Genomic DNA, 72089 nt, shown 5'->3' on the forward strand with positions numbered 1-72089 from the left:
AATATAATGGTGATGTATAAGAAGATTTATAGAGGGGAGTTTCGGTGTCCTAGATGGTTTTCGCCTGAATTGACTCGTTTGTTGAAACGATTGTTGGATACGAATCCTGAATCGAGAATTACTATTCCTGAGATTATGGAGAATAAGTGGTTTAAAAAAGGGTTTAGGAATGTTAAGTTTTATTTGGAGGATGATAAGTTATGTAGTGTGAAGGAAGGCGGGGAGATTGAGGATGATGGGATTGATTATTCGTCTGACCAGTCTTCGTATTCTGAAACTGAAGCTGAATCCGAGGCTAGAAGAAGAAAAGGACCAACTAGTTTGCCTAGACCTGCTAGTTTAAATGCGTTTGATCTTATATCGTTTTCTCGTGGGTTTAGCTTGTCTGGTTTGTTTGAAGATGGAGTTGAGGAATCAAGATTTGTGTCACGTGTACCGGTTTCTAAGATAATACCAAAGTTGGAGGAGATCGGACAAGATGTTAAGTTTACGGTTAGGAAGAAGGACTGCAGGGTTAGTTTGGAAGGGTCAAGAGAAGGAGTAAAAGGTCCATTGACGATTGGAGTCGAGATATTTGAACTAACACCTTCTTTAAATGTTGTGGAAGTCAAAAAGAAAGCAGGAGATAAAGGAGAATACGATGTATTTTTTGAACGGGAACTTAGACCAAGATTGCAGGAACTTATGCATACTGATCAACCTGGTGAATCCTCAAATCCACCTTCCGATACTGAATAAACTTAATATTACCAAAAGGGTATACTTTTCATTTCATTTTCTTGCTCTATTGTAATGATGATTTTGTTTGTATAATATGATACTTTATCAATGCTGTTTAGTTTTAGTCATCTTTTCTATGTTTTGGCGATAGTGCTAATTGAGTATTCCAAAGAATGAGTACATAAATATACCCTACTCTTCTATGCTAGTGATGATAGTTTTTACTGAACCATATGCAATGATGTGCTAGTAAGATTGTTTCGAAAATTAAAACTTGAGCTCATTTCACATTGTAAAACAGATATCTGTTGTCTCAGACTCTCAGCCCAACTGCTTCTAGTTTTAGTGTACTAGTACTGGTTTCATACAAGTCAGGAATATGTTAAAACCGTTACAGAAAGCCTTTAGCGAACAAATCTGAAAATATTTAGAGGTGTTGCATTTTGGGAATGCATACATCACAGATTTGAGTTGGCTTGAAGAATGAGTCTGTTTGGTGGATAATTGTTTATACAGTAGTTTAGTTGTATGTTTGAAGTCAAAGCAAAGTGGGTATCGACAACCAGATATAGGCTGGTGGGTGGTGACTTACCAATATTTAAACTTGGTATTCAATGGGCATATGTCATTCAATATATTCCCCCACATCTATATCTGCCAAATTTATATATCTTTTTTGTTCTTCATTGTATACGTGGTTCGTCGTGAATACTAAGGCAAACTCGCATATATATGTCTGTGGTGGTCCTTTTTATAGTCCATAAACTCCATATTGTATCATGTTTCCGGTACAGTTAATTGTTGGCTAACCTAATAATTATTGTTCATTGAACATTAACGTGTTCACAAATAAGTGTATATAAAAATATGGACAGGGACCCTGAATGGAGCAGTGTTTATTAGTTAATAAATCAGGGTGTTTCTTCTGTTAATAATAGAAGTTGAAGTTTCATGGAATCTTAACTTTTTGGGTATCGTTTAAAGAAAACAATTAGTGTGGGTGTCTTTAGTGTTCCCTAATCCCTATCATTAGGGAAATTGCCATTAGTTTTATCATGCTTCTAAATTGTAATCATGCCAGCACTTAGTAACCATAGTCAAATGATTGGTTTCTCAACAGAGTATCAGGTATGGTCATTGGAGAACTAAGATGACATCAACATTACATCACTTCCCTTTTCCCGGATGACCCCATTGCTGAACTGAGGACATACTTAGGGATGCTGTAGAAAGTAGAAACCACATCACCCTGATGCTAAACAACAAAGCAAATGAGATATGACTTAGGCTTAAGAATGCTCATGTCTTCTATTTATACTACTTTGAGGCTTTAGGTTGCTTGTGCTCCATCCACCCAAACAAACGTTTCCGACCACCTTATAGCATCCGTAATTTTGGACAAAACTCTTTGGACACAACACTCATATAACGTTGGTCTATTCAAATACTGTTCAGCCCTTCACCCATTTTCCAAACACTGAAGCTTATGTTGTAAAATCCAAGCCATAAATCATCAGCAGCCATTTAACATGAGTAGTGTCTCATTTTTGGATTCCAATTATAGCTTTTATCGGCCATCATATAAGTAAAAAAAAAGGATTTGATATCTATGATACTGCTTAAACCCCTTTTCTTTCAGTTCGACTTTATATATAGGAGTTAGATGAACATAGCCCTAAAAGTTAAGGTTTAAAAGCTGTAAAGAATATTGAGGTTGATAATTATTTGTAGAAGAATACTTTTTTTGTACTACATTTAGACTTTTTTTTTAATTTTTTTTTTCTAAAGAACGGCACATTTAGACTTTATTAGATGAATAGTTTGAGTTAAGGAAGCATAATTTTGCATCAATCAATCAACAAAAAAAGGTTTGAGCATGATTAGTTCACCAATATTTTCTGAATGATTAGCAAGGTCCTTTTCACTCTAAATGAGTTAAGTTAATTGTTTTGGAGTAAATTCTTTATATTAAACAAACTCAAAAACTAGCCAAGAAGATTGACATAAATTTTCGGAATGAGCAATGTTACATATACAAACTACAGTAGAACCTCTATAAATTAATACTCGATAAATTAATACCTCGATAAATTTATAAAATTCTCAAAGTCCCAACTTAAGAGAAGTATTGTAAATTTACACTCGATAAATTAATAACTCGTTAAATTAATAAAATATCCAGGTCCCAACAGTATTAATTTATAGAGATTATACTGTAATTACAAACAAATCTTTACAAACTTATTATGTGGTAAATAAGGTGGACCAATTAGATTTCAAGTTTTATTTTCTTTCAGCATATTCTCACTTAATTTCATTGGTGACAAGTCAATTTGTAAAAAGTTTGTTTGTAAGTTGTTTGTAATCTCTCTCGAATTAGTTGCATACTTGTTACTATCAAAAAGCCATAGTAACACCATTTAAATGCATTCAAATGCTAACCACACATGGCCCTGGTTCTGAGAATCTTAGTGGTGTATCAACTAAAAAGTTCTCATTTATATTTTTATAATTAGTTCTACATTGAGAGACCTAAAACCCCAAAATTCAAGACTTTGAACTGTTGAAAATCAAAGAGATCAAAGTAAGAAAGAAAACATTATTCAATAATAGAAGCCAAAGGAGTCACACTAACTGGACTTTAGTTGTTACTTGTGATTGCTTTGAGGTAATTTTTGTTCTTTTTGTTGTTGCTCACCTTGCCATGTCCATACAATATCTTTTAAAGAAGGCTTTAGACCTTGGTTACAGAAATTGTTATACTCCAAGGTGTCTCCAGACAATTTCTTCATCTCGACCACATGAAACGACGGCGCCACCTCAAATATCTCCGCATCAATGGCTAACTGTCCTTTCCTCCCTTCCTTACTCCCTTGCAACCGCACAGTCCCATCTACGGTTTTGGTAACCCCAAACCTCTCTGTCACTGCCACTTCTTCTAGTTTTGACACAATTGCTGATGCTGGCTCTTTTGTTGTGAATCTGGCCTCACGGTTCTGGCCCGTATCACTATCCTCAAACAAACCAGAAAGATTGAAACCTTGAGATAGTGATATGATATCAAACGCATTCATAGAGGTAGGTTTTAAAGTATCTTTGGAAGAAGAAGAAGATGGTGAAAAAGAAGAAAATGAAGGTGATTGTGATAATGATGGTCTTGGGTCGTCTAGTTCTCTAAGGTTATTATAACTACCCTTAGGAGTATCCAAGTATTTAATCGCGTTATCAATATCAATAATGCTGGTTTTTGGTGACTTGTTTTGGTTAGTTATGACTGGCTTTGGAACCTCGATTTTCTTGAACCCCTTTTGGAACCAAGGGTTTTCCATAAGTTTAGCTAATGGAATCCTTGTGCTTGGATTCGGGTCAAGAATTCTTGAAAGCAACCTTTTGACCTCTGGAGAGAACCATTGTGGGCATTTGAAGTCCCCTTTGCTAATCTTCTTATACATTTCCATCAAATTGTTGTCATGAAATGGAAGATAAGCTGCAAGCAAAACAAACAAAATCACTCCACATGACCATATATCAGCCTTTTCTCCATCATAACCTTTTTTATTTATCACTTCAGGTGCAACATAAGCCGGCGTTCCACATGTTGTGTGCAACAGACCATCTTGTCTTCTGGACTCACCTAACGCGCTTAATCCAAAATCCGTGACTTTTAGGTTCCCAAATTCATCAAGAAGGAGGTTTTCAGGCTTGAGATCACGATGATAGACACCACGACTATGACAAAAATCGACAGCAGCCACCAATTGTTGGAAATATTTCCTAGCTGCATCCTCTTTCAGCCTCCCTTTCGAGACTTTATTGAAAAGTTCTCCACCTTTAACATATTCCATGGCAAAATAAATTTTGCTTTTGCTAGCCATTACCTCATAAAGGCCAACGACATATGGGTGTTTAACTAGCCTCATAACCGAAATCTCACGTTTAATCTGATCAATCAACCCCACCTTCATAACCTGCTCTTTGTCAATTACTTTCACGGCCACGCTTTGACTAGTTTTCAAGTTTCGTCCATGGTAAACCTTTGCAAAAGTCCCCTGACCAAGCAACTTTCCTATCTCATACCGGTTCATCAAGATGGTCCGTTTCTTGGTTTCCATCATGATTCCTCTCTCTGTCCTTATTACAAATTTTATCAAAAGCTAAATAGAATATGATATATATATATATATATATATATATATATATCGACAACTAGAAGCTAGGAGGGGTTGAAGGGTCCTAGAAATCGCAACCTTGCCTTGATTAGGCAAAGCTGCTGAGAATGAAAAGGTCTCCTCTTATGTTTGTACAAGAGAAACAATTATGTGATCGAAAGAAAAAAAATAATCAGACTCATAACCTGATGAAACAAGAGCATATTTTTGGTTACAATGGAAATCGTTGGTTTAAGTCGATGGCTAATAAAACATCATTTGCAATGAAAATTTACTATTTATAGATTGATGTATAATAATATTTTTAGACATTTGTACAGTGGCAATACTAGCAACTTGTGGTTCTTAATCAAAATAATTTTTCTCCTATATTAATTATGAACATGAACACGAAGATTGATTTTCTGTTGCTACGTTATTTAAAAACTTCAATCAAATAATATATTATATCCGTCTCAAAATAAATAAATATCAACAGGCAACACTTACCTAATCTTGTCTTTCACAAGGTATGGGGAAGGTGAGATGTAAACACTCTTACGCCTACTCGAAGGTAGAAAGACTACTTCCAGAGACCAGAGGTCATCCGGTCATTTTGTTAAAAGTGAGTATTGAACCTTTGATCTCTGTTTCCAAATGCCTGGAGTTTTCAAACTGATTTAAATCTACTTGTTTTTCCATTTCAAAATAAATATTTATCAAGTTTCAGATAACGACTGGATGACATTTTCATCCTTGCTCTATATGCATATGAATAAAGGGGGAATTGACAATATTTAAGAAACGAGAATATCAGTTTTTGCGTTAAGGTACTTGATGATATATAGTATAATTACAAAGAGCTACAAAGTTTGATAGGCTACACCAAGTGTTAACGTGTGCAGGAGGAAGGTTTGTGGAGTTCGGACAGGTTGAAGAGTATGCGGCAAATGCAGAATATTTCCAACAGCCATCTTTTGAGTTCCGCTTTTAACAATTTTCTGGATTTGATTGGAAGAATGGAGTAGTAGGAAGAGGCGATTACACATATAACATACATGATACATCCCACGAAAGGGTTGATGGGAGTTATAAAAATACATGTAGTCAATTATATTCACGAACTGGCTTAATTGCTCTCTCAAATAAACTCTGAACAATAAAGCACTTCTCTGTTTCAGCGAAGGGGTAAATGCTGACAGCAGTTGGTCGAAAAGTATACTTAACGTCAATTCCAGTATCAAAGTGGCCGATTGCAAATATTAGTTACGTCATGATTTATCATTTGGGATTAGGATCCCAATCCTTTAATCTGTCTGTGATTCATTGTTTGGCTTAATAGTTTATGACATTTATCATTTGTTTTTTTTTTTTTAATTAGGCTACATATTGCAGCAGTACATATAGTATCCCCTTGAAAATAACTTTTGTTGAATAATACAGCCTATGACTGTACCATTACAGAACCACTTCATTACCCAACTCTACAAATCAGCTTTTAACTATATCTCACTACTTAACAAATGGTTTTAAACTTGTCTAACAAAGAAATAGTTGATGACCACCAAATTCAGAAGCCATTCCAAATTGTTTTAACAGTGCGTTAAGATTTTCTCAGAAATATAAGATTAAACTGTTGCTGTCTGAGATTCTTCTACAAACAAAATTGTCTTAAAAAGGTATATAAAAACAGCTGCTAAGAAAGTTTTTACCCACGAACAAGAGGCTAAATTTAAACTTAAAAGCCAAACAAACCTAGTTCACTGGCCTTCTCCTTCTCAAATGTCTCAAAGTACTGATATATGATTGTAACCGCAAGCAAAATTCCAGTTCCAGAACCAATGGCTCCCATGAAATCTGCTAGAACCGTCAAGGCACCAATACACATTCCTCCAAAGGCAGCTGCTGTTGGGATGTAGCGATTGAGTTCCTTTTGAAGATTTGAGTCTCGATGTCCGGGCATCACCATTTGTTGTTCCTGTACAAGTTCCAATAGATATTACAATTTAAGAATCCACCAATTCCTTTAATTACAATCTGAATTACCCACATACATGTTGGGAATCAGTAAAATATATTGTTACTAAATTTGGGTTCACCAGATTGCACAAACTATATTAGTGATGATAATAATAATAATAAGAGAAAAGTGAGTATGAGGTTGTTATGCACCCAACTTGGGTGAAAAACCCCTCACATACCAATATTTTAATATTTTGAATAAATGTTTGGCCCCCCGTGATTTGTATGGTTTAAAAAAAGATATGTGATGGGTTTTTAACCCAACTTAGATGCCTAACAGCCTCATATTCCCTTCCCCTAATAACTAATAATAATAATACATGTCAACATAATACATTCATAATACATTCACCCACAGAAAAGCAGATGGAATGAAAAGAAAAACAAAGCCGCATGAAACTTAATGAAGATCTTAGATAAGTGTACCTTAAGTTGCTTAGCAACATCTCTCGCAGATGATCCAGAAACTTCAATCCAAGTTTTTGAGAATAGTGCACAAGCTGTTAGCATGAACACCAAATAGAAAAGAGCATGGAATGGATTGGCTGCCATATCCGCCAAGCTGTTGCATCAATCAAGAGACAGAAAAACATGAATTAAACAACCCAAACAAAGGAAAATAAAACAAAATTTTGATCTGAAAATCAAGAGCAGCGGGAGAAAGGTGTGTGTTTTACCTTGAAGGTGCAGTCACGTAATAGGCAATGCCACCAACTGGAACAGATTGGCCAGAGTATTCAGACTCCTTCCACTTTCCTAATAGATCAACCAAGAAGTTTCCACTATACTTTCGGTGGAGCAACTGCATAAAATAGATAGCAAAAAAATTAACCCCTGTCGATACAGCAAGTACATTTCATGAATTCTAAAGATTCAGATATAATATTTACCTGAGAGATGAAGTAAAGGTTGGATACAAGTGCGGACTGAAGAATGATCGGCATGTTGGAAGTGTAGAACAGCTTGATTGGATATGAGCCTTGTTGGCCACGAGCATTCTTTGATCTCACTGGCAAAACAACCCGGAAGCCTTGGAAGTAGATAACAATAAGGAAGATCAGAACAGTGGCCAACAGGTTCGTCACATTAGGAAGATTTTGCCGGTAAAAAGCTTCCCTTAAAGCCCGAACTTTGTCTGATCTAGTAATCAAAAGATGGAACAAGGCAATAACTGCACCCTCAAACTCAGCACCACGACCACTGTTAATAGTTGTCGGGCTAAATGCTTTCCAGATGATGCTTTCACTGCAAGAGTAAACCAGAATTAGAGCCAGTGAGGAGTGTTGCATAATGTAGCATAAGAAAAAAACATATTGATATGCTTATTCTTTTTACCAGATGTTAGTGGCTATGAACAATGAAATTCCAGATCCAAGCCCGTATCCCTTCTGGAGAAGCTCATCCAAACATATAACAATGATACCAGCAAAACATAGCTGAACAATGATCAAAATAGCATTCCCAACACCAAGTTGACCGACACTGCCATACATGCCTGATAAAACATAAGCGACAGCCTCACCAACAGCAATCAAGATTCCGAGTAGCTTCTGTGCACCATTCCTACAAAAATCCAATCACAAGAATTATGAGAAACAACAGCCCTATCAGCTACCAAATACTATTAGTATTAGTCTTAGAAAACTCACAATAGTGCACGATCCTCACGAACATTGTTGTCGACTTCAATAATTTTTGACCCAGCCAACAACTGCATAACCAGTCCAGAAGTCACAATGGGAGTGATACCAAGCTCCATGACAGTCCCACGGTTTGAAGCTAAAATAACACGCATCCAGTAAAAAGGGTCGGCACCCGTGGTTGAGTGTATCCCATAAAGAGGAAGCTGACTGCAAACCAAGAAGATGAAAAGAGAAATCACGGTGTATATGACTTTCTCTCTGAATGGGACTTTCCTGTCGGCACTCTGCACTTCTGGCAGAAACGCAAGAAATGGTCTCACCAAATGCAACACTCTGAAACCGCCTCCCATAATGACAACCTCCTGCTACTGTTCAAATTATATCATCAGCATTAAGCAAACAACAAATCTTAATAGATATCACTATCAAAAGTACATACACAAAATATATCTATCATAGGAATGCTGATTTCCACTAGAATTTTTCTTCTGAAACTTGTGGATAAATGTGCTAATTAAATGATAGTCATCTTTATAAAGTGTCCAATTTTAGATGTAAGGTGTCCAGAGTCTCCAAAGACACCCGCGTCGGAGGAAACATCTTGGAAACGTCAAAGAAAAAGTCTAGTAAACAACCACCTAAACACTTGTTAGGCACGTATATCAGAGGCGATGGTTTATAAGATTGAAAAACTAGCCTAAACAGCGATCCCCTTTCGTATACCCCCCTTTTTCGATTTACAAACTTTTAAATGGCTTTAAAAATGGAGAAAATAAGCTCATAAGCCAAAGAAAGCACTTTTATCAAATTTAAGCTAGAAATTAAACCAGGTGAAACACCACTAATTGAAAGCAATTAAACAAACAATAAATTATATAAATTGACATTACACTAATGCATCTACCTAATCTTATCTTAATTATATATATATATATATATTATACATCAACCGTTGACCAACCAAGATCCATATATAATTTCAAACTAGTAACAGATCTGAATAAAAAGCATAGAAATTATTTCATTTTATATACAATAAAAATAAAGATCAGCACAGATCAAGTATATAATCATCATCATCGTAATACAACAGATAGATCAATTTGTAGATCAGAATTTTCAGATTTGAATATATAATAAAAAAACATTCCAAAATTGAAAATGAAAACTATGCAGAAAAGTAATGATTTAGATCAATGACTTACAATGATTTTTATTTCTTTTGGTTTTGATTGATAGAAATTCTTCTTTGCTAGGGTTTTATATCTATCATCAAATAGAGAGAGACAAAGACAGAGTCAGAGATGTATAAACGCGTTTGGATACCAACTACTCCTCCTTCTCTTTTGTTTTAGGATAAACTACATTTTTCGTCCCTCATGTTAGAAGATCCTTTCACTTTTCATCCCTAGACTGAAGACATTCCAAAAAGAACCTTAGACTTCGAAAATCTTGCATTTTTTTCCCCCTGATTAACACTTGTTACTTTGTAGGCCATTGAGTGACCACATGTCACAACTCACAAAACATGTGAGAGCATTTTATAGGGTAAATGATACTTTTCTCGCTCTAAGTTATTTTTCATCCCTTTCTCTTTTTTGGTATGCTAAAAATCTGGCAATAGATGAAAGGTTAAGATGAATGCATGAAATTCATGAGTCAAATATCGTTTTTAAGCTTGCTAAATTAGTTACTTATATCATTACTTGGTGCATGTAAAAGTATTACAAAAATTGAGTAAACCTAGTTGAGATAACTATTTGAAAACTTGACTTGAACCAAGTCTAAACAAGTTCAAACCTAGTTTAAGACTAGTTTAATAAACGCCCAAGCATCATGTTAAGCTCATTGGACACGCAAGTTTAAATGACGTTAAACGAACATCTTTATTGTTACATCTATACTATCTACATAAACAAATTACCCTCCCCCATTCAACTCTTTACCTTTGAATTACCTAATATACCATCTACATTTAAACTACCTCCACACACTTTATCCCTGAAATTCCGAGATTACCCTTAATAAAAAAAACCCTACAATTACCTAAAACCCCTATTGTTATAAAATCCCCATTAACTCTAAAATTATTGCTGAAGGTATTGCTACGGATAAGAAAAAATTTATAACTCACGAACTTACGAACCAATTAATCAATTATGTCCTTTGTATATTCATATTAAGTTTTAATCTTTGACTATTTATTTTTTTTAATTGTCTTGGTCTCCTCCCCTACAATTGTAAGTGGTTATGGTTAGTGTTTGCACTTCATTATTTTTTGCATCTAATCCGTGACTTATTTTTAGAATGATATATACGGTTAGATTCTGCATTGACGCATCTCATGAAAGTAAATTAAACGCTATAAACCGTTATGGTGTCTAAAGCGTTATAGATCGTCGCCGCTGCAACGCACGGGCACCACCCAGTCTAAATATATTCGATATGAGTTGTGTTATCTATACTATAACTAAAATGAAAGATTTGGGGTACACTTGGTGTTAGATTAAGTGTATAAGCCATAACTATAATTGATAAAAGCACAGTTTTTTTGGGTTGCCCTCGAGACTCAAAATAAGTAGAAAGTGATAAAGGAGAAGAGAATTTTCTTTTAAGAAATTTGTCCCACATCGGTGGGATAGGATAACCATGGAGGATATCCAAGGCTATAAATAGGGTCTTAGGGATTCATTCTTTTTGCTCATTCTTGGCTTGAATATTCCCTGCCTACTTTCTACTCTTGGAAGAACTCTTTTATTGTTCATCCACGCTTAGTAAAATTTTTGAGTCGTCGGGGGTGATTCCATTAGAGGCACGACGCTTGTGGTGCTTGCTTCCAAGAAATCCAGAGGGATAATTCTAGCTGTTTACTATAACAACTAAAAGGTATGTAATCATATTTTTTCTTCTTTAGTAATTTTCGATTATTTACTAGGGTATTAGGATTTTTATTTTGTGTTCATAGTTATAGGTTCAATTGTGAAAACATAGATCCTGTTTTAGGTTGCATACTTCCTTAAAAGTTTAAGTTAATTTGTGTTGGTGCATACATGGTTTGATAGAGTTATAACTTTTATAATGCGCTCCTTAGTTTTGATGATGATTAAGAACATACCACATGAAGGTAAGTGTTAAATATAATTGATCATACATATATTCTTACATGCTTGATCATTCTTCTAAAAAACGTTTAATAAAGACGCAAAGTAGCACTATCTATAGCGTCGATCATTGTGTGGCGTGCCATAACAATATATGGAATGTGTAAAATGGTATAATTAATGATTTGGGCATACATAAGCTAATTCCAAACCAAAAACGATGAAAACGTCAAGTTTGTGTTTAATGTAGCATTTCGTCGTAAAACCTGAGGACGACTCTTAATATGAGGACAGCTCTTGAGGACGGCCTCTGCGTCTGTAAGAGTCGTCCGCCTCTGTCCCGAATGGTAGTTTTTCACCGAGCCTTCGTTACACATTTCCGCGACTCCAAACTTGTTCCATATCTTTAATTTGATATTCTAAGATGTTTGGATTTGGCAAATCTCAAAAATAACAACTTTCGTTTTTCATCAAATTTGAGGTCGAAATATTTTCTAAGTTTCATGGAGCACGGCTCTTGTTCAGAGCACGGCTCCAGAGGACGGCTCTTGCAGGATTAGAGGTCGTCCTCTCTCTGTCCAAATCAAAGAATTTTACCAAGCGTTCGTTACTTATGTTATTGACCCGAAACTTGTTCCTAAGGCTTATAGTATCATTCTAAGGTGTTTGAAAGTGTCAAATTACAAATCTAAACAACTTGATATTTCACCAAAATTTGGAGGCCAAATTTTTTCTAAGTGTTGAAGGTCAACAAAAGTCAAAATTGGTTAAGTTGTCAAAATTGGTCAATATATGAATAAATTCAGATTTTTATTTGGAAAGATAGTGGGATTTTGATTCATTTCCATAACTCATCTTGTGACTATCCCATTCCCCAAATCTCCCTCTCTTGGTAAGCATCTTCTCAACTCTCTTTCTTTATCCTTTGAAGTTAATATTGGTTTAGGAAAGTTGTTGTTGTAAGTGGGATTTCATGGGAGGTTGCAAAGGCTTTTTGTAGTTTTCCAGGTATAGCACGGCTCTTGTTTGGAGCATGGCTCTTGTGCCATGAAACACAGCCTCTGTTTGGAGTCGTCCGAGTCAAACAGTAATAAAGCACTTTTTGACTATAAATTGAAGACTTGGGCATATTTTGGACTTCACCTCTTGCGTCTACAACTCCTGGAAACATACATTCTTATCATACAAATCTTATATCATTGATTATTAGCAAGAGTGTCAAATTTGTAGTGAGGAGATTATTTAGTGAAATAATTGAGAGCCTACAAATTGTGTATTGAATTACACTAGTGAGTGTGATTGTTGTGTATTCTCTTGAAGTGTCAAGAGCTTGTGTTTCCTAGTGGTTAGGAAACTTTATATCTTGAAGTGTCAAGATTATTTGGGTGTAAATTAAACTCTAGTGGTTAGAGTTGGGGAAATTCTTGAAGTGTCAAGAATTGAAGATTTTCTAGTGGTTAGGAATCATTGGTGTGTCTTGAAGTGTCAAGACTTGGTAAATTCCTAGTGGTTAGGAATTGTTGGCTCATCTTGAAGTGTCAAGATTGTATTGCGGACTCTCCACCGGTTTTGGAGAAAGATAGTGCTACAAAATCTCGATTGTGTATCGAGGAGTGGATTAAGGCGGATTAGTTAACATCCGACCCCAACCACTATATATCGTGGTGTTCATGTGGTCATATACTTTCTTACCCTTATCTTCTTATTATTGTTCATTATCTTGTTATCATATTTGCTTCACAAGGATTCAATTGGTTGTTATAGCTACAAGGGTTAACTTTTTTTGTTGTTCAAATCATGTAAGTTTTGTAACTAGTAAGTTAAGATTGATTGTTAATCAAAAAGTTTTGTAAACCAAGTTAAAAATCGGGTACAACCTATTCACCCCCCTCTAGGTTGCACTTACAATTTGTAATGCCTAAAACCCATCACTTGGCACCCTTCAAAGCTTTTTTAGTCTTAAAACTCTCTCCTAATTACTCTAGAGCTCTTTTTTTTATAAATATTTTCATTACAAATTATTTGTTTATTAAATAGATAATTATATTCAAAACTTTATCATAAAGTTCAATGTGTCGTTAGCGAAACAAGAGCTTTGCTTTGTAACTGGTTGAAAAAAACAATTCCAAATGAGCCACCTGCTGCTGTGATTGATTGGTGCGGAAACTTGAAGATTTTAGTGAGTAGTAAAAAAAACGTGCAGAAGCAATTCTACTTGTGTGGTGGTGGCATATATGGAAAACTAGGAACAATACACAACGATAGCAAAGTGAACAGTGTGGACATCTTTAACTCTATCGTTATTACTTTGTATCTTTGGATTGTTAATCCCGATAAGAAGAAATTTTCATCTTGGGAAGCTTGGATCGAGAATTCGTTAGCTACGTAATATTGAGTTTTTTTCAACCTTTTTACAACCCTCGCGCTTAAAGTTTCGAGATGTGTCTAGTTTGTGTAATGGTGTATTTCTAGATTGTTGTACTTGTTCACTAGCATCTTGCTAGCCTGCAATTTTTTCTTTTTCTTAATAATACTATTAGTTTTGCCGTTCAAAAAAAAAAAATTCCATTGATTTTTTTCTGGTCTAAAATACCGTTGTTGATCATTCATAATATGAACAACATCGAACGTCTTGAATAATTTTAATATTAATGTTAATGTAGATACTAGTATGTAGGGATGTGCACGGGTCAAAACCCGACCTGACCCGGCAAAACCCGGTCCGACCCGCGAAAGCATAAAAAATGGAACCGTGACCCAGCTCGTGAAGGTCCGGTTCGGGTTGGGTCGGTTTGGGTTCGGGCGGGTTACGGGTTTCCTTAACAACTTTTTCGTTTTTTGGCTTCACCCGACCCGACCCATCCAACCCGTGACCCGCGAATGCACTAAAACGTGACCCCGCGACCCAACCCGTTAGTGTTTCGAGCGGGTCGATTCGGGTTGGTTCCGGGTCGGGTCACGGGTTTCAGTCCAAATGCTCATCCCTACTAGTAGTATATTATTGATGAATGAAGGCTTTAATTCCCTCGTGGGCTGGACATAGATTTCGATGAATAATTACATACACGATAAACATATACTGTACATATTTGAAGGGTACACCTTGATGGATTATTCATTGCTCTTAAACCTTAAAGTAGCCTCACTTGGGATATACATTGTCATGTAAACAGATGGGGGGTAAACAAGTAGTAGAACAAGAGTCAGATACTCAGATCGAGTCATTCCTGTGTTTTCGTCAATTGTTACTACGGATTTCTAATATGTATCACGGGAAGCAGCTACATTCATCTTGCTTTTACATATTTGAAGTTATTGCACATTCTATCCATCTGTATTCTAGGGAGTATAGTTGATGAACACCGCAGTACTGCACTGCATTTGAAAAAAGTTTTAACAGGGTAGAATTGCAAGAGGCAAAAACATAAAGATGATAATTCACAACTCATTTTTTTAATTGTCTATAACAATTTTACCTTTTTTTTTCTTAAAAACTAAATATTACACTAATTCTACTCTACTGCTAAAAGCCTAAAACTACCCCAAATGCCTATAACAAGATTTGAATCTTCGTTTTCTCCTAAAAGGCATAAACCTCTTAAATGAATATTTTGGTTTTCAATATATAAATCTGTACAGCAAAGCAGAATTGATGCTTGAAAATGGCAAATAAATCAGCAAGAAGCAAAATACAATACAAAAGAAAGGCACGCTTGAGCCAGATAGGGAAAATTGGAGTCATCATAAACATGAACAGCCAACATTCAAGGATCCTCGGAACTATGGAAACACTTGCCAGGAAAGAGAAGGAAAACAAGAGCTTAAAAAGAAGTTAGAATGAGTTCCAAAACCCAAATTAAACCACATTTACATGTTATATAAAAGCCATTAAAAAAAAAACATGTTATATAAAAGCTTAGCCAAAACCTAGTAAGACTAATCTGCATATTCGTTCGTTCAGATCCAAATATAACAGCATAGTGACGAGCCGCAGTGCATCTCAAATTAAAAGATAATCTTCACTGGATGAATCCACCACATAAAAACGCCAATGTAAGTCATGTATTGAATTTCAGCTTTTTTCATTACATCGTAGTTTGGCTCATGCTGGCAACTTAAGCTTAGAATTGGTTTTCCAACTGCACATACGTCAGACACAATTTGCTTAGTAGGGTTAACTTAAGCTAAAGGAGCATGTAAAGGAAGTTGATCAAAATGGATGGCAAAATGGGCAAATCAGGTGGTTGAGTATAAGGGATAACTATTCTACAGGTCAGGTTTATCAACAAAAGTTTTTGTCTGACTTTTTGAAGGCTAAGTGGTTATTGGTTAACTAGAGTGTCAAATAGTAGATACTAGTTCAGTAGCAACTCAATCTCTCAATCTTTTCAATAGACCAATTTCAGAGGTTTAGTAAATTGAAAAAACATTTGGGATGGCTTTGAACATGTTCCTTTTAACCTAACCTTTTTACCCGTCAAAGACAAAGCATGAACCAAATACACCCATTCCAGTACGAAGTATCATTATATGTTTAAAGATAGAATGATCAAGAACCTTATGAAATAATAGTAGAAGAAATCAGCATATAGAGCCGTCTGTAGTATGCCAGATATGCAGGCTGAAAGAAAAGGAAAAGTGACACACAATTAAGTAGGAACACATACAAACAGATCACATACATGTATACACAGCAAAATATCAGGGCTACAAGATTTATAAATTGCAACTTACATATCCATCCATTAAAATGGGCGTCTGTGAAATAGCGATAAATCCAGTTGAGAATGTACAATGCACGATAGGCCCTAAGAAAGAGAAACATATTTACAAAGAAGCGGTAAGGAGCAGGAAGTTACAACCTTGGTTCGTTATTTTTCAATTTTCTTATAAGTAACCATGAGACGTAAACCTTGATTTGAAAATGTTGCTTTCAAAAGTGTTTGATGAAAATACACAAGATCATTATACAAGCAACTACACATTGTACCCATGAAAATAGTATAATAGTTTAATAACCAATACCATCTATATAGGTAGAGCCTCTACCTCTACCCTACAGGTGGCGAACTAGGCGGGGCGGGGCAGGCAGTTTGGGTAGCGGACAAAACAGGTTGGGAAAACAACAGGTTAGTTTCGATACAAGTCAAAAGATGTCCAGCCAGGTTCACCCACAAACATTTTATTTGGTTGTTCTTCTATTTAATTTTCATTGATCATTAATGTACAAGCTGTTCTCAAGTTTTTAAATAAAGATATAAGAGTTGCACGCAGTCACATACGCATTCACCCTATTTGAGCCTTTCCATTTCTACAAATCTATTAAAGCTCACCCATTGACCTATTAGAGGTAATATGTAGCCTGGCTTACTGGTTTGAGACTGCCACCTCCTCTAAATGCAAGTAACAAGGCAAATGATGAGTGGAAATAATACCCTAGAAAGAAAACATATTGGACAGTCAAGTTGTCGACATTTCCACTTCGTTGCAGCAGAACCAGCTGAGGGAGAATAGCAACAGCTTCCAAATATATAGAGAAAGCCCAAAATATCTGCATCATATTGGTAATATAAAATATATAAGCTTATCTGAAGTGTATATTTTATATTATTATATACAATAAATGGACCACAATCAGTTTGTAGAGATTAAGTGACAACTTCAATCTCTTGTTTATCATGTCATATAAATATAGATAATCCAGCTATATTAACCAGAAGGGTGGTGGCCAAGTGGTAAAGGCTTGGTCCCAAGTTCAACTACAGATAGGAAAAAAAATACACCCCTCTAGCCACGGAGGTTCATCCGTGACCACTCCGGGGTGGATAATCGCCAAGGGATTATTCAGTTTGCAAAGCGGGTCAGATAGTTAGATTAACAAAAAAAAAATCTTGCTATATTTATCCATAAGATGCATACAAGATACTAAACACTATCGGAATAACTGAATAACATTTTATTAGTAAGGTGTCACCAGAATGGGCAAGTCCAGTTCACAGACTGGGGGTGGACTTGTGCCCCCTCACTTTAGGCCCGTTGTGTAACTTCATTATATTTTTGGAGTTAGTCCAGCACAAGTTATGCATTAGGCCCCCGTCAACAATAACTAGTGTCACTCTCCATGATTGCTAGAATGCTATTTGACCTTACACTTGCCATTGATTTTGTCCAATTCTGTATAACCGACCAGTGGAAAAACCCCTTCTTGATTGCACTTTTTTAGCAGCACCAACATAGTTGTTCTACAGTATGAGGCAACTCTTTTTTTTTCCTCCCTAACTTAAATTCCTATATCTGCCATAGGATGTGGTTGAAGCTAGATTATATATATATGGGTTGTATTCATATGGATCCTTAAAAAATGGTGGAAACCAAGGGACTAATCTAAGCCCTTGGATCAACCATCATCAAAATCCAATCAAACATGATTGGTTACTCCGGTGAATTACTCCGGCGACTGTGCAATCATATTTGATTGGTCAAGCCAATCAAGCTTGATTGGTTACTCCGGCGGATTACTCCGACGACATTGTCCAATCATATTTGATTGGTTAAGCCAATCAAGCTTGATTGGTTACTCCGGCGGATTACTCCGGTGAATTACTCCGGCGACATTGTTCAATCATGTTTGATTGGTCAAGCCAAATCAAGCTTGATTGGTTACTCCGGCGAATTACTCACCGGCGACATTTTCTAATCATATTTGATTGGTCAAGCCAAATCAAGCTTGATTGGTAATCACTAAGACACTAAGCCAAAGTCAACAATTTGTGTCTACTTGTTATGCTACAGTGTTTTCATGTGATCCATCAGAGTCTGTTATAGTGATTATCAATTTTATTTTCATTTATTGATATTAAAAAAAAAAGGAGAAAAAGGAAAAATATCAAAAATTTTGTTCATCTTCTCTCTTCAAATTCATCTTTGTTTTTCATCAAATCGAGCTGAAAATCATGAGGTTTTGTTCGCGGACTAATTCTGAACATAATCATCTTTTCAATTTTTCGATTCGTCGAGTTTTGTTGACGGTTACAAATTCCGGCGACACTGTGATTTTTCCGGCGAGCTCAAAAACAGTGTTTATTTGCTAGGGTTTGTGCGGAATGTGTTTCTGAGTGATTTGGTACAAGTTTCATGCATTAATTCGAAAAAACAACAAAGCTATAGAGTTTTTTAATTTTTCCGGTGAGTTTTTCAAGTTTTCCGGCGAGTATAGATCGGATTAATTTCTGGTCCGGGTTTGTTCACGGTGTGATTGTGAGTGTTTTGGTGTAAGTGTGATGTTCTAACTCGAAGGAACGAAGGTTTTATCGGCATTTGAAGTTTTCCGGCGAAGTTGTATCACCGGAGAAGGAGGAGGAGGTGGTGGTTGTATCGTCAGTCAGAGATAAAGGTGGAGATGGTGGTGGTTCAAGATCCCGTCACCAGAGATGAGATCGTCACCGGAAAAGCAGGGGAGCGAGAGAGAGTCAGATCCTGTTTAGTGTGTGTGTGTGTTTGGTGGGGGGAAGGCAGATAAAGGGTGGGGATTTATTTTTGAGGGGATAATCCAATGGCCAAGATTTGTCCCCTGGTTTCCAAGGAAAATTCGAGACTCAAATGAACAAAACTCATATATATATATATATATATAGGAAAAAGTTAAATTAGGGACTCCTTATTTTAGGGACCATTAGGGACACTTCTCAATCATTTATTTTTCATCATCTCCGACCACCATCACCACCACCATCTCCGACCACCACCATGATTCTTCGGCGACGGTGACCACCGCCACCACGATTTACACATGTGTAAGTACAACTTACATTGTACTTACACATGTGTAAGTTATACAACCACCATCACCACTACCACCACCATGATCCTCCGGCGACGGCAACCACCGCCACCACGACTTACACATGTGTAAGGTACAACTTACACATGTGTAAGTTACATGTCCTTAAAATAAAGAGTCCCTAATATAACCCAACCCTATATATATATATAACTAGAGAGAAACATGACTTTACCGCCTACATAGTGGAGGTTAAACTTGCAATTTTGCGAGTAATTAATTAGGGTTACTATAAGTTAATAAAAATGCATCATAAGATGAACAATTTATCAACTAGAATTCCTACGTACTTTTCTATTTGTCCTTTCCAAACCATCAAACTATCTTTTGTCTACTTACAAATTAAAAGATGTCATTGTGTCCCATTTGAGTCAATATTATATTTTACAATTATAAACGGAGACATCATCTTTACATATAGTGATAAATAATATGAAAAAATTATTAATTGGAAAAGTTTTTAGTGACTCAAAAAGTACACAAAAACCAACTTTAACGACCTAACTAAATGAAAATAGTTCGACAGTCTAGAAATGGGACAAACAGAAAAGCATGTTGAAATTCTAGGTAACAAAGCCTAACCTAGAATAATCCCTATACCGAAACAACACATGCATTAATAACAAACAGAGGGATATTAGTGCAAATCATCAAACAACATTATTCGAATTTAAATAACAAAACGACTAACCTCGAGAACGGTAAACTTGTCATGAACAAACAAAGCCAAAATGAAAGCAAACAAGACCAAAAACTGATACTTAAAGGAATCCAGATCGCGATCGTAGGAACGCTTGACAGCCGGATGCCAACGCATGTAATAAACAATAGCTAAAGAAGTAGCTATAAACACCACCTTCATTACAGAATTATAAACAGATATAACAATTGTAAATAGATTCAAGTAACGGGCTATAAAAACGACAGCGTATAGCTCCTGTGTCTTCAATGAGATCCCTAACAATCACAATTAATAAAAAAAAAATTAAAATAAAATTAATAAATTAGGTGAGGAAAAGGCAGTGTAAAACCCTAGAAATACCTGAACATGATTTGGTGGCATAGATTTTGAGAAGGAGTAGTAATATGCTGACTAAATGAAACATGTCACCTGTAAACCTGAAGATGTTCATTTTCGTAATTTGATCAGAGGAAGGTTTTTTTGGTTGTCTGTGTTTTGAGGGTGATGACAACTTTTCGGTGCAAAGGTTTATATTTTGGAGTTTTTTTTTTCTTATTAAAACAAGAAACTTCCAAATTTTAATGGAGTCGCTAGTTTTATACGTTTATTGACGTCAGAGGGTTTTTTTTTTCTTTATGCATTTCCAAGGTGCTAGCAGGATGATTACAATTTACAAAGTAGTTGGGATGGGAAAAACCCGGAAACCTGCGTCAAACCCGAAACCAACCTACCCGAAGCCCTAACGGGTCGGGTCACGGGTCACGTTTTAGTGCATTTGCGGGTCACAGGTTGGACGGGTCAGGTCGGGTGAAGCCAAAAACCAAACAATTGTGAAGGAACCCGTGACCTGCCCGAGAACCGCCCAAACCCGACCTGAATCGAACCGGGCCGGGTCATGATTCTATTTTTCATGCTCTCGTGGGTCGCGGGTCATCATGGTTCGGGCTGGGTCAGGCCGGGTTTATTATTAAAAAAAAAACAATAGAAGCCGATACTAATACTAATAATATAAATACAATACGGAGAGACATTAAAACTCTTCGAATAGACCCAATCCAAAGAATTTCATTTTGCTCTTGCTTTGATCCACAAATAGCTAAGGGCTTGAATATCGCTTACCACTTTGGTCCGTAATGCAGGCTTATGATTAAAAACTAAACTGTTTCGAGCCATGATTAAAAATTAAATTGTTTCGAGCCATCCAGATACACCACATCGAATAAAGTACAATACCGTGGAGATGTATGTTTGCGCGATGCGACAGTAATGGTGGTAGCGCCAACGGGTGGTGGTGACGATAACGGGTGATAATGGAGTTGATGGCAGCGGCGGTGGTGACGGTAGTGAGTGATTCTTAACATAAAAGTTTTTGATGTAAAAGAGAGTAGTGTAGTTATTTTATGCGTATGATAGTGGTTTGAGTACTATTCTACACACATATGGGGTGATAACATGTATCTAATTTCCATCTATGATGGATCTCGGTGAGTTTTTTCCCCACTAAATCCCTATATGTTAGGAGTTTCTTATCGAGGATTTAAATTTGAGATCTATTTTGCGAGTGAACTTTCTAGGGCCAACCTGATTAAGACAACGTATGTTAAACCTCCCGTCATTCGCGAGTAATTCACACCTTTCAACAAAAGATATTTTCCTAAAATCTCTTTAATAGTCCTTTTAATATCATGACTGCATGTGAAAGGACTCAACCAAAAATTTAAGATGTTTTTTTTATCTATTCGAAACCACAAATGGTCTCGCCGAGATTAAAAAGACGAGGGGGACACAAAAAAACACATCACAATATTGCTCTCAACGAAAATGACCATGCGCGAAGAAATAAAATAAGTTATCTCGTCAAGATCAATATTGGTCTCGACGAGACTAACCATGTGTGAAGAACAAAAATAAGTGATCTCTTCGAGATCAAGGTTGATCTAACTTGAGATCGCTGAACACTCATAAAAAAACACCACTTTAACACTTCAAATGCATTGCGAATTCACACAATCTAATTCCACTATCAATTTGATTCATGCTAATATGCTTACCAAAGCGGCTAACATTTATGATTGAATGAAAGAATTTTTTTTCATCTATCATATATTCTAGTCAAACATGTTAATTTTTTGATTTCATTACAACGATAATAAAAACAGGTACATGCTAGCAAATCAAAGACAAATACATGCTAGCAAATAAGGGAAGTGGCAAAGGATTTCAAAGAACGACATAGATCTGGATGATTGATGAAAGAAAAACAAAATACATCCTAAACTTCGGTAGTTTGATTCATTTCTTATTAGAGAGAGACCCAAGTTAAAAACTAAGGAAAAGGGAAGTATTTAGTATTATTTTTAAATAAACTAGCGAATTTACTCAGGTTTAACCCGGACATTTTAATTAAAACTAGATTATTTTCCCGCGTGATACGTGAGATAAACATATGTATTAAATTTTCATTATAATATAATCAAGTACTTATGGATAAACATGTTAAAGTTTGATGATATTATCATTTAGAAAATGTTTTGTATCAAAAATGATTAGTAGGATATGTATGTTATATTTTTATAACACGGAACCCATGTAATGCGGAAATGGTGGCGGTTATGGATGGTAATGGCGGTTAATATTGGTGGTGGTGACAGTATCGAGTGATATAGGTGGTTTAGGGTGTAAATTAGTTCATTAATAACGAATTAGGTAATTTATAATAACTTTTTCCATTGGGGGGTCATTAAGTACAATTGTCTCATTTCCAAACGAACTTTTTTTATAGCACAATCTAAAAAGGAAGTACTATTAGTTATTGTTTGGTAATGTCTTAATTAAAAGTCACGACTTAATTTTAAATGCCTTAATTTATTAAGTCAACAAGTCAATCAAATATGTTTGTTTGTTGACTTGGTAAACAAAAACTATTGTACATTTATCACTTCAAGGATGGGGTGTTTGAATTTTGATAAAGAAAGAGAGATTTAATGACGTTGTAAAGTTAAATGTAGTGACTATCTGTTTGTAACATCCCGAAATTTAAAAGATTATTGTTAACATATAGATTATTATTTTTATATTATTATTATGTTTGGAAATTATACTAATTTATTAGTTACAAAAGATTAATTTTGTAAATTTGCAAATGAAAATCTCTAAGGTCATACTTCAAAAACGGGATTCAAAGTTTCATTTATTTATACCTCCTTATAAACCATATTGAAATTAAGACTTTAAGCATATTTTTCCTCCCAAAAATACCCTCAATATTTACATTATATTCACACATCTTATCCCTGGCTTCCGAAATTCCACCCCCCCAATCTCTACCACCGCCTCCCATTTATATTGTCTTCACTCTTGAGCCGCCGCAACGCGTGGGTACCATGCTCGTATATTTAAATAATACTTGGGCTTTTAAGATTGGAAAATCTTAAGTGTTAAGTTGATCAAATATATTACTTGTTGAATAGATTTATGTACTACTATTATTAAGTCGAAAGTTTATTTTATTTAAGACATCAGTTCGTTCATCAAAAAGATATAAATAAAAAGATAGTGGTGGTGGCGACATCAACAATGACGGTTGGTGGGGAATGTGGCAGCGGTTGTGGCTGTGGTGATGACAGTGCCGATAGATGGTGGTGGTAGTGGTGGCGGCAATAGCGTTGTAGTTATTAACTTATTGATGTAAAAATAACGTAACTGATGTAAAATGGAGTAATATAGTTATTTTAAGGGTTGATTGATATATGTTACAAATAAATTTATTAAAGGTATTATAGTATTATATTAAGTGAAGATATTTAAATTAGTTAAATGACAAAAATAGTATGGGTAGGTCAATATGTTTTTTGAAAAAAAGAGAGGTTAGATTCTCGATTAATAAAAACACTTGGTCTTTGATCAAATGGCCAATTGAGGCCCTCTTTGGAGAAATTGGCGAAAATGATGTTGGTTTGGAGACCCAAAAGTGAATCTTGATTTCCTATGGTCTCAGGCATTTGCCTCTTGAGGCTGTAACATGTTATCACTCACGTTCTGCAATAGTGCGTCAGTTTCAACTTTCAACATACTACCCAACTTGGATGTCACTGCTAGGGCTCAAGCAGTAATATCTAACATATGTTGTTAAACAAAAGGTTCCTGGCTAATATGCTGAATAAAGTATAGATATAGTTATGAAATAAATCAAATACTATAATATATATATATATATATATATGGGAAAAGGGAATATAATGCTGTCCGGCACCTAAGTTTAGGTGTGGAACCCCTCACATACCAATATTTTATTATTTCTTGTTTAATGAATAAATGCTTAGGCCCCCATGATATTTATGGTTTAAAATTTAGTATGTGAGTGTTCCACACCTAAGCTTAGATACCCGAAAGCCTTATATTACAATTAAGGAAGATTCCTAAATTAGCTAATTTTATTTAATATGCAATTCTATATATTTACGTATATATCAATTTAAGGAATGTTAGCTTATATTATTTTTAATATTAAGGGTATATTTTAACAAATCATATAAAATATAAGTATTAATATTGTCATTTATATAAGATAAAATAATTAAATATGATTAAACGGTTCTAAATCAAAGATGAAATTCATCCAAGGGTTCCTATTAATATGCATGTAAATAATGTTGTTATATATATATATATATATTGGTAGATTATAAAACTATAAAATATGCATGTAAATAATGTTATTAATTATAAATCGATTTGTTTGTAATAAAAAATTAATAACTTTAAATAAGTATTTAGTGAACTATTTTTAATTAAAAATATTGTAATAAATTATTTATGATATCATAATTAATATAAAGAGCTTTTAAGAAAAATTGTAGACTTGCTACATCATATATTTTTCTAAAAATATTTTTAAAAAGACAATTGTCTTTTATTTAGTATAGAGGTAGAGATTATAATTGATTTTAACTATCATATTTGGATGGTAACTTACATAGTAGCATAATATATATACATTAAATTCGATACATTGAATGCGGTGCAAACTATGGTAACGGGCATGTGGTTTTGCGTTTGGCAAAACTACAATAACGAGCTTCAAGTTTTGGGCCTGACAAAATCTGTTTCATTATATTTTGGGCATATAGTTTTGGACATAACAACATCTGTTTCCTTTTGTTTTAGTCATGTTTAATTCTATTAAAAAAATGCTTGGAGTGGCTATGGATCAATTGTAAACCAAATAGTAATTGTAAACCAATTAGTCTAGTCGTCTAGAACAAGTAATGAATGTCTCCTAAGAGAATGACCAGACGACATAATTCGTATATATATATTAAAAAAAAAGTAAAAAAGTAAACACTAACCGGATTACCCGTTTCATTTTAGAATGACCCGATGGTTTTTGCCTTTATCCGGTCATGAAAACCAGGTTTTAAATACCCGGGTTTTAAAAAAACCGATGCGTTCATACCCAAATCGTGATTCCAAACGCCTCCTTATTTGGTTCCAAAAACATCCTAACGCGACCAGAAAATAAAGAAACCCTAAGAGAAAAAAATTTAAAAATCTTCTGCTGCTTCGTTTCAAACATCAATTTAATTTCAACTTTTTCTTGCAATGGCGTCCAAGAAGAAGGAATCAGAGGGTATCTCCCTTCTCTCCATGTACGGTGAGGATGAAGATGACGATATGGATAGCGACAAGGATAGTAATAATAATGACAATAATACCCTTGAATTATTAGATAACAATGAAGAAACCAAATTCGGTGCCGATGAAGCTGTCAATATGGAAGTAGATAATGATAACGAAGATGATGATGATGATTTAAATTGTGCCAATCATGACACTGGGGTTGATTCTGCTAATGATATCGGGGTGTCACCGTGTCTTCCTCCTGTAGCTCAGAAAGTGACTGGTGCAGACCCGAGTAAAACCCGAAAAGGGACTCTGACGATTGTAGATTATGGGCATGATGAAGCTGCATTGTCACCTGAAGCAGAGGTATTGCTGTCGTGTTTTTTATAATTGGGCTTTTCGGTTTGCGGAGTTGGTTAATGCTGTTTATCTTGAATTTGAAGTTGGTCTTAACTCATTAGTATGTGCTCCTACTTGTTAGGGTTCTTAGTTATCATCTCGAAAGACGTTGGCCTATAGTCGTATTTGATAACCAATTATATAACACAGATGCCAATGTTGGACTTTCCTTATTTGTGCTATTATGTGTCGATCGAAATATATATGATAATAATAAGTAATGTTATCGAGGTTGAGAGAGTTCTATCCCAGTGTTAGCACGAAGACTTCATGACCAATTATATATAAAGGATCATCTTTAGCCAAATCTCTGTATAGGTGTAAAGTTAGTAACTTGGGCATGCCAGAGTTTTTATGCATAGACAACAATCATACTCTTGAAAAGATGATATATAGGTTTAGTCTGTTTGGAATTGTTATCTTGTGAACGTAGCGCATATCACAAAAATGTAATTGTGAACAGAATCTTAGCATAGAGGGAGGTTTAACTTGTACTTTAAACAGCCAGAACGATATGAAATTTATTTTTACTTGATTGTTATACAATTATGTCTTGTTTGTTTCTCCGGAATGTTTATAAAAGCTGGTTATGGTTTCAGGATGGGGAGATCATTGTAACAGGTCGTGTAATGTTTGGCGCAGAGCTCGAAACAATTAATGGTATGTATTCGTGATTTACCCTTTCTATATCATTTTGTATTAATTTTCCATGTTATTGAAAGTGTTGAAAGACAGAAATATGTGATGGTACCTTTGTGCATGAATTTGTCATCAGATGGTTTATCGGAGTCTATTGGTTTACGGGCTGTTGGTTTTCCTTATGCACATGCTAATGTAAATGGAGGAGCATTTGTTTTTAGCTCTTGCATATTGATCCATCAGTACATCGCCTGGTGGTGTACGGCCATGAGTTAAGGTCGTGTAATTAACAAGTACATGAGACCTAGCATTGGGGGAACTAGTAGTTCACTAAATGTAATATGTATATGGTCATTACTTTCATAAAATGTTAGCATTACAAGATCTTGCTGGTAATTATCACAACTCATGAAGTGTGCCATATGTCCTCTGTTTTCATGGACTTTTAACATGCCGTGTAAGAGCACCTATGTCCATCTGTCATCTTTGTTACTAATTAGCAAAACCCTGAATAGTGCATGCAGTCAAATAATTGAAATAGGCAGGAATAATAATCAAATTTGAAATTCTGATTACAGTTTGTTGAAGGTGAAAGAAGTTGGGAAATATATGGACATTTGTAAATAATTCTTTAGCATATGAAGAATCAATAAATAATTCACTCTGAAGATAAGATCTAAAATTCATATCACCGTTTATATGTATGTGATATTCATGAATTTGTAGACATAGATAGTGGGTGTGGATAATAGGCCCACATATCACCGAAAGGTGTTGCAGTTATATTGCATTGATAATTTTATGTTTATACTTTCCGATCTGGAACCATAGGAGAAGGTTGGGTGCTTTGCACACCAGGAACTACAGATTACTGTACTTTTAGTGATGTGCTGAGTACTAACATTAGCTAGATTATACGAACCAATCCCATAATAGGCTCGCTTCAAGTCATAAGCTAGTTGTAGAACTCACTCCCAAAATCTAGCTCAAAGGAAGGACACCTAGATTTATAAATCACCAACCAATCCCATACTTGGCCATTGTATATACTAAATGGGATAACACAACCCAAAAGACTAGTCTAATGGGTGAGATAGCCCATTTGGTATATAAACCCCACATTGGTTTCCCATACAATTGATGTGGGACAAGTCCCATACCTTGCAATGGTTTCGATCCGTAACGATCGTCCTCCCTTAGAAATCGGCGTCCTCATTGGTCATGGCCACGAGTGGCTCCATCCAGACCACCACTCCACGGGCCACCACTCTTAGCTGGCTCTGATACCATTGTTACATACCAAATGGGAGAACACAACCCAAAAGTCTAGTCTAATGGGTGAGATAGCCCATTTGGTAGATAAACCCCACATTGGTTTTCCAAATGGGAGAACACATTCCTATATAGTTAGATCAACTTTAGAGAATTCTTATCCTATTATCATTGCAGTATTGCACTTATGCTGTTACGCACTATATAATCAATAACATATTGCAGGTTTTCTAAATCATGTGATGATATACCTGTGATAGTTTTAATTACCTTAACCAATAGATGTATCACTCTTGAAAAGAATCCAATGAAATATCTTGTCGATATCACTAGAAAAGTAGATACTCTAGAACTCCAAATACTTGCCGGATGTTACCAATTACAGTTCTAGTGATGCCAACTGTTAACATAGATGTTCTTAGACAATTATGCTAAGGAAAGGAAGAAAAGAACAGTGGCATGAAACTAACTAGACCAATTAATAAATCAAACTGTTCTTCAAGAGCAGGATACAGAAATTTTCTAACTAAATGACCCGGCAACAAAAAATATCATCCTGTATAATAGTAGACTTCAAAACGTGGCCCAACCAAGCCCCCCAAAAAAGTGATTGCTGTATGTTTGTGAGAGGGATTTGTTTATGAAGACGAATAGTGTGAGTGGTAGATAGAGAAAGAGGTAGGGAGAGTAAGACAACAGAACGTGGTATAGGTTGAGCTAAAAAATAGCAGGTAATGAAAATCATTCCCAAAATTTATTTGGTAATGGCTCATTAGTCACTTGTAAGCGATTTCATTATTATTCGACCGCGCCAATATACTTTTAATGCCATCGCCATTCCCACCTTCCAGTGCCCCCCTCCCCCAAATTGTTCTATCAATATGAAATAATCATCAATTAATACAGTCAACTTAAAAAACCATTGAGATTATACTAGTATCTCAGGAACATATTTCAGGTGACATGAATGTAGTTTATATAGTTCAGTATTTCTCCTCCTTCAATGTTTTTCTACTGTATCTTATCTCGTCTTTAATTTAATGATCTCTAGTTTCATATAAAGCTGAAGGTTATTGGGTTCATCTTTAAGTCCAGTATCTGTCATGTCTTGTGGGTTAGAGGCCAAACAGAAGTGAGCGAGACCAAGCTGAGTCCCTACATAGTTGTTTAACCATGCAATCTAGCTTACTTATGCGCGAATATGAGAATATCTGTTATTTATATTGGCCAGCTATACATATACGTCTGAAATTCATAATAGTTACAGTGTTAATTTCACATTTAAGAGCTATAATTTTTTTTATTTTCCATTCTTTGCTTTTTTTTTCATTCATTATATTCTTGTTTGGCTTTGGATTCTGCCAAATTGATGGAGTTCTGGAATGTTCGGGTGTGTGCAGGAACACCGCCTGGGACAGTACAAGTATTGACACCAAGCACACAATTATCTCCTCAATCATCTGAACATGTTGATCAATCACAATCCGAGGCAATGAAATATAAAGAAAATGAGCCAGAGCCCGAAGAAGTAGCAAATATTTCTGAAGATGGGATGAAGGAAATGGATCCTTTGGATAAGTTTCTCCCTCCGCCACCAAATACAAAGTGCTCTGATGAATTGCAAGTAAGCTCATGTCAATTTGTATATTGGAATTCTGTTAGCGTGTCACCAGATTTCCATTGTTTATATCTTTGTTTTTTAGAATAAGATGCGATGCTTAAATAAGAAAGTCTAATAAACTGAAACTAGGAATATTTAAATTAAATCAACCCATTCGAAACCTATCGAGTCACAGATATCTAATACTTGTGATGGAGTCTTTATCTGCCTTTGGATGACGATTCGAGTACCTCTACTGGCCATGACTTGATTATTTATGATTTATCCAGTTATCAAGTTAGTTGTGACAATGCCATTCAATCAAAGTAGTCATGAACTTCGTTTTCAAGTAGTAAGATTCTTAAATTATCAAACTAGAGTTTATATTTTATGTCCTGGATCAAATACATCAAATTTATTTTATGCAACATTTTGGGGGGTTTGGTATGTGTAATTACTCTAATACGTTTATGAACTACAAGAACTGCCGAGAATTTTTGCAGATGTACGGGCAGGTTCAACAGTTAATATTCCCCTTTTCATTGATTGTGCAAGTTTTAAATGCCTCGGTTACTTCTGTCTCATCATTGTTCATCTCTTTATGCTTAGATACTAATTACTGTTCTCTCTGTTGAATGGAGTCTCTATATTGTCTTAATTAGTTATATACCTATGTACTCCTATGTAAAGCATTTAAGCTTTCCATATTAAGTACCCCCTGGTCATATGACTTTCTATTATAAGTCATGTATAAACACTCACTCTTTCATTACGTTTCTCCCGCACGGACTTCATATACCATTATACTGGCACCCGCTGACGAACTAGACAAGAGTGCCACCATCACCGAGTCACTGCCATGAATAATACATAGGAACACAAATTACATACCACAATTAGTGATTAACCATATTACAGATGATTTGTGTTCTCTGTTACGTAGCAGGAATATCCTTCTAGTTGAAGTGTTGTAAGAGTGGTCTTTTAATTATCTTTTGTCTGTTATTACATTTACTAGTCCCCTGAATACTTCCTATCTGGTGTGCTTTGGTGCAGGAAAAGATTATTAAGTTTCTCTTGCTGAAGAAGAAAACCGGTAGAAGCTATAATTCGGAAGTACGCAATAGGAAAGAATATCGCAACCCGGACTTCTTGTTACATGCCGTGACTTATCAGGACATTGATCAGATAGGATCTTGTTTCAGTAAAGATGTTTTTGATCCCCATGGTTATGACAAAAGTGACTATTATGATGAGATAGGTGGGTTTTATTTATAATGGGTCAATTAGCTCAAACATGTTGGAAACTTGAAATCAGATAAAGTGTATATTTGATGTATGAAACCTCTAGATTGTGTTATTCAAATAGTTTGGTTATTACTGCAACACACTATCTAAAAATATTTAAATGTTTTGACAAAAGCCCCCTAACAATCATATGCACATTATATAAATTCCATCGTCTATTAAGATACTTCTTTAATACTGCAACGTCAAGACCCATATCTCTCTTTCTCTTTATATCTATCGTATATGCTTATTCTCTGATGACTGTTATTTGAGCAGAGGCTGATCTGAAGCGGGAATTGGAGAGAAAAGAACAAGAGAAAAAGAAAAATCAAAAGATAGATTTTCTTTCTGGTGGGACACAACCCACAGTTTCTATTCCAACGTCAAAAATGATGCCTATGCCACGTAAGCACAGTTTATACTTCATATTTGGAATGAGATGTTTCGATTCCTGTGTAATCTTGTTTAAGTTTTGTTATTTCTGTATGGATTCATAACTTAGTTGGTGTCTACTAAATTTGCAGCTGTCGCATCCATAGCTGGTGGTGGATCAAATTCTGTTTCAGCTGCTGCTGATACTGGGACTCGGGAAGGTCGACCAAATAAAAAATCCAAATGGGATAAGGTATCAGTTGTCCATATTGCATGTTAGATTTCATTGTGATGTGTTGCAAGTTTCAGAGGTGAAAAGATATAGTTGGGTTGGGTAATGGGTTTGCGTTGAAACAGGTCATTTTTAGTAAAGCCTGTTTACTAGGACAGGCTGGTTAACTGCAAGCAATAGTTTGTCGGTTTGTCCTTGTTTTATATATCTTTTATAAATGCATAACGAGTCAATAATGATTGCAAAGTAATATTACTACAGTATTCATTTAGTAATAATTATTTTTTGAGATCAGATGCATTTGACTGGTTCAACTCACATAACACAAACCAAATCACCTATTAATATGTAGAAGAGTCAAATTTGCCACCTCTGAAAGTTATTGTAGATGGTACTAAGGTAATTTGTATACACATTATTATCATTGTCAGGTAGATGGGAACAGAAGACATCCTCTTACCACTAGTGGACAGGATTCTGTATCTAGTGTTGGGTCGAATGCAGCACTCTTATCTTCTTCTAATGCTGGGAGTGGTTACACAGCCTTCGCGTAAGTCCTTACACCATTTTAGTAGTTATCTTTTTTTTTCTGCTCAGATGGATTTAAGTTATTCAATCTCTATATTGTGCGAGATACACCAAGAGCAATATTCCTTCCATATCGATAAGCAATTAACCTTAGAACTGGATCGAATAACCCGATTAAGAATATAGTTGTAATCAACAACGATTAATTTGAGATACAGTCTCACCACTCAAGCTTTTCGTTGGGCTTTCTAATTCAAGAAACACGATACGGGCACACCTTGTGAATTTGAATCAGTTTCCAAAGATCACCTCTGAATTCCTGCCAAAGAATAAGATAGCAATGGACGATTTCCCTAAATTAGAGATACGGGATTTTAATTAAAATTCAAAAACTGCTTTGCTCCATTCACCATTACAGTGCATAAGAAGTTTTCAGCAAAACACCCATGATGCTATATTTTAGGAAAAATAACTGCTTGACAACATAAAGAAAATATATATACTAAAATCGCATACAAAAGAAAATACTAAAATTGCATCAAAAGAAAATAAGAAACGTGGAATGTAAATGGACTATTGGGCCATCAGTTGTTTTGTACTAAGCTGACTCATCCTGGATTTGGCTGGATCTCAGCTGCTTGACTTGGGTATGCCTCAACTCGGCCGGCATAGCTATTACATATACTTGTATGTATACATATGTGTTTGTACAGAAAGGGTTTGTGCCATGATGGGATCTTTTCCCCACACTTTTTTAAATAGCCACCATCTAGTTTTCGATAGATGCCTTTTGTTTTCTAAAACTAGCATCATTTTTGGAACATTTACTTCGACAATAAGGGGAAATAGATTTCATTATTTGAAGCGTATGGTATATGCTTTTTTTTTCTGTCACTATATAGGGTCAATGTAAATCGATACATTAATCTGTTAGATAAAAATCTGAAGAATATGCTTTTTTTTCTCACTATATAGGGTCACTGTAAATTGATACAGTACATTAAATCTGTTAGATAATTATATGAACAATCACATTATCTTTAATGTGCAGCTAGATGTATGTGTAATGCATCTTTTTGACCTAGTAACAATAACATTAACACCAACACTTAATTCCGTCAAAGGCGGGGTGTGATTCTTTCAGTATGCTGCTGTAGTATGTATATACGAATGTTCATACTCACACAAACCCGTAGAATAACTTTTGTCTGTTTAGTTTGGTCCTAGTTTTAAATTTGATTAACTTAATGTTTTGCCTCTGGATTCCATCGATTATCATATGCTTATATATTATTGGTAAAAATGCTGAATATGTTTCTTTACCTTTCGTCTTATATCATTTTCTTCCAAGCATAGGTAAATAGGTATTGATGAAATATAAGACAATATGAACAATGGACAGTAAAGAAGAACATAATGTGTCTGAAAACGCAAAATCTGCAGCCTCATTGACTTTCCAAGATTATCTGAATATAGCGATGTTACCAATTAACAGTTAATTGATATACTATTGAAAACCTACTGTTGACTGAATAAATGATTTACTTTTTAAAAGAACTAAGCGACCCATCGAGTTATGAGAATCCAAATTGTGGCATGATAGTAGCATTTGCTAATATGTCATGAGTGGGCCCATTGGATGTATTTTTCTTTTGTTAGGAGCAGTGAGAATATATATATGTATATATATGTATTTTTCTTTTGCTAATATATATATATATATATATTGATAGATAGATAGATAGATAGATTTATGTAAAGATGAATGTTATTTGGATCAAGTCAAAAACTTATCACTTGTTACAGTTTTGATCCAAAGCAGCAACTTCAATCTGTTTATATGTAAATGGGGTGAAATCATTTTGTATTTTGTTCATGATGGGCCAGTTGGGTAAATTGGGAAAATAGCTATAAATAATTCGGGGTCAAAAATTGCCGGTAAGGCGTGCTCAAAAGCTTGCATCCTAAATGTGTTGGTTTAACAAGATTAGATTATCATTATAATAATATAATTTCATAATCATATATGATACATTAGTTATGTTGTAAAATCAAAATTTTGGAGAAGCACTTGTGGATGTTGAGCCTAGTTTTTTAAAATTCTTTCATAACCAATTTTCACCATCCCTGAGCAGCCCATTTTGCCACCCTTGTTTCTTATTAGAAAACCAAAAGAAGATGAAATAGACGATGTGATTCTTTTTACCCATGTAGTACGGTCATCTGCATAATAGATCATGCTAACTCTTATTTTTATTTGAGAGAATACCATCTTGCCTAAATATTTTCTGATTTTGGACTTATATGAACACAAAGCATCGTTAGAATGGATCTGCAACTGGAAGTTTGTGCAAGAATGATATCTGCAGTTTACTGCATATGTGTTTTCTTGTGTGTATATATACGAGTGTATTGTAAAATATATTTGAATTTCATGAACTGTGGTACTGTACTGGTATTAGTATGAGTTATTATTTGGTTCTTTAGCCATTTTTTTGTTTGGTTAGGCTTACTAGTGAGTAACTTATGCATGATTTCTAGGGTATGTTTGGCGTGTGGGTTTTGAAAGGAGGGTATGGGAATTGATATGATATATAGTGTTTGTCTAATGGGTTTGATTTGAACAAATATAAATCAAACCCATGAATTTGTGCATATGTCAATCCCAAGTGGTATGGTGAGTTTGGAAAACCCATTGCCATTCCCATAGGCATATGGGTACCAAGATTCAAACCAAACACCCCCTTTCTTGTGATGTCAATATATTTACGTTTGGCAAAAGTAGCCGTAGCTTTTAGTTGGAGCTGTAAGCTGTAGCTTTTAGTTGGAGCTGTAAGCGGTGACTTTTATTTTTTAAAAGTGTTTGGTATGGAGCTGCAACTTCAAGAGGTATTTGTGTAGCTTTTAAAGATTAAAAGCTTTATCGAAAAGCTAAAGCTCCTGAAACGCTACTTCAAGAGGTGTTTGTGTAGCTTTTAAAGATTAAAAGCTTTATCGAAAAGCTAAAGCTCCTGAAACGCTACAAGTAGCGTTTCATTTTAGAGCTTTTTCTTTCAAATAAAAGCTAAAGCTAGCTGCATCCAAACAAAGCTTTTAATACTTTAGGAGCTTTTAGTTTAAAATAAAAAGCTAAAGCTACTAAAACGCTCTTGAAAAGCTTGCGCCAAACATAGCCTTAATGATTGACATTTTAATCATAAGCGCTACTTGATCCGACTTAGCATGATAATTGTTTGCCTATCTTGTTTTGTTTTGATTGGTTTATGTCATGTACTTTTCTTAGTTGTGAGAGTGGTTTGGTGTTTTCTGAGATGATCTAGCGTCTAGGTACTTCATCTTCTGATTTGTTTCTCGCAGGAACATAAATTATTGAATGTCTATTTGGTTGTGCTCTTTTCTTAGTTGTACAATCATATAAAGATGTAACATTTACAAGAAATCTCTAAGAATTCTGCGGACTTTAAAACGTTTTATAATTTGATGAATTACAGGCAACAAAGACGAAGAGAGGCAGAGGAAAGGAAATCAAGTGACAGGAAATTGGATAGAAGATCATAAATGATTTGCATTTCCTTCATTCCTTTGTAAGTTGGAAAAACATTCTTGTTTCGTTTTTATAATTAGGTTTCCAGGGAAAATGCGTTACTTTTGTTGCTCATCTGCTATTTTCTTTTATTATTATTATTATGAGAGAGAAATCAACAAATGAAAATTATACAGGAAATGGTTCACGTGAAGCTCTTACATATATCATTATACAATATCCGATGTAGTTGGTTTGAACCATCTGGGTTACAGCCCAATGGCCACCTGCCCCCCTAAAAAACGACTTGGTGGGAACACCACCCAGGTTCGAATCCCTGCAAAAGCATATTCAACCAGCCAAGGTTGCTGGGGTCTCACCGTCAGGTAGCGTTGCAGGGTCGCTAGCTTGAGAGAAAAAATTCCTCCCCCTTCCCCCCCTTTTTTTTTAAACTTTCAGCCAACAGAATCCAAATTTAGAATTAGCTTGAACACTGAATCCAAGACTGCGCATGATCATGAATCATCTATACTTAATAAACCCTATTTACTTCCATTGAGATGCGTTTAAGTTTATAACTTTGTCTTGTGTGTGTAGGAGAGAGATGTATAAAGAGAGCGAGAGGGAGATGAAGTATAAAGATGACTTTTTTTTTCAGGACTTGTCAGATTTTTGTAGATGAATTCATATCTCAAATTTTTGTATGGAATCAACTTTAGCTTGTGTTAATTTGGCACCGGAGTCCACTAAAAGGTATAGCAAATACTGATAGTTTCCAGAATTTTATAGATGCTCCCTGAGACCGGATAGGATTGATAGATCAAAAATTTATGTGGCAAGTTTGTTAATGTTTAATTGTCTACAAATTTGGACAGACCACTTTTCCCCTGTGATGGTATATAACTATATACTGATATACATATAGTTCTGGCTATTTAACCAGTATTCGTGTATTTCTGGGTAACCTCCCTTCTCTTTTTGAAATCACTCCTTGCATGATGCCTCCTGTATTTTTGTGTAACCAACGCAAAAGGGGTTTATTTTTGTGACCAAAATTTATATTTTTCAATGGGGTTAGCTCACTTGGTAGAGGCTTTTGCCTCTTGGGGTAGGGACCAAGGTTTAATTTTTGACCGTTCTTTAGTGTAATTTGGTAGTGTAGTGTTTTGTCAATGGTTTAGTGGCCCATAGGTAAGTGCTTTGACCCGGGGAAATCCACCAGGTTTCGAATCCTACTTCCTACATTTGTAGGAGTGGATTATTAGGGGGGTATTTGAGAGTCGGCATGCGTGGTTCGAGCTCTGCATGCTGTTGAATTGGATGTCACCGTGGAGTCTTGAATGTTAACGTCTAATAACTAACTCGCTGTTAAAAAAAAATTATATAAGATTTGAATCCACAAAATTTGATGAAAACAATGAAAATAAAAATGCATCTACTTATAATAGTTACCTAAGACATGGGGCTGTTTTGTTAAAACCAATTTATTAACGTTGCAATGTAAATTGTTACATCCACTAAATGGTTAAACCTAAGTGTATAGCTTATTCACTAAAAGGTTAAACATAATAGTATATAGCTAGATTTGAAAGTTAACGACCATAATCATTAGTTTACATGGAGGCTCTTAATATTAAAATTTTAAAATATTAGGATCGTGATTGACGAAAGAGATCTAGATCTATGTAGGATCAGTAGAAGCCGGAGATCTGTATAGTATGTAACTGCTTTATAAGGTCTCCCTGTATTTACAACGACCTGCAAACAGGAATATATGATCTATTCGCAACTATTTGAATATGTATTATACAAGCAGCACAAGAATGTGAAACTTGTATTACTTAATCATGAAGATCGCTATTTGCGTAAACATGTACTAACTTATTTTAGGAAAGAAAAAATCATCGAAGGTTCAAAAAAATTGATTTGAGCTTCCTTTTCCTTTGCCATGTCAATGCCAGGCAATAGCTGTGCACTACGAAGGGCAGCAGAATCAACTTGATGCAGAGCACGTAAGGACCTGATAAAACGTGGGCTATTATAGCCAAGTACCCGACTAAATTTTTTTGGGACCAAATGAATCCCCTTAAAAAAAAAAATGATACAACATAAATATAACTACGATGTGTGCGTGAGATGCATACCATATTTTTGTTAAGGGTTGGCAGTTATACAAAGAAATTAACAATTGAAAATTTTACAGGATACGGTTCGCGTGAAGCTCTTACCTTTATCACATTATTCAAATATCCAATATAGTTGGTTTTAACTTTCATCCAACAGAATCCAGACTTAGAGCTTTGTTTGAACACTGAATCGAAAATTGCGCATGATCAATTATTTGTGGGTTTCACCTAATAAACCCTGTTCTCCATCAAGATATGTTTACGTTTATAACTTTGTGTCTCGTGTGGCTTGTTACAGGACGTGTCGATTGTAGATGGATTCATATCATTATTTTTTGTATGAAATAAACTTTAGATTGTCTTCATGCCGTACAGGTCCTTAAAAAGTTTAGCTGATGTTACCATATTCATACAGGGAGGCAAGTCATTTCCCTGATGCTTCATTCTTGAGTTGTTTTTAGAATAGAAAGAGAAGGAAAGGATATGAAAAATTGATAAAAATGTATTCTTGAGTTTTTCTATTATAAGAAAAGAAAAGAGAGGAGTGGAAAACTTAAGCCTATTTTGATCACAAGTTTTCTGGCCATATACTCCTGACTTGAAAGGGAAATTTTATAAAGCTTCATAAAATTACTACTATACCCTTGTTATTTCTGGAATGGTTGTAAAATATATATGGACATAATAGTAAAATAAATATTTTTTTTTTTTTCTTTTCTTATCCTTATAAACTCAAGAATGTAATTAGCTCTCTCTATTCTTTTCTTTTGTTTAAGTTTCTTTCAACTCAAGAAAGACTTTTATGTTTATAATTTCTTTTCTTTTCTTCCCTTCTCTATTCTTATCTTTTCTTTTCCTTATATATTAAACTCGAGAATGCAGTGTGAGTCTGGATAGGGTGGATAGGTGAAGGGATCAAGTGAGAACCAAAAGAATGGTGAGAACCGTGAGAACCACTTAAAGAACATCTTTAAGGGCTCCTTAGAGTTAAGGGCTACGCCCGTACTGTATCAAATCGTCACCATCTCTTGGATCGCCGCCCATCAAATCCATATCATTCTCATATGCGTCCGGTGACAACCCCTTTAGAAAGGATGAACACAACGCCCGTACCGTATCCATACGTTTTCAACACGTAACCCATATGATTTTTTCCCAAAAAAAAAAAAATAGTTTTTGTTAAAAGAGAATAAAATTTTTTTTTTAAAATATTAAAAAATTAGAAAACCACACACACACACAAAAAAATGGAGAAACTAGTGGTTCTTACGGTTCTCTTCATATTTGTTGTTCTCACTTAACCCTACGCGGGTTGATAGATCAAAATGTATAGAGAATTTGCAAGTTTTTAATTGTGTATAAATGTGGACCAATTGTTACATGTGACATTATATACATATGTTTTGGTTACCTATCCGTGTATTTCTGGGGAATTGAACCTCCCTTGCCATCCTAAATTCACTCCTCGGACGACGAACTTCTGTATGGACAACCAAAGAAAATGGGGTTTATTCTTGTAACCGAAATGTTATTGTGCAATTTTGCAAAAAGTAGCTCTTAAAAAGTACAAGGTGTCGGGTTGTTCATTAAAATCAATTTATTAACGTTGAAACGTGAATTATATTCGTTGAAACGTGAATTATGTTACATGTGTACCAAGAATCTCAGACTTCGTGTGGTTACAAGCTGAGGATGTCCATCGTGATTCAACAAATTCCACAACCGCCCTGTGAAAGAGCTAAGATTTAGAAGAGTTGATGGAGGGTTGAATTATGCGATGTGACTAGCACGTCACATCGTCTGAAAAACACCTACACTCGTACAATCCAAGTCCGGGGATAGCAACCCCGGACTCAATATTTGAATTTTCAGTCCTGTATTGGCAAACCCGGATTCATCCCACTTTTACAAGTCCGGGTTTGTCAAACCTCGAATTACTGGTTCCATAAATTTTTTTGACGAAAACTTATTTGATTAAACACCCGCCAAAGATGTCCATAAAAAAAAAATCGGAATTCACCTCCAATAACCACTTGGGCATAGCCCAGTGGCCACCTGCTGCCTTTGAAGCTGGGCCCACAGGTATAGACCGAGAGGTCACGGGTTCAAACTTAGTCTCGGACGGTTCTCCCAATTACTTTGTGGGTATCATGTGGAGACATTTCAATGGCATCATACCTTTGCAGTATAGAGATGATGGATACCAAATGGTACATAGGGTTAGGTGTTCCTCCCAATCTACACTTTTGACTCACCTCCAAATGTTTCTACCGAAACAATAACACCATCTACGTAAAACACAAAACAAATATGAACATCTATCCATAGATACATATATGTTAGGAAAATAATAGGATGCCAAACAATTCACTTGAATAGATAATGATGACAATCCAAAGAATCAAAGCAAACAAAACAGAAAGAAGTAAGTGGTTGAGGCCCGTGTTCAACAGAGTTCTCTTAAAAAAGATTTTCCAACATTTTTTTCGGGGAACAACAGCCTAAGCAACACAGTGCCAGACTTGATTCTTGCTAGAAAAGTGATCGGACGACCTGCGGAGAGAGAACGAAGCTTGCTGGTGTATATTTGTATGGAGTGTGTGTTTGAGTGTTTCGAATAGTAGCAAGCAGCTTTTATTTACACTGCAAAAAATAACCGCAACATCAAAGTTGATTAATTGCAGTCCTTAAGTGTCTTGATTGCCATTAATGATTCATCTTTAGGTAATATTCAGTTGTTACCATGGTATCAAGTATCAATTAAGGTGTTAATGTTATATATACTTGACATTTAAAATGTGTTAATGTTATATATACTTTGTAGGGAAAATAAAATTTAACCTTCTTAATTTTTAAATCATACAAAATGCCCTTTTGATTTTCATGTTGTTACACTCAACAATAGGGAATATAAGCCCTAAAATGTAAAACATAACTTTACAATGCAGAATCTTGAAAACTAAAATATATTGATAGACTACTCTCGGTTTGCATTTTTACATTAAGGTTCCAATAATTAAGACCCCTCCAATGGGCGTGTCACTACGTCGTCTCGAGGGGAAGCCATTGGCCAATGTATGTCTTTCTGGCTCATCGATTACTGGATTTTGTTGTTGGAGGAAGAGGAGAGGATGAAGAGGTTGGGGACGAAGTGGAGTCCTTTTTGAGGTGTGTGCTTTTTTAATCTATCTATTTAGTATACTAAAATAAAATAATGCGAAAAAGGTGATATAGAAAGAGGAGTTGGGTATGTTCATTTTGGAAAGAGTTCGATACTTGTAGTGTGGTTAATTTTTTTCTATTTTTTTTTTGCTTTTGATTGATTATTATAATATTGTAGAGTATAGTTTTTGAGATTATTGTTACAGAAGTTGATTGATTGTGGTGGAGTTATGATGTGGCGCTATCAACTTGGTATGATAACATTATCATTATTAATGCTCGGGGAAATAAGAAGGTTAATGTAAACTATATATCTATATCTATCTATATATAAAAGTTCTATGATGGTGGTGGAAATATTAGCGCATTCTTGACGCTTTATCGGTGTCTACTTAATAGGTGTAATTAGCTTCCTTTAGAATATTTAATGTGCAAATGATATCTATATGTGTTAATGTTAATGCATCAATGAGTCACCGAATTAATGGATGGATGAATGATGCATCCTCAAATTTTCTCCTCTACGGATACATATCGAAACAAAAAAAATGATATATGTATGCTCACTATATTTGCATGGCATGAAATTAATGATGTATCAACTTAATAGGTGTTACTCTTCCGTTGTTCATATCAAAGGTTGCTTCATTGGCTAATCTCTTTGTTAATTAATTAATGTACAATTCATCCTTTAATGAGATAATTGGTTAACCTTCTTTTGTAACCGTTGCAATTCACTCCTCAAGAGTCGTGCTAATTACAAAAGTATCTATATAAATATAGCATTTGGGCTGCGTTGGTGTGTGCTCTGCATAAAAGGTATTCTTGAGTTGTTGTTGAGTGGTTTTTGCTGATAAATTTTCGATTCTTCTTTGTTGTTGGCTTCACGTGGCAAGTCTTAAGCTTTGAGTCGTCCCTACTGGGGAATCTGGTGTGCTTCTCAGTGAGCTTCAGAAAGGGTCTGAAGGGCCTGTGACGGTCATGGTTTGTCGACAATGGGATGTCATAAATAATAATCGAGCGTACATGAGTACCGATTTTATTGTCTCTGATGAACAGGTGATTTGTTAGGGTTAATCATTGTGTTGCTGTAAATTGAATTGTTATTATCTGTATGTAGTAATTGTAATTGTTATCAATATTGATTGCATTAATAATGATTCGTATATGATTTTTTTTGAACGGCTAATGATTTGTATATGTGATAGCTAGTCCTTTCATTTGTGATGTAATAGTAGTTACTGGATTCATTAATCAATAGCTTTAACATTTATGATAATCATAATAATGATATAGGATTAAGTAGCAGGAGAATGAAGGGTCAACATTCAAATGTAAGGTTAACCCATTAGGTTTTGGAGTTAATTGCAGACGGTCCTTCTCCCCATGAAAAATCAAGATACAATGCAACAATTTATACGATTTTATTTTTCTTCTTAAATGAAGCTTCTGTTTTTTCTTCCTTCTAAATCTTCTTAAAGAAATTTTCTTCTAATACTAACCCTAAATCTTTTTCAATTTTCATTGCAGGTTCTTATAACCAATTTGCCTCAGCAATTGATTAATCATAGGCTATGGCAAGTAAGTTCTGTGTTTATTCAACTGTATATATATAATACATTAATACATCTTTAATCTATCATGAAATCATATCTGGTTTAATACTGAAGGTATTCACATATTGATATAGGGTTATATAGAAATTAAATGGGTTTATTTCATATCTGATATTTGTAAGTGCAACCTAGAGGGGGGGGGGGGTGAATAGGTTGTACCCGTTTTTTAACTTGGTTTACAAAACTTTTTGATTAACAATCAATCTTAACTTACTAGTTACAAAACTTGCATGATTTGAACAACGAAGAAGTTAACCCTTGTAGCTATAACAACCAATTGAATCCATGTGAAGCAAATATGATAATAAGATAATGATCAATAATAAGAAGATAACGGTAAGAAAGTATATCACCACATGAACACCACGATATATAGTGGTTGGGGTCAGATGTTAACTAATCCGCCTTAATCCACTCCTCGATACACAATCGAGATTTTGTAGCACTATCTTTCTCCAAAACCGGTGGAGAGTCCACAATACAATCTTGACACTTCAAGATGAGCCAACAATTCCTAACCACTAGGAATTTACCAAGTCTTGACACTTCAAGACACACCAATGATTCCTAATCACTAGGAAATCTTCAATTCTTGACACTTCAAGAATTTTCCCAACTCTAACTACTAGAGTTTAATTTACACCTAAATAATCTTGACACTTCAAGATATAAAGTTTCCTAACCACTAGGAAACACAAGCTCTTGACACTTCAAGAGAATACACAACAATCACACTCACTAGTGTAATTCAATACACAATTTGTAGGCTCTCAATTATTTCACTAAATAATCTCCTCACTACAAATTTGATACTCTTGCTAATAATCAATGATATAAGATTTGTATGATACGAATATATGTTTTCAGGAGTTGTAGATGCAAGAGGTGAGTTCCCAAAGTCACCAAGTCTTCAATTTATAGCTCAAAAGTGTTTTATGACCATTTGACCCGGACGACTCTTAACTGAGGCCGTCCTCCATGGCACAAGAGCCGTGCTTCAAACAAGAGCCGTGCCTTACCTGGAACTTCACAAAAGGCCTTGTATATCTCCAATATTGTCTCCACCACAAGAAAGAATCATCCATTTACAAGTTTAACTAAAAGGAGAATAGAAGAAAGAGAACTAGATGTTTACCAAGTATGGATGTTTAGGGAATGGGCAAGTCACATGATATGATATGGAAATGAATCTACACCCCACTCAAATTTCATATATAAATCAGATCTTATCCATATATTGACCAATTTTGACCATTTAATTAACATTGACTTTTGTTGACCTTCAATACTTAGAAAAATTTTAGCCTCCAATTTTTGTGAGAATTCAAAGTGTTTAGATTTGGATTTTAACAATTGCAAACATCTTAGAATGGTAATGTAAGACTTAGGAGCAAGTTTCGGGTCATGAACATATGTAACGAGTGCTTGGTAAATCTCATCAATTTGGATAGAACAGGGACGACCTTTGTTCCTACAAGAGCCGTCTACCGGAGCCGTTCCCTGAACAAGAGCCGTGCTCTTTTATACTTAGAAAATTTTCGACTTTCAGATTTGGCGAAAAACGAAAGTTGTTGTTTTTGAAACCTTTCAATTGTAAACATCTTAGAACATCAATATAAGCTTATGGAGCAAGTTTACAGGACATGAGGCCGTCCTCTGGAGCCGTGCTCTGAACTGAGGCCGTGCCTGGGTTTTTCGACAACTTGCTACATTTAACTCAAACTTGACGTTTTCATCATTTTTGGTTCCGAATTAGCGTATGTATGCCCAAATAATTATTAATACCATCTTACACATTCTATAAATTGTTATGGCACACCACACATTGATCGACGCTATAGATAGTGCTACTTTGCGTCTTTATAAAATGTTTTTTAGAAGGATGTTGAAGCATGTAAGAATATACGTATGATCAATTATATTTACCACTTACCTTCATGTGGTATGTTATTAATCATCATCAAAACTAAGGAGTGCCTTATAAATGTTATAACTTTATTAAACCATGTATGCACCAACAATCTCCCCCTTTTTGATGATGACAACAATATAACACATGTAGGTAAATGTTCTATATAATTGGTCATGTTAACTACATAACATACCTACATGCTTCTCCCCCTTTGTCGAATCAAAAAGAAGGGAAATAGGTTTTAGAGCTTAGGTTTCGATCCGTGGGACATGTGGGTACCTAACAATAGCTCCCCTTGAAAGTTACCTACCGACAAGAACCATAAGCACATACAAGTATGAAAGTGATATAGGCACAATACACATATTCAATTAATGCCACCGATGTGTACATAAGTCATAAATCATGGAGCATGAATCAAGATATTATACTAATACAACACATTTAGAGGCAAGTGAGTATGCATAGAAATATACATGCAATAATATTTTACCTCCCCCTAGATTGTAGCTCCCCCTCAAATTATACATCAATGTCAATCTTCACATTTCACTTAATATACTTTGGTGAACAAAACTCAAATAAGGAACATGAAAATGATTTTGATCATACGTTTTAGGTCATCATATGCCAAGGTCCCACAACATTTGCTTCTCATATTTTGTCTCCCTCATATTATCGTATCATATTACGAAGGATTCATATAACTACATGGAGAAGCCAATTCGTTTTCAAATATGATCGCAATGCATGAATTGTGTTTTCAAACTATATCCCATTATGTCACTTATTTCTTTATCAAGATTCAAGATTCAAGTATGACATGACCATGTTTCCAAATATGCGCACAATTATTTCTCAATATATTTTCAAGCATGTACATGATCAACCATGTATGCACAAGGATAGATTTTTACATATGAGACACGTGGCAACGTCATGCTTAGATACTCACTTTTCTTGATTGTTTAACCAATTTTTCTTTCATGAAGTATGCAATCAATAAAGTATGGGCAAACACATTGTTTAAATTTCTTTGAGTTATCTAGGTATGCACCACATATAGTTTTCACACATACGCATAGGGAATGTACACATGTTCATGTATAAGAACTTGCTCTAGACATAGCCACATGAAACTTAATCATTTAAGCACAATTGCACACATGGTCAAAGTGGCAATCATTGCACTATGCCACTTACTATCTTGATCTTCATAAAATTTCATCATATTCTAGCACAAGATAATATTGGTTCACTTCTAACGATCTAGCATGTTAATTCATGTACACTTAATTCAAGAGTCTCTAGGCATGCAATTAACACACATTTTGCAATTAAGGCATGTAGTTGCTATGAATATTGTAGATACCAAATATAATTTGTCTTAAAGAAAACTTCGATGTGTAATTCTATTAATCAATCTTATTTGTACTCAATTTTCTTACACATGCTAAGACTCATCATGCATTTACTTTGTTCACATTGTAATCGCAAACGATTAAGCATGCAACCTAAACATAATATTTTAATACAAGAAGGTGTATAAGGTCTCATTCATACACGGATGCTTAGCATACGTGGCACAACTCTTTCATGTTGATTATCAATCTTTATTGCCAAGAAAAATTATTCACAATTCAATTTGACAATCAATTAAACAATTTGGCAATTCACCAACTTATGTGCTTCATTCAAGTTAATAAGGTCTCTTGGTCTATTTCTAGATTCTCCAATTAATTTATTATTAAAACTTTATTGTTAGTCATCTATGAAGTTTCAATAAGGACACGAAAGCATTTTGCCGCATTTTATCACAAACCTTTTTGAACACATGAATTATTATTCAACCGTTTTCCTAGAGTATACATATCGTCTCAAAAACTAATTTAGAAGCATCATTTATCATGTATCGTCGCCATGTAAGTCACACCATGCATCATATCACATATAAGAAAGATATTTTGTTTGAGCTTGGTACATATGTGATATAAACAATTTACGTACGTGATTATGCACAAATGATCATTATCCATCATGTATCATGGACATTTAGTATACCCTTTGTGACTAGATGTGTGCAAACATTTTGACATATACACAACTAATGAGCACATAACCATGTTACATGTGATCATATTATTAATCAAAATCTCATATAATACAACATGTTACATCTAAGACTTGGTCATCAATTTTAAAAAATAATTCCCAAATTTTGATTTAAAAAAAAATTCCCCAATAAACCATAATCTTTGAAATAACAAATGGAAAGAATTAAAGTTGAGTATATATAAATTACCTTGAGTGAGGATAAAGAATTGATAAGGAGAATGAACTAGGCACAATAGATAGAAACCCTAGAATTTTAAATTTAAAGATTTAGAGTAATTTGAGTGTGTGAATCGGATTTGTGGATAAAGGGTTAACAAAATAAGAAAAGTTACTATAGAGATATGGTGAAATAGGGTAAAAGTGGATTTCCTTAGGATAAGATACTTTTTACAAGAGAGAGACGCACGACTTCAGTTAGAGGCCGTCCAGATGCCAGGGACGGCTCCAGTTAACACAAAGGCCATCCAGAGAGATAGGACGGCTTCAGTAAGGAGTCGTGCTCATTAGGATTGCATAAAAATTGAATTCACTCAAATGACAAGTTCCATTATGCCTAATCCTAATCTAAGTGTGTTAAATGTCTCCTTTTTTAGTGCCTTTGTGAAAATATCCGTTACATTGCCGGTTGCATCAACTTTCTTAATTACGATATTACCTTTTTGCACATTATTTCTAAGAAAATGATGTCTAATCTCAATATGTTCGGTTTTAGAATGTAGCATCAGATTTTTACTTAAGTGTATGACACTTTTGTTATCACACATAATGGATATATCATTTAGGTGTTTATTATAATCTAAAAACATTTGTTTCATCAAAAGTGCTTAATCACAAGTACGACTTGTGGCTACATATATGGCTTAGGTGGTTGATAGCACAACGAAATTTTGTTTCTTAGAACTCTAATAAGTAAGACAAAAACTCACATAAGCACATATGCCACTAGTTCGATTTTATTAACAAGTGAACCACCTAAGTCGGAATCCACATAAGACATAATATCAACCCAGAAAATTTAGGATTCCGCAATCCTAGACACAGTACCTAAATATTCGTTTAGCCGCTTCATAGTGTGACAATTTAGGGTGTTCTCGAAATATAGCACATATGCACACACTATATATTTTATCCGGTCTACAAGCGGTAATATACAACAAGCTCTCAATCATGCCATCACATTTAACTTTATCCATAGATTCACATTCTTTATAATTTAGACAAGTAGTTAATTCTTTTACTAATCAATTCAAGCAATAATCATTAAAACTCCAATTCAAGCATGTTCAATCATTTTAATAAGCATTTTGGATACATGCAAGGATTACAAAATTAGTATGGGTGTAATACATGTAGACACACACACATTCACACAATGTCCTAATACCAAGTAATCTCCATGACACATATCTTTTAAAGATTTTCTTCATAACTAATCATGCATAGCTTCAAGACTTTAAAATGTCACACATATAAGTTTTTAGTGAAGTAAGTATAGACATTAAAGTATGGTCACCAATTATCAATTTTAAGGCAATGTGTGTTTAGTAACATTTTAGTTCTTAATCAACTCTCAAGTCTTTTCAATTTATCACATATGACTCGAAATAACTTCCAACCCAATCGTTTTCACTTATGTGACTAATGAAGCACACAAATGATATTACTTTCACTTTCACATGGAACCCTACAAATATTATGCATGCGTTAGATGATCATTGTTTTTTTAAACCAATCTTGATGATCATTTATGACCATTTTGAACACGCAAAATCTTTACGCACCCAAAACACTTTTATAGCCTAGTATGCCTACTTTCTAACCAAACAATAGGTTTTCCATAATGCATGATCAATTGAGCTTTAAATGTCCACAAAGTAGTCCCGAAAGTCATTTTTTTACACATTTAAACAAATGCTTATAATTCATTTTAGTGATTTAAAACTCTAAAATCATGACACCAACCCTTGAATACTTTATCAACATCTTATCATCAAAACAATCATTTTGTTTAGCTCTTTAATAATGACTTTAACATTAACACCTATCCATGCAATACACACAAGTTTTGAAGATCACATAACACCTAAACATGGAACCCGCATAAGATTGTTTCTTTTCACATGAGTGCACACAAACATATCGATCAACACGAATTTCATAAACCAAAAAGTAATTGAGTCAAGGTGGACTTACCTTGCATTGCTCGGATTTGATCATTATGCTCAAGTTGAATATGTGTTGCCACTTGTAACGAGTTTCACCACATTTAATTTCCATGTAAGCAACCATAATTGATTTACATTCATGCCTTTTGAGTACGGATTGCTACATATACCTAAATTTGAAGAGCAAACAAGCTATCCATTTGGTACCCATCTTTTCATGGGTCCGGGATTGTTAGCATCAAAGACTCCTACCTTTACCCATTTTTGTACGACCCGTTTGTTGTGAAAACTTTTACTTGATCTTTTTGTGTAAATATCATTTTCTTCACAATAGTTGTAAAAGCTTATATGGTTTTCATTACTATAATATCTATGATAAAACTTACGTGTCTGAGCTCTTTTCTTCTTTGACGACCATGGTCTTTTGTTCGACAACATCTTTTGACTATTTGTGAAAACACCAAATTTCAATGAAGTTTTATATAGGTTGTTTGGTGTTTGGGATTTTTCAACAATATTAGATGGGTTAGATATAGTCCTAGATTTAAATGGGATCTTATGCGACTTACGTGAAATTTCATGTTTGACAAGCATAAAGTGATTTTTCTTGTTAGTTAATGCTTGATTTGCAAACTCAATTCCACCCTTATTATTAACCAAATTTTGCTCCCTAATCTTAATATTCAACCCACCATCTCTTTTATCAAGTTTCTCACATGTTAAACATGATTGCATTTTTTCTTTTCTAAGCTCACTATTTTCTTTCATCAACATAGCAATCAAATATTTTTTATCTTCAACTTCATCTTTGAGTGATTTATTTTCTAATTTTAAGAGTCCATTTTTATCACTGACTTTAGCACTCAAAGAAATAAGTTTGATATATTCATTTTCTAATTTTTCATAAGAGTTAGTAGTTTCGGAAAATACCTCATCATCATCATCATCATCATCATCATCATCATCATCATCATCATCATCATCATCATCGTTGTGACAAGAATTCAAACACACAAGGCATGTAGCTTCTTGTTCGTCATCATGAGATGAGTTTCCGTCACTTTGAACTTTACTTGCCTTCATTCCTTCCATCTCTTCCAAATCATGCCATAACTTCTTTGCACAAGTATAAAGCATCAAATTCTTTAATTTGCTTCTGACCAAAGATTCTTGGATGATCGTTAAAGCTTTGTTGTTCAAAGATTTAATTTCTATATTATGTTCATCAAAATCATTTTCTTCTAAAATACATCCCATATCATAATCAATAGATTTCAAGTAAGTAATCATAAAATTTTTCCAAAGCAAGAACTTATGATCTAGGAACATGGGAGGATTTTTCATTAAGAAACCAAATTTAAAATCTTCCATTTTACTCTAAAAACGATTTTTGAAACAACATCAATAGTTTCAAAAAAATCGATTTGTAGAGCCCCGCTATGATACCAATTGTAAGTGCAACCTAGAGGGGGGGGGGGGGTGAATGGGTTGTACCCGATTTTTAACTTGGTTTACAAAACTTTTTGAGTAACAATCAATCTTAACTTACTAGTTACAAAACTTGCATGATTTGAACAACAAAAGTGTTTTATGACCGTTTGACCCGGACGGCTCTTAACTGAGGCCGTCCTCCATGGCACAAGAGCCGTGCTTCAAACAAGAGCCGTGCCTTACCTGGAACTTCACAAAAGGCCTTGTATATCTCCAATATTGTCTCCACCACAAGAAAGAATCATCCATTTACAAGTTTAACTAAAAGGAGAATAGAAGAAAGAGAACTAGATGTTTACCAAGTATGGATGTTTGGGGAATGGGCAAGTCACATGATATGATATGGAAATGAATCTACACCCCACTCAAATTTCATATATAAATCAGATCTCATCCATATATTGACCAATTTTGACCATTTAATTAACATTGACTTTTGTTGACCTTCAATACTTAGACAAATTTTAGCCTCCAATTTTTGTGAGAATTCAAAGTGTTTAGATTTGGATTTTAACAATTGCAAACATCTTAGAATGGTAATGTAAGACTTAGGAGCAAGTTTCGGGTTATGAACATATGTAACGAGTGCTCGGTAAATCTCATCAATTTGGATAGAACAGGGACGGCCTTTGTTCCTACAAGAGCCGTCCCCTGAACAAGAGCCGTGCTCTTTTATACTTAGAAAATTTTCGACTTTCAGATTTGGCGAAAAATGAAAGTTGTTGTTTTTGAAATCTTTCAATTGTAAACATCTTAGAACATCAATATAAGCTTATGGAGCAAGTTTACAGGACATGAGGCCGTCCTCTGGAGCCGTGCTCTGAACTGAGGCCGTGCCTGGGTTTTTCGACAACTTGCTACATTTAACTCAAACTTGACGTTTTCATCATTTTTGGTTCCGAATTAGCGTATGTATGCCTAAATCATTATTAATACCATCTTACACATTCTATAAATTGTTATGGCACACCACACATTGATCGACGCTATAGATAGTGCTATTTTGCGTCTTTATAAAACGTTTTTTAGAAGGATGTTGAAGCATGTAAGAATATACGTATGATCAATTATATTTACCACTTACCTTCATGTGGTATGTTATTAATCATCATCAAAACTAAGGAGTGCCTTATAAATGTTATAACTTTATTAAACCATGTATGCACCAACAATATTGCTCGCATTGTAGAAAAAGTAAAAGCCAATCATCCATCCTCCTGTGTTTCCAGGCTTCACTAAAGCATCAAAACTAAAAACTGTCTCATCTCTACACCTACTGCTTTTAATGGAGAAGTAATTATCTTATTCTCTACCTTTCTTCATCTTGTTATTTCTTAATCATAGATCTTTCATGACTCTGCTCCTAATTTCCTGTTGTGTTTGGTATAGGGTTATATAGAAATTTATTCTTTGTATTTTATTTCCATCTATTTGCATAAAAATAAAAAAAAATTTGGTTTTTGTTCAATTATAGGATGTGAGCTTCGCTTGAATACGATGAGGTAATTATGATAATGATAGAACAATAAACGAAATTTGTTAGTTTACGATTCTTTAACATCTAAGGTAATTATTTGTTTGGTGTTACAAAATACCTATACGTTTTGTTACTGTCGATTTTTTTATTAATTAGTTTCAGGATAACAATGTGATTTGACAAGTTCATAAAACGCATGAAGCAAATCATTGAGTGCTTTAGCTGTTATATTTTTTAAAAGGTTATTTTTTTTTCATTGTTCTATGTGTGTGTGTGTTTGTGATATGAATTAGTAGTATTGATCATATTGTCTTTTGGGTAATTATCGAGATGAATCTTTTTACGCAAGTTTGATCCCATTCAAAGTGGGATTGCAGGAATTGAAAAAGTCAAATGCCGTGTTGGAGGAGTTCCAATGGATGAACCGATTCAAAAAGTATGATTCGTTGCTCAAGCTACTGGGGACATTGCATTTGCATACCCTTTTCACTTCGATTTTTTTATTGTACAGGTGATGATTGTGTATATTTCATCTAGATAACACGCATGTGTCTCATAAAACTTAATCATCTTAATTTTATTTTCTTAATTATGAAGAGTACTTTGAAATCACCTCCCTCAAAAGAAGTCACAATGAAGAAAGCTTCGAGAATTGCAATTTTAGTTACTACTGTTTTTTACCTATGTTGTGGGGGATTTGGTTATGCAGCCTTTAGGAACTCGACTCATGGTAAATTGTTGAGCAGGTTTGGATTTTATGAGCCATGTTGTCTTATCGACTTTTCTGATGCATGCCCTTTTCTTCACTTAGCTGGAGGATATCAAGTAAACTCTTCTATTGCATGAACTAATTATCTAAATTGTTTCTATCCTATATGCATGGAAATGTACTGGTCTGGTCAAAACCGGCAATTTTGGTACATATTAAAATGATCAGGATGAGGTTTTATGCATTATATGATAAACTTTGGGTGGCTTCCGAGTGTCAACTGTTTGCCTGTTTGACCCGTCTAATGCTCATTATCTTTCGCCAAAGCTTTTGTCAGTCCATCCAAATATAAATGTATACTGTACTGGAGAGTGAACCAATTAGGAAGTACTCAGCACCATAAGTTGGAGGCTTGCCCTCTTAGTCCAGATACTGGTCATTCTTTCAGCAGGTACATTCATATTATGGCCGAAATTGCCACCTCTTATAATTACCGATGCATCTTTTGTGGTTCTTTGAACCAATTAGGAAGTCCTTAAAGACCGGTAAATTAGAAAGGGTGTATCGGACACGAATCGGTTATGATGAGCGTTTGCACAGCTTGCAGAGAAACTATAAGCCATGTCAAGTTTTGGTTATAAGTATTTAAAATAAAAATGATGTATTTTTAGGTGATGGGTCGAAATAGTAGCAGTTAATATATTGCACATTTAACATTTTATATATTGAATTTGTTGCAGATTTTTTATATTGGTACAGGTAATTGTGTAACATCTGCATTCTCTAGGATTGTTTGCAGTAGGATCAACGGAGGATTCAACACACAAAAAAAAAAACACTAAAAGCTATGCGAATGAAAGCTTCACCAGAGGCAGCAACTCAAAATGGTGGGAGTGATCTTTCAACTTTTAGTCTATCCAATCCTCTACTTGAATTCACATCTAACCTCGACAGTCAGGTACACACATTTGCTTAAAGATTCAACTATTAGACGGACACAATGGCCGCGTATTCTCAAAACATGCAGTAAGGTCACCCTCAAATCTTACAAGACTATTATCAACGCCTCAAAGTAACCCTGAGGGTGTCCTTTAGAAGTAGTTACAAGTAATATGAAGGTACATGAGTTGGAGTTACGCATGCTGCCTTTATGGAGGCTTCTGCTATACAGTTAAAAATGTCATATCCACCCGAGTGCCCGACAATACTTTAGACCCTTTCTACAAATTAAAAATACTCACACTCCAACGAAAACTATATGACCACATAAAGGAAAATATGAATCACACATTACTTCTATCTATCATACTCTTGGTTCGAGTATTTGGCTTTTACATACAAGTAACCTTCTTTTTTTGGAACAACTTTCATAAAATTACTCTTGCGAGTTTGTGCATCGATCGTTAGGTATGTTTCTGTAATGCATATTTTCTAGACTACATCTATAGTAGATCCTGACTCCATCAGATATGTCTGTTTATGTATGTATATCTAAAATATTAATAAAAGATGAGAAACACAATATATATGGCTGGAGAGTTTGGACCCAATCTTGGTTATGGGGTATTGAAAGATGAGAAACACTATACATGGTTGGAGAGCTCTTGAGTAATTATATGGCTGGAGTGTTCACCCAGTAGAAGAAAAGTCACAATATTAATTATAACACAATTAACACCCAACCCTATTGTATATGAAATCATTATTGTTCAAAAAGAAAAAAAAATTCGTTAGAGCCGACTCTTGATAACTCCAACCATGTAAAACCTGAAATATCATAAACGATCATCATTTACCATAAAGCCATATATTTTTAATCACAATAAGTATCCTTTCATTCATAATGCATTCACTCCCATATCATTATGAAGATACACGAACAAACACACCAATATGTAACTATCATTCCTATATTAATTATCGAATATTCAAAGCAAGTATATTGAACCCAGGTGAACAAGGAGAATCGGAAATTAACCCAATTATTATCACTTAAAATATACTGGATGTAAGAGAATATGAATGCAGCAGTCATGAAGTCGTTTTTTGAATACGCTTTTGCTAAGACTTATGTAGTCATTATTTGATTTTGTTACCTTTAATACGGGTTTGAATGATAATATTCTATCGTAATATCTTTTGATATCCTACTACATTATTATGAACTATGTAACCCTGCTGCATGTACTTCTGCAAAGTTTACAAAAATGCAATCCATGTTTCTATAAAACCATCAAAATAAGAAACGTACAAAACAACCCGTGAAAGCCCGGTCATGCAATGCACGAGCCTTCACTCTAGTTTATTTTATTTTCTTTTTTAGAATGGATGTAAAAGAAGTTATTATGGAGTGCTATAAAAGAGGTTAAATTTACTTTAATGGGCTTATAATTGCAACCTTACAACACTCGGTTCGTGTATAAAAAAAATTATACCTTATTTATCAAAAGTCCTAAGGCAGGTTGTATATAGCAACACCATTTATACAAGCATTAATGAATTATTATGGCATTAATTTCTACAATTAAACTAAGTTAATTAATGATTTAATAAAGTTGGAACTTTAATAATCAGACTAAGTGGCTGTTTGGCAAAGGATTTTGGGGTTTTTCTTTTTTGAGGTAAGGGTTTAGGCTTAAAAAAACTTTTATAATACAAAAAAACCTTTTTGTCAAAAAAAAAAAGAAAAAAAAAGAAAAGAAAAGCCATAAGGATCTTAAAAATAAAAACCCTATGGAAAGAGCATTTATATAAAAGGCCTATTCATTAATGATTGAAATTACCCAAGTAATCCCAATAAGTTAACGAAGTCATGTTCCCATTAGGTTCTTCCATAACCTGTATCTTAATGCAGAACTTATGTCACTTTCCAGTTAGATTCTTTCATAACCTGTTTCTTTATGCATGATTCATTACAAACTATTACATACATATATTTTACCCTCTCTGGACTTATTTTGGTGTCTACTTCTGCTCTTAAACTGGTAAATAAACACTCTCAAGTTGATTTCATATGTATGAAAGTGTATGGACCAATACCTATGATGGACCTCCATGATGGACCAACACATAGGATGGACGAACATAATAAACCAGTTAAAGGATGAACAAACGAATAAGCCTAAGTAATCCATGAGAATGTTGAGTGGAGACCAGCTCACAAAGGGACTCACTGTTGTCAAGCAAAATACAAGAGTTCCTATGGTAAGCGTAAGCCTATTACCCGTGGGATGAACCACCACCCTCAAGAAGGAGCATTCTATTATCCAAGGTGGGTACTATAAATAGAAGACTTCATGTCCTCATTTATGACATTTCAACTACTCAATATCTCTATTATTATAAAATCTAGCGAAGAACCCATACTGATTGTCACGCATGAGCTTGGTCAAAAGAGGAACCTGCCTCCTTTTTTGACAAGGCTAACGGTGTGTTTTCTTTGTCTAACACATTCAGACAGACCAACTGCACCATCTAGCGAAGGAACAGAAATTTCCTTCGTCAATGTAGACCATGTCTAAATCCAATTCCAATTAGCTGCTATATTATGTTCAACTTGTCCATATGCAATATGTGTAATTGAATTATGTTTCATAATATTTGATTCTCACATTGTTGACTGATTTATTTTTTTCCTTCGGCTTGTGATATTGAATTGAAGGTATATATGATGCTTTATGTATGGAATTGAACAACTTATGATACATTGATACATTTGTTTTATTTGATGCTTATACTTATATATGAAACTGAAAGTATTTTAATTAGTTTTGTTTCTCATTTATGTTTTTTATAAAATTAAATTATAAGCCCATTAATGTTCAAAAAACAAAAAAGAGTCACATTAACGTAATTATACATCTTTTAGCCAATGGTTGGTGCCTTTAGTAAGGTCTTTGATTTTAAGGAAATTCACCAGGGTTCGAATTCCACTTCATGGATATTGGGGGCGGGTGAGGGTTCGAGAGTCCTGGGTTTTAATGTTAGGCTTGCGTGATTCGAGCTCTGCATATTGCCTAATTGGATGTCACTGTAGTGTCTTGAATGCTAACTGTTAACTGCTAACTCGCTGTTAAAAAAAACAAAACATCTTTTAGCCACATCTTGCAGCTTGTTTACCAACAAGATTGTACAAATAAAACCTTTAATTTTATAGTCCCAACTTTCGGCTTCCGACCTCAGCTTCAGTTTGAGCCCCTAGTTCGAGCCCCACTTCCTAGTAATAGTCATTTTTGCCAAACATACTCTAAGTGTCATAATAGATAGTAAAATGGTTTTAATATAAAACAATCCTAGACTTTGTCAATTGTTTAATTTTAAGTAGATATGTTTTATTGTTTTTACTTACCATATGTTTATAATTTCCATTAATGATGATCTTGAATGAGTTTTCGCTACTAAATATATGATGGGGGTTTTAATCAAGAGGTTTATGTTGAGAATCTATTATGTGAGGGTTCTCTTTAAGGCATAACCAGTAAGACAATGTAATACTTTCCGTCATTACAAGTAATTAACAAATCTCCCTGTTAGTTCTCTGAAGCTTTGCTCAGATCAAGATCAACACATCTGAAGACATTCATCCTGAAGTCGAAGACTGAAGACTAAAGAAGAAAAACTTCTGAGAAGAAAAACTTCTGAGAAGCAGAGGTCTAAGAAGATTCTATCTGATTGAAGGTCTGAAGCCGCTCAGTGAAAAAGTATTTACAACACTTTTTCACTGATTATGAGGAAGTCTTTTTACAACACTTTAACTGCCATTACCCGGTTAATAACTTTATACCTGGTATTGTGCTAGTTTTAGTAAAAGGTTGGGAATAAAGTATGTAATGTCACATCAAAGAAACTTACATACTTTACCTTAAACAAACATGTTATGGATTTGTCCTACAAATCTATAAATGCACCCAACCATATTTGTACGGCCTTTGCCATGTCATCAAGACATGTTGGCCTATAAATATAAGACTTCTTACACTTGCAAAATTGCTTGGAACTTTGGCATTGCAACGTGTGATATATATTCTAAGTAAACTTACGAGTATTTCCTTGTTGTTTAGATCATTTGTATTTCAAGGTTGTTTAGATACTTTCACAAGTGTGATTATCTTTGTTCTGCAACAACCTTTGTATTTTGCTTATAGAAATAAATAAAATACATTGAAAAATACATCTTGACTCCTTGCCTTAATACTTGATTATATTTAGTATTTATATAGTTTCAAGCACTTGTTCTTATATTTATCTCTTGTTCATATCCATATATGGATCGTAGTTCTAAACTAGTCTTTATCTAGATTAGAATTACTTGCCAATCGGGTTACTTGATATACTTGTTATTCTTGATATATATATATATATTTGTGATATCTTGTATTCAACTAACATCTTGTGTAGGGGAACTCACAATTGGTATCAGAGCCACCCAGGTTAAAATTATTGATTTGTTATACCTGTTTGATCCTACAAGATGTCTGGCACCGAACAACCAAACCCAAATGGTAACCCTAATGTCAATGTAGACACAAATCCACCACTACCACCTCCACCTCAAGCTAGTGTCCATGTGCATTTTCCAAATAATCCTGTCCCTAAATTCAATGGGGATAGTGATACCTTTATTACATGGAAAGCTTGCATGCTTAAATATATTGCTGGGGTTGAAAGACACTTGACCACGATTCTCATAGAAGAACCTTATGTACCCATGAATGCTTCGACTGTAGTTTTTAATGCCGACGGGACCCCTAGGATGTCACCCAAGGAAAAGGATCACTGGTCAGAAGAAGACCATAGATTGGCTGATCTCGATTCAAAACTTCAAAATATGATTCTTTTTGCTGTCCCAGAAAGCTTAAAACCCACTCTTGTTTTACTTGATAACTCAAAGTTGATGTGGGAGGAATTAATGACTCAGTTTGAGGGTACAAAAGAAACTGTTGTCACAAGAAAAGTTGCGTTGAACAAAAAATATGAAGCTTTCTTTGCATTACCAAATGAAACTTTGACTCAAACTACATCAGATTTACAAATTTGGTTAATCAACTGAAAGCTCTTGGTGTTGAGAAAGATAAAGAAATTTTGTTGGAAAAATTTTGGGATATACTGCCTTCTAAATGGGAAAACTTGATTATGGGTTTAAGACAAGGAAAAACCCTGCACAACCACACTCTTGCCTCTTTATATGGTGCTTTTAGATATACTGAGGAAAATAAAGCCGAGAGAGCTGTGGCTGAGCAAGATGCTAAAAATCATGTCTCTACCAGTTCAGCTTTGGTTCATTATTCTGAATCCCATGACACTGCCCTACTATCTTCTGAGAGTGATCATTCTGACTCAGTGAAGAAAATGGTAGCTGAATTAATGAAGGCTGGTATTACTGATTATGCCACACATGAGTGTGATGAGGATGATGATAATGATCTTGTTGTAATGATTGCCAAAACCTTTAATTGTTTTAAATTCAAATCTAAAAGAAAGGGCAAACAATTTTCCTCAAACAATTCCATTGATAAGTCCAATCTTGAATGTTTTAAATGTGGAAAGAAAGGACATTTTATGAAAGAATGCAGATCAAATCAACCATCCTCATCACAATCTGGCCCTAACCATTCTATCTTTCAGAAAACTGATGATGTGTACTAGGCTAAGTACAAGAAACTGAAAGCCCATATTGCACTCATAGCACAAGAAGAATCTAACAAAAATAGCTGCATGGTTGCAGACACAGAAAAATGGGAGGATTCTGATGTGTCTTCTGATGACGAAGAAGAAGTGAGGGACATGTGCTTCATGGCTCGTGAAGATCAAGGTCATGTTGTGAAGTCTGATGTGGAATCTGGTCGTTGGGTGGATATCATCATGAAGAAGGTTAGTAGTTTTGGTTTTGAAAAAGATGAGGAACAAAAATTGGACCTTTTAGTTCTTATTGAGGCTGATATTTGTTGAAACTGTGCGCTCAGAAAGCTTAAAAATGTTTGAAATTAATTCTTCTGAACTGAACGCCAGTCAGGCAAGGCTGAAAGAACTAAAAGATGTTCAATTGGCTTTGAAAAATTACCAATCTCTGGTTTCCAAACTTGAATTGGAAAAGGAAGAATTAAGGATCATTCTTGCAAAAGAACAAAAAATAATTAAATCCTGGATGAAATCACCATTTCCTGAAGCTCCCATAAAGAAAACTTTTGAAAATCAAAGAATTGCATATGGCACCGGTGATCTTCATCTTGCATCTGTTATAACTGATTTAGATGCACTCCCAAAAGAAATGAGACCGGAGGTTATTTTTAAAGATCTTGGAAAAACAAAGGAGGAAACTGAGAAAGCCAAGGAACAACCTGAGGGAAAATCTGAAGCATGTCAGACCAGTGCTTCAGACAAGAAAGCTGAATCCATGAAGCCTTCCCCTCAGTCTTCATCCAAGGTTTCTAAAAACTAAAAGAAGAAGAAAAATGTCTCCCCTGATGAGCCCTCTACCTCATATTCTAGTAAGGCTCAGGTGTCTAATGAAGAATCTGTTTTGTTAAGGATTGAAAGTCAATTTCAAATGTTGGCTAGACAAGTGCAAAGTTGTAATGCACGTTTAAAAAATGTTGAAAGCACTCCTCAGAATCCTAAACAAAACCCAAAACCTTTTTCAAAGAAAATCAAACAAAACAAAGAAAAATCTGAGAAGAAAAAGGTTGAAGAATCCATCAAACCAACTGTTTTTATGTTGTCTAAGATTATGACTGACATCCCCTTACATTCCAAAGAAATCTGAGGCTGCTAAGGGAGAGCCCAGTGGACCCATCAAAAGATGGGTTCCCAAAAAGAACTAATCTTTGTGTATGTGCAGGGTGACCGCAAAAAGAATATATGGTTTCTTGACAGTGCTGCTGGTAGAACCATGACTGGTCACCAGACCCTGCTAGAGGAATATAGGGTGCAAGAGGGGCCCTTAATAACTTTTGGTAATGATGATAGTGGACACATTAAAGGATATGGTGTCGTGAATAATGGTCAAGTCAAATTTACAAAAGTTGCATATGTGAATGGTTTGAAACATAACCTGATTAGTGTTAGCCAACTTTGTGATGATGGCTTTAAGGTATTATTTGATATTTCACAAGGCACCATATTTAACAGAGATTAGAAGGTAGTAATGATTGCTCCAAGGAAGGGAAACATGTACATTGTAGACATGAATAGTGCTACTTCAGAACAATGTTTCTACACAAAGGCAGATGAGGACACAAATTGGTTGTGGCATAAGAGATTATCCTATCTGAACTTTTAAAATATAAATAAGTTGTCAAGAAAACAACTTGCTGATGGGATACCTGCAATGTCTTTCAATAAAGACAAGCCATGTCCAGGTTGTGAAATGGGAAAGAAAAAAAGAACATCCTTCAAGACCAAGCAAAATTTCAGTATCACTGAACCACTTCATATGCTCCATATGGATCTATTTGGTCATGTGAACGTTCAGACAAGAGCTGGGAAAAAATACACCCTTGTGGTAGTTGATGAATAATCAAGATATTGTTGGGTGATCTTCCTCAGAACCAAAAGTGAAGTTGCTGCTGAAATTATTGCCCTCGTCAAACAAATTGAACTCAAGCACAAGCGAAAAGTACGTCAACTCAGAAGTGACAATGGCACTGAATTCAGAAATTCCATTCTGGAAACCTTCTGCACTGACACTGGCATATCTCAGAACTTCTCTTCATCCCACACACCAGAACGGAATGGTGTTGTAGAAAGAAAGAATCGTACGCTGATAGAAGCTGCCAGAAGTATGTTGAATGAATCAGGTCTTCCAAAATGTTTTTGGGCTGAAGCTGTTGCAACTGCTTGCTACACTCAAAATAGATCAATCTATGTCAAGAGACATAAGAAGACTGCCTATGAAGTACTCAGAAATAGAAAGCCTAATATTGGATATTTCCATGTATTTGGATGTCCAGTATACATTCTGAATGATTCCAGCAAGTTGGGCAAGTTTGATGCCAAGGCTGATGAAGGTTACTTCCTAGGATATTCAACAATTCGCAAAGCCTTTAGAGTCTACAACAAAAGACTTGAGAAGGTTGATGAGTCAATTCATGTTACCTTTGATGAATCAAATTCTGCAATCTTTAATAAACCAGTCTCTGAACCATCCTCAGATAGTCTTATCAGTTTTGGTGAATCTGATCACAATGTTCAATCTGATCAATCACCTGAACGTGTTTTTGATCATCTCAGTTCAGAACCAGAAAATATACAGCAAAGCAACACTTCATTTTATCCCTTAGTCACTTTCAAATTACCTTCTGAAATGACTATTGGATCAGATGTGCGTGCTGCTACTCCTCAGATATCAGTCTCCAATGAAGTACCTCAGAATGAAGAATTTCATGATACAAATCGTGATTTACAAGATGATGAGACTGAAGTAGTCTTTTCTGAAACATCTCCTGAAGTATGCCAGAGGAGTTCTTGCACTGATATCATTGTTCATCCTGGTCATTACTCTAAATGGACTCGATCACATCTAATTGATCAAGTGATTGGAGATCCAAGTAGAGGGGATCAAACCAGAAGAGCCACGAGTGATCAATTATTAGAAATCCAAAAATAGTGATAAATTGTAATTTAAGTTAATGGACTTACTTGTTGTTAAGTCATAGTGAAATGATTTCTAAGGTTGAGGGTGTAGATGTGATAATTAGGATAATTGTATAGTTAGACTATAAATATCCTTCAACACCTTAGAAATCATAAGCCTTTTCCCCGTTCCATTTCATTCCTGTAATTTTACACACACTTAATCCCAATCTTCTCTCTCTCTCTCTCTCTCTCTCTCCCTCTCTCTCTAAAAACACACACTAAAACACCAAGAACACACACACACAAATCCACCATTGAATCTGTGAATTCGAGGCTTAAATCGTGTTAATTACAATTGGTATCAGAGCAAAACGTCATTCTGATATCGATCCATTACTGAATTCAATCACAGTTTCATCAATAATTCAAAATCAAAACCGTTTTTCAAACCGTAACTTGTTCTTCATTTTTCATTGATAAAATCACATAAAATCGTAGATTTTTGTTTACAATTAGATTCCTGATAGTTTGAAACACATTCCTGTCAAGTTTGAAGTTCCAATTTGATCTACAACTCGAGATTGAATTTTGTGTTTTTGGTGCTAAAATTTTGGGATTTGATTCTGTTGTGTTTTTAGCTGAATTTTGTTTAAGGATTTGTTGCGGAGGTGAAAACAAACATTTTGCAAGTGATTTCAAGTTCTAACTCTCAGTAATTTGAAAGATATTGAAGTTTTTAGAATTCATCAATGGAGTTTTTGAAAATAGCTGATGAGATGTTGAAGAAGATGACCACAAGACGATCTTGGCTAGGACGATCTTCACAAGATTTTCTCAGCCTTTGAACTTTCATTTTCCAGATTAATAAGCTTTGTGGCTTGTAGGACGATCTTCACAAGATCGTTCTGGTAAGTGGTTGTGGTTTGAAGTGTTTGTTTGAGGCTAACTAATCCGAAAGGATCGGTTTGGTCAATTCAAATACTTAAAAAGTATTTGAAAAGTGTAAGTTTTGTGACAGAAGGCTAAGACGATCTTGCCAAGATCGTCTCAGCTCACTGACCCTAGGACGATCTTGCCCAAGATCGTCTCAGTGTCTCTGTTGACAGTTGGTGTGGTTTGATTGATCATTTGAAGTCGTTGTGATTGGGAATCACACACTTCCTGGGTAACTAATCTCATTGATTGGTTTTGCTCAAATTTCTTTCACTCCATTTCATACTGGAACTCTGTCCAATTTTTCAAAAATTACTTAGAGAATTTCTTCAAGTACTCAGAACCTAAGACGATCTTCATACAAGATCGTTTCATTTCCAAAACTCTTATTTCTCAAATTTCATTACAATTTCCTTTAATTCAATTTCAATTTCATTTCAAACTTAGACAAATTCCACTGAATTTCTTCCAAGACGATCTTCCATTAAATCGTCTTACTTCTTTCTTCAAATCTAGGACGATCTTCCAAAACGATCTTCATCTAGAATGATCTTCACCAAGATTGTTTCATTTCCTGATTTTTACAACTCTTATTTCATTTTCAAGTTTCAAATCACATCAAGTTCAAATGGCTTCTCGTGAAACATTGGCATTGGGTTCCGATACAAGACCTCCAGTCCTCTACCGTGGTTCTTATGGACTATGGAAGAAAAGATTTATGGACTATGTGGAATGTCAACCAAATGGTCACCTTTTTAAAGATTCCATCCTTAATGGACTTGCAGTTCATCGCCATCCCACTACCGGTGCAATACTCACTCTTGATCTTTTGAATGCTGAACACAAAGATCGAACAACTGCAGATAACAGAGCTAGATCATGCTTATACAAAGCACTACCAGATGAAATCTATGGTTCTGTTGATTCTTATGATACAGCCAAGGAGATATGGGATGAGGTGGCAAGACAAATGAAAGGATCTGATGTGACTTCAACAATAAGATTGACAAATGTGTTGACTGAGTTTGACAACTTCAGCAAATTGCCAAATGAATCTCTAGAGGCTGTCTATTGTAGATTCTGCAATGTCATAAATGAACTTAGGAAGAACAATGTCAAGAAATCAGAAATTGAGTTAAACATCAAATTCATCAAAGCTCTTGGTCCAGAATGGGAAGATTTTGGAACACAGATTAAGCAACATCAAAATCTGACCAAGTTCACCATCCATAATCTTCATGAATCCTTCAAACTCAATGAACATCAAGTTCTAAACAAAGATTCATCAAACAAAATGCCAGAAGTTGTATCTTGCGATCCTTTGGCATTGATTGTTGAAAAGAAGGTTTCTGAAGCTCTTAAAAGGCAAATGGTAGTTGTTTCTTCATCTGATGAGGAGGGAGATGATATGATGGCTACAAAAGATGGTGTCTCAGATGAACTATATCAAGCTCTTTGTGCAGTAACTAAGCATTTCAAGAAAAAGTTCTACAAAGCGAGGCCAACAAACAACAATCTCCGCACAGCATTTCAAGAAAAAGTTCTACAAAGCGAGGCCAACAAACAACAATCTCCGCACTTCTTCCACAAGTGCATTTCCCAAGAAGGAACACTATCATTCCAAGAATTATGAACAAGGTGAATCAGCTGGATCAAAGCATGTTGAAAAGAAAGTATGAGAAACAAGTTGTTGAGAAGGGTAAAACATCTGACAAAAAGTGCTACAATTGTGGTATTCCTGGTCATTTTGCTATTGATTGCAAGCAACCTCGTAAGCGGAACTATGAGTACTACAAACAGAAGATGTTATTAGCCAAGCAAGTGGAAGCCGGTCATCCATTGCTTGTTGAAGATGACAAATGGCTATTGCTCTTGGATGATGAAGATGAAGATCTTTCTGCTAATGTTTGCTTTATGGCAAGGATGGCCAAGGACAAGACTTTTGAGGCTGAAAGCACTGATGATGAGTACCCGGATGATGAGGTAAATCTTAACTCTACTTTTTCATTAGTTAGAGATAAAGAGTCACTTAATTTAGCTCTGTTTAACTTGACAACTCATATTAAGACTTTAGCCAACAAAAACAAAAAGTTGAAACATAGTATTTCATTTTCTAAAAGTGAATTTTCAAAACTTCTTGAAGAACATTCAAAATTACTTTTTGATCATGATACTATTAAACAAGACTTTCAATCATATAAAGAAAAGATGTTGGTTAAAGAATGTGAGTTGAATGCCTTTCCTGATTCTAAGTTGTTACAAAAATGTTATAATCTTGAAAAGACCATTCAAGATCTTGAAAAAGCCAATCAAGATCTTGAAATTCAAAAGACCAATGAATGGCTTCGGGCAAATGCTAGACAAATGGATATTGATATTCTCAATAAGAAGCTTCAAGAAGCTAAACCAAACGATGTTGAACTCGAAAGGAAGATTTCTGACTTAAAGCATACCTGTTTTCTAAAAGGCGTTGAAATTGAAAATCTTGAAAAACAAGTTGAGGAATTTAAAAAGAATATACTTTTCTATCAAGAGAAGTTATATAAAGTTGAACAAAACCCTCTCTTGGATTTCACTGCCTATTTTAACAAGTCAAAAATTGCAAAAGATGATCTTCTTCTCGGGTTGGGATTTGAGAATATCACACCATTGCAAAAAGCCAAGGATGAAATAAAACCTTTGTATGATGAAAAATTTCTTCGACTTGGTATAGTACAACAATTTATTCGTCCATTGGATAACGAATTTGAGACCGATGAAGTTGAGAAACCAAAAGATGAATTTTTGGTTAATTATGATGCTCTAAATGCTTCTTACGAAACAAAAGAGTCTTCAATTTTTTAAATTGGAAGAAATTGCATCGAATTTTCAAAACCAAGAATCTGTTTGTCCTCTACCTAAACCAACTAAAATGTATATTCCATCAACATTTTTGGAAAAACAAATAGAAGGTTTACAACAAAAGGTGGATTCTCAACAAAAAGTCATTGATCATTTCAAGTCTCAAAGTCCATATTCAGAGGATAAATTAGTTATTGTACATGCTAAGAAAGTTTGTGAGAATGCTTCTACTCAAACTGACCTAATTGATTTAGTAGAACATTCAATCCAAACTACTTGTGTTTCATCTACAAATTCCTCCACTCAAACCTTGACTGATTCTCTTGAATGTTCATGTCAAAATGCTGCTACTATTATAGCTGATGATTATGTGCAATCTGATTTATCTAATGACGAACTTGCGCATAGTTTAGTTTTGATATGGTACTTCCATAGGTTTTTCACTTGTGATACTCTTGATGAGTTAGTTGTTCACCCTAAGCTTAGTGCTAGTATAGGTGTTGATACTTCTACTCAAATTTCTGGTGAAACCAAAGATGTGTCAGTTCAAGTTGACCTAATTTCCGAGACTACCCATGATGTGAAGTTGGATCCCAAGATTCCTGATTTTTCAAAAATTTCAAAAGAATTATAAACTAATCAACCTCCGGAGAAATTCTTCACAAAAGATGATTTTGATAAATTCATGGAGGGAGAATATGTTTTTGATTTAGAAACTGAGAAAAAGATTGAATCTACCAAAATCAAAGTTGAAACAAATGAGGAATCTCAAAACCCATTTCCCAAAGCTCCAACTTCATATTATTCAAAGAAACGAGTTATTTCCAAACTCGTCAAGACTGAACCAAAGACCATCACAAAAATCAATAAGTTAAAACCAAAGTGTCCTACCCCGGATAATCATGTCAAAACCAAACAAGTTAAGACCATTCCCAGAACAAAGTACACCAAAGTGAAACTTCCGAAAGACAATCCCAATGCTTCTCCTTCTAACTCTCAATTTAGTTCTTTACCTAAGGTGTCTAAGTCTAGCTCAGGGTTGCTAAATAAGGACACATCGAATGGTTCAACTAGATATAGGGATAGATATGAATGGTTTTCTCATGATAAACCAAAGAAGCAAGAAGTTTCCTTACCTCCAAAAGAGACCAAAAAGATGAAAGTGTTTAAAACCCCTCGTTCTAATCTTCTTAGTTTCAATTCAACAGGTGGAAAGAGCATAAATAGTGATACTAAATGGGTAGCTAAGTCATTAGTACCTAAGATCACTAGTAAGCATGTTGAGGAAAAGAAGAAGAGGAGGAGGAGAAAGAGTCATAATAGGAAGAAGAGAGTTCCTATTGATCTAAACAATTCATCTTTGAAAAACAATGTTAATAATGCCAAGGCAATGCCTTGTGGGTCTGTAAACAATTATAATTTTCGTGCTTGTGTGAATGATTTGAATGCTGATAGACATGTTACTTTTAATTCTAATGTGAATGTGCGTACCTTTTATCTAAATGTGCTTATTGATGATGTGCTTATTGATGATGTGCTTGTTAATGCTTATGTTGATTCTAAAGCATGTTTGTATGCATTTCCTAAGTTATATACCCTGCCTGTGTTAACTAACCACAAAGGACCCGTCTTCAAGTGGGTACCTAAAGTCGGTTAAATTTCTATGATTGCAGGAAATAACCATCTGTGTTTGGATACTCGATTCCGGGTGTTCAAAACACATCACTGGCAATAAAGCATTGCTCCAGAACTTTGTCGAACGATTCATGGGAACTGTTCGATTTGGGAACAACAATTTCGCTCCTATCTTAGGTTATGGAGACATTGAACGCAATGGAATTGTCATTAAGAAAGTTCATTATGTTAAAGGATTAAGTCATAACTTGTTCAATGTTGGATAATTCTGTGACAACAATCTTCAAGTTCTTTTTCGACAATCTCTTCGCAAAGTCCAAACTCTAGATGGAGTTGACATTCTTTGTGGCGACCGTGATGATAACCTTTTTACCGTTAATCTCGATAATAACAAACCAACCAATAATATTTGTCTCATTTCAAAGGCTACGTCAAAGAATTCTTGGTTGTGGCATAGAAGGTTTTCTCATCTAAGTTTTCCAACTATCAATACTTTGGTCAACAAGTATCTTGTTGAAGGCTTGCCAGACTATAAGTATGAGAGTTATCATGTTTTTCCTTCTTGTGCTGTTGGGAAGATTAAACGAGCTTCTCATAAACCGAAGAAATCTCCAAATTCATTAGCACCTCTTCATTTGCTTCACATGGATCTTTGTGGGCCGATGAAAGTACAAAGCCGAAATGGGAAGAAATACATCTTGGTTATTGTTGATGATTATTCAAGATATACTTGGGTCAAGTTTCTTGCTTCCAAAGATGAAATAACTCAGATTTTGATTGACTTCATGACTTCTACCCAAGTAAATCTTTAACTTCCAGTTCATTACATCCGTTCGGATAACGGTACTAAGTTCAAGAATGCCGTTTTTGATGAGTTTTGTATATCCAAGGGTATACTCACCAATTCTCTGCAGTTCGTACCCCACAAGAAAACGGTGTCGTTGAAAGGAGAAATCGAATGCTACTGGAAGCTGCAAGAACAATGCTGGCTTATTCCAAGTTGCCTTCCAATATGTGGGCTGAAGCTGTTGACACTGCTTGTCACACTCAGAATCGGTCCATTGTCAATCAACGTTTCGAGAAGACTCCTTATGAGGTTGTTAACAAACGCAAACCCAACATCAACTATTTTCATATCTTTGGGTGTGTGTGTTATACTTTGAATGATCAGGAGAATCTTGGAAAGTTCGAGAAGAAAGGTGATGAAGGTTACTTTGTTGGTTATTCCAAGACATCGATTGCCTACCGAATCTACAATCGCTGAACAAATACAATTCAAGAAACAATGAATGTTTGGTTTGATGAGATGTCGGGCTTGATCTTTGAACAAGAAAGTTTGCTACCAACAAGTAATGATCCAAGTACTTCAAGTACTTCATCAAGGACTTCTACTTTAGCATCTAAATTCAAGAAGTTTCCAACTCTAACAAGTGATGAATTGGATATTCTTTTTGAAGAATTCTACAATTCTAAACCGATTCATGATAAAGAACCTCAATTCATCATTGAACCAATTCTGAACAATGATCCAGTTCTTGACAACAATCATGAATCATCATCAAGTTCTTTTGAGCAAGGTGCTACTTCTTATAGTAGTAGTTCTTCATCCTCTTCTAATGATTCTTCTTCACCACCCTCTCCTGATAATTCTTCTCAAGTAAATGTTCAAGAACAACCTACCCAATTTACTCAGACAACAACCCGATGAACATTCCAAATGTGTATGTGCCACTTGACTTCGATCATCCATCCTATGAGGAAGTTGTTCTACCAAGCTATGAATCCATCTCTCAACAGAACTCAGGTTTTAATGATGATGATGTTGATGTTCAACAACAAGATTCTCTTCCCCATGATCGCAAATGGTCACGTATGCTGAAAAATCATCCTACTGATCAAATTATTGGAGATCCACAAGTCGGAGTAACTACTCGTACTTCAGTAAACGAGTGTCTTGTTGCACTCTATCAGCAACATCGAACCCAAAACTGTCTCTGAAGCTCTTCGTGATCCAGAATGGGTGAAAGCGATGCAAGAAGAACTCGCTCAGTTTGAAAGATTGAAAGTATGGAGATTAGTTCCAAATCCGAGAAAAGATGAACCAATCAGAACAAAGTGGATTTTCAAGAACAAAAAGGATGAAAATGGAGTGGTAGTAAGGAACAAAGCTCGACTTGTTGCAAAGGGTTATTGCCAACAAGCTGGGTTGACTTCGACGAAACTTTTGCTCCAGTTGCAAGAATGGAAGCCATTCGGATTTTCTTAGCTTATGCCGCATTTCGAAACTTCACGGTGTTTCAAATGGATGTGAAGACAAATTTCTTGAATGGTGACCTCAAAGAAGAAGTTTACGTTGAACAACCAGAAGGTTTTGTGGATCCTAAAAGGCCAAATCATGTCTACAAGTTAGACAAGGCTCTCTACGGTCTTAAGCAAGCACCCCGTGCATGGTATGATTACTTAACTACTTTCTTATTAGGAGGTGGCTTTACCAAAGGTACAATTGAACCTACCCTGTTCATTCGCAAACAAGGTAAGCATGTTCTTCTTGTCCAAATATATGTTGATGACATTATCTTTGGGTCAACCAGTCAAACATTTTGTCGAAACTTTTCATCTCTGATGGTTAATCATTTTGAAATGAGTATGATTGGGGAAATGAACTACTTTTTGGGTCTTCAAATCAAACAATTATCAAATGGTATTTTTATATCACAAGGAAAATACATAAATGATATGTTGAAAAAGTTTGATATGACTTCATGTTTTTTAATTTCTACCCCAATGGCTGCTCGAACAAACATAAATGCTGATAAAAATGGGAAACCATTTGATCAAAATAGATATAAAAGCATGATTGGTTCATTGTTGTATCTCACAACACCTCGCCCAGATATAATGTTTGCAACATGTATGTGTGCTAGGTATCAAGCTGCTCCAGCTGATTTACATTTTCAAGCTGTGAAACGAATATTTCGTTATCTGAAGGGTACAACCAATTTAGGTCTCTGGTATCCAAGGATAGTGGATTCAATCTAACTGCCTATTCAGATGCAGATCATGCAGGTTGTAAGCTTGATCGCAAAAGCACTTCCAGTACTTTACAATTTTTAGGTGATAAAATTGTGAGTTGGTCTTCCAAGAAACAGAATTGTGTGTCACTATCAACAGCTGAAGCTAAATATGTGGTTGCGGCTAGTTGTTGTGCTCAAGTGTTATGGATGAAGACGCAGCTAACTGATTATGGTCTGAAATATGATCATATCCCTATCTATTGTGACTCTCAAAGTGTCATTGCTATTGCAGTCAACTCAGTAAACCACTCTCGATCAAAGCATATTGATGTGAGATATCATTTTCTCAAAGATCATATTGAGAAAGGTGACATCGAGCTCTACTTTGTGGGAACTGAATATCAGCTTGCAGATTTGTTCACCAAACCATTGGATGAAAAGAGGTTTAACTTTCTTATCTCCAAGCTTGGCATGTTAAATATTGAATCTTAACTTATTTTTTTCTTGATACATTCTTAAAAACAAAATACAAAATTTGAAAAGACAAAATCAAATACAAAAATATAAAATTTTGAAAAATAACAAAAAGATTTTCTTTATTTTTTCTTCTTCAAAAGTGGTTTACATATACTATGTATGTAACCCGTGCTTCATTGATTTATTTATATCACAATGGCTTATACATACTCTGTGTATAACTCGTGCTTCATAGTTTTATTTATTTCCAAAAGAGGCTTTCATGATTTTTTTTAAGATCATGAGAAAGAATTATTTTTCCCGCCAAAAGAATTTGTTACTCTCTATTGTTAAACAAATTTTTTTTTCCAAAACTCTCAATTGTTGATATGAGAAGCAAAGGATCGAACGCCTTTGTGTACTCCCTAGTTGTCTCATCTTGAACAATTGATTGAGTGAAAAAATTTTTTTGCTTAAAATGTTTTTTTTTTGCATCCAACTTGTTGATGTAAGATGCGAAGGATTAAACGCCTTTGTGTACTCCCTAGCAGTCTTACTATGAACATTGTTGTTGAAGCAAAACTTTGTGTTTCTTAAAATCTTGTTCACGTTAGACTCTCAAATTTTTTTATATCACAACAAAGATTTTACTCTTTTTGATTTCACGAAAACAAATTTTTGCTCTACCTTTCTATGAGAAACATTTTGATCTACCTTTGCATAGATTAAGGGGGAGTTTGTGATTTCAAAACTTTCAAAACTTCAAATGTGGTTTAAAATCTTTTCATACACACGTTTGATGATTTTCAAATGACTTTTCATCAATTGAAGTTCGCTGATTAGTTTGCACTTGAGCGATTCGTTCACTCCATGAACTTCATCATCGCTGATGAGTTCTAACCCCGGAGTATTCAATTCTTTCATTAGAATGTAAGGGTATTTTGAGTGATGATGGTTTCGTGCAATGAGGGAGTAAAGTCGAAAAGTGAGAGGTTACGGTGATATGTTATGAGAAAAGGGTTAAAAGAAATGATACCCTTCCCTAAATTCTCAAATCGCCGGGTGAAACAAATTTCTATCGGATGTCATTTGTTGATATCTTGATAAAGACTTCATGGACCCAGTGAAGCGATGCATACCTAACCACTCAAGTGTTTCTTAACAAATACTTGTTTCATTTCTCACAGAGATTTTCACATTTCTATTGACTCTTCATATTGGAAGATGTTGA

The 72089-nt window shown here is 34.9% G+C and overlaps 5 protein-coding genes across 11 annotated transcripts in view; 2 read left to right on the top strand and 3 right to left on the bottom strand.

The window, feature by feature from the left end:
- Positions 1–829, top strand: part of LOC122581083 (CBL-interacting serine/threonine-protein kinase 12-like) — a 1625-nt gene extending 796 nt beyond the window's left edge. The window contains exon 1 of the mRNA XM_043753229.1: positions 1–829. This exon is cut by the window's left edge and continues 796 nt beyond it. Within this exon, the coding sequence (XP_043609164.1) occupies positions 1–738 (738 nt within the window). The 3' untranslated portion in view covers positions 739–829.
- A 2539-nt stretch (positions 830–3368) lies between these two features.
- On the bottom strand, positions 3369–4840 carry LOC122583252 (CBL-interacting protein kinase 5-like). The gene has a single exon (XM_043755675.1). The coding sequence runs from the start codon at positions 4833–4835 to the stop codon at positions 3369–3371; it is 1467 nt and encodes a 488-aa protein (XP_043611610.1). The 5' UTR covers positions 4836–4840.
- Positions 4841–6455: 1615 nt separating this feature from the next.
- On the bottom strand, positions 6456–9841 carry LOC122581601 (protein transport protein Sec61 subunit alpha-like). Its single transcript, XM_043753843.1, has 7 exons — positions 9739–9841; positions 8540–8901; positions 8226–8453; positions 7781–8135; positions 7568–7692; positions 7317–7452; positions 6456–6846 (listed from the first exon to the last, which is right to left on the bottom strand). The coding sequence occupies exons 2-7, from the start codon at positions 8881–8883 to the stop codon at positions 6607–6609; spliced, it is 1428 nt and encodes a 475-aa protein (XP_043609778.1). The 5' UTR covers positions 8884–8901; positions 9739–9841; the 3' UTR covers positions 6456–6606.
- Positions 9842–15455: 5614 nt separating this feature from the next.
- LOC122582674 (ER lumen protein-retaining receptor A) lies at positions 15456–20702 on the bottom strand. The gene is made up of 6 exons (XM_043755101.1): positions 20517–20702; positions 20166–20431; positions 17070–17185; positions 16369–16442; positions 16192–16255; positions 15456–15773 (listed from the first exon to the last, which is right to left on the bottom strand). Exons 1-6 carry the CDS (start codon positions 20605–20607, stop codon positions 15737–15739), a joined length of 648 nt encoding a protein of 215 aa, XP_043611036.1. The 5' UTR covers positions 20608–20702; the 3' UTR covers positions 15456–15736.
- A 4921-nt stretch (positions 20703–25623) lies between these two features.
- LOC122583841 (kinesin-related protein 4) lies at positions 25624–38124 on the top strand. 7 transcript variants are annotated; one of them, XR_006321330.1, is made up of 11 exons: positions 25624–26144; positions 26777–26837; positions 29489–29712; positions 30745–30949; positions 31255–31383; positions 31503–31603; positions 32014–32132; positions 35602–35694; positions 36231–36386; positions 37595–37645; positions 37837–38124. XR_006321330.1 is itself a non-coding variant. In XM_043756222.1 (9 exons), the coding sequence occupies exons 1-8, from the start codon at positions 25758–25760 to the stop codon at positions 35666–35668; spliced, it is 1293 nt and encodes a 430-aa protein (XP_043612157.1). In that variant the 5' UTR covers positions 25624–25757; the 3' UTR covers positions 35669–35694; positions 37837–38124. The 7 variants fall into 7 exon arrangements, 3 of the variants coding, with proteins under 3 accessions (XP_043612157.1, XP_043612156.1, XP_043612155.1); XR_006321332.1 differs by lacking the exon at positions 36231–36386; XR_006321329.1 differs by lacking the exon at positions 37837–38124 and having other exon boundaries at positions 37595–37831.
- Positions 38125–72089: the final 33965 nt, after the last annotated feature.

This window comes from Erigeron canadensis, chromosome 9 (assembly GCF_010389155.1).
Source record: "Erigeron canadensis isolate Cc75 chromosome 9, C_canadensis_v1, whole genome shotgun sequence".
Lineage (NCBI taxonomy): Eukaryota > Viridiplantae > Streptophyta > Magnoliopsida > Asterales > Asteraceae > Erigeron > Erigeron canadensis.

Excerpts from the sequence above, each read along its gene's own strand:
- LOC122583252 (XM_043755675.1), bottom strand. The coding sequence starts at position 4,835 with ATGATGGAAACCAAGAAACGGACCATCTTGATGAACCGGTATGAGATA.
- LOC122581601 (XM_043753843.1), bottom strand. The coding sequence starts at position 8,883 with ATGGGAGGCGGTTTCAGAGTGTTGCATTTGGTGAGACCATTTCTTGCG. Across the intron at positions 8,136-8,225 it reads TTCATAGCCACTAACATCTG|TGAAAGCATCATCTGGAAAG; the intron begins GTAAAAAGAATA and ends TTACTCTTGCAG. Across the intron at positions 6,847-7,316 it reads ATGTTGCTAAGCAACTTAAG|GAACAACAAATGGTGATGCC; the intron begins GTACACTTATCT and ends GAACTTGTACAG.
- LOC122582674 (XM_043755101.1), bottom strand. The coding sequence starts at position 20,607 with ATGAACATCTTCAGGTTTACAGGTGACATGTTTCATTTAGTCAGCATA. Across the intron at positions 17,186-20,165 it reads ACAAGTTTACCGTTCTCGAG|ATATTTTGGGCTTTCTCTAT; the intron begins GTTAGTCGTTTT and ends AATATGATGCAG. Across the intron at positions 15,774-16,191 it reads TTCTACTATTATTTCATAAG|TTGGAAAACCAATTCTAAGC; the intron begins GTTCTTGATCAT and ends ACGTATGTGCAG.
- LOC122583841 (XM_043756222.1), top strand. The coding sequence starts at position 25,758 with ATGGCGTCCAAGAAGAAGGAATCAGAGGGTATCTCCCTTCTCTCCATG. Across the intron at positions 31,384-31,502 it reads AAAAATGATGCCTATGCCAC|CTGTCGCATCCATAGCTGGT; the intron begins GTAAGCACAGTT and ends CTAAATTTGCAG. Across the intron at positions 31,604-32,013 it reads AAAAATCCAAATGGGATAAG|GTAGATGGGAACAGAAGACA; the intron begins GTATCAGTTGTC and ends TATCATTGTCAG.